The sequence below is a fragment of the Nuphar pumila genome, chromosome 7 (genome assembly GCF_984573655.1).
Source record: "Nuphar pumila chromosome 7, dmNupPumi1.hap1.1, whole genome shotgun sequence".
NCBI lineage: Eukaryota > Viridiplantae > Streptophyta > Magnoliopsida > Nymphaeales > Nymphaeaceae > Nuphar > Nuphar pumila.
Window position 1 is genome coordinate 25,104,430 of NC_143255.1, and position 63,548 is coordinate 25,167,977.

At 36.3% G+C, this 63,548-nt stretch overlaps 1 protein-coding gene and 1 long non-coding RNA gene across 4 annotated transcripts; one reads left to right on the forward strand and one right to left on the reverse strand.

Moving 5' to 3' along the window:
* The first annotated feature begins 20,045 nt into the window (after positions 1 to 20,045).
* On the forward strand, positions 20,046 to 21,416 carry LOC149831576 (uncharacterized). Its single transcript, XR_016433035.1, has 2 exons — positions 20,046 to 20,182; positions 20,944 to 21,416. It is a non-coding gene; the product is annotated as an uncharacterized LOC149831576 (long non-coding RNA).
* A 19,822-nt stretch (positions 21,417 to 41,238) lies between these two features.
* LOC149831577 (uncharacterized) lies at positions 41,239 to 46,806 on the reverse strand. 3 transcript variants are annotated; one of them, XM_090012130.1, is made up of 2 exons: positions 45,940 to 46,806; positions 41,239 to 41,513 (listed from the first exon to the last, which is right to left on the reverse strand). In XM_090012130.1, the coding sequence occupies exon 1, from the start codon at positions 46,764 to 46,766 to the stop codon at positions 45,960 to 45,962; it is 807 nt and encodes a 268-aa protein (XP_089868256.1). In that variant the 5' UTR covers positions 46,767 to 46,806; the 3' UTR covers positions 41,239 to 41,513; positions 45,940 to 45,959. The 3 variants fall into 3 exon arrangements, with proteins under 3 accessions (XP_089868256.1, XP_089868255.1, XP_089868257.1); XM_090012129.1 differs by having other exon boundaries at positions 41,239 to 41,527; XM_090012131.1 differs by having other exon boundaries at positions 41,239 to 41,588.
* Positions 46,807 to 63,548: the final 16,742 nt, after the last annotated feature.

A 63,548-nucleotide genomic window follows, 5' to 3' on the forward strand; every position in this document is an offset into this window, starting at 1 on the left:
TTGTATTTGAAGAGTGTGTAGTCACAACTAACCCTTCGGACTCAAAAATTAGATGCCAAATAGGAAATTATTGAATAATTTTAGGTAATTTTTTTATCTGGTTGTCTTTACTTATCTGATTTTAATTTCTCAACCAGTAATTCCATAGGCTTGGAAAACCGTTTTACTGCTGACCAAGTGTTCTATAGAACTCATGCAATCACAAGATATATAAGAGAACATTATTTTTGTTTTTGATAAGTAAGCTGGGCCGTAATTCATATGAGAATCTGACCCCAAACCCCTTTGCTTATGATATTGCAACCTTATCATCTATTTATCTTATTTGAACTCCCTGTTTCTTACTTAATTTCTAGACAACCTGTATCACAAAGATACAGGTAGAACCTAAAACGCAATGAAAGATTGACATGCAAGTTCAACATTTTTTGAGGACATTATACTATTTTATTTATTTTTAATCAATAAAGAATGTTTTTATTATTTTAATATTAAAATATGTTTTTATTGAAATATTATTACAAATACAATAATACAATAATATTTGTATATGTCAATCAACATATCTAATCACGTCACGAAGAATTGTTCGAACTCGTGAAACAGGCATAGCAAGCCAAACATTAACAACAGGTGTTTAGCTCAGGGCAGCTCGTAATAATCTAGTAATAAAAACATTTCGCATATATTGTATACCATAGAAAGTAGATGGTGGAAGTCTTTGGCTTACAAGCAATAAACTTAGAGTTCGAATCCCTTTGCTTACAACTTTGAAATAGTATGCAGTTATTTGGTAAATGAACTAGTTTGAGCAATTCTATCAACAGGTTTAGAACTCACTACAAAAAACAAGCCAAGATTGAACACCTTTCATTTGGTTTGTTCGGCTCATTTATCAAACCTACTGAAAATTAGGTCACTTCCCATTATGCAATATCTTGATCTATTTCAATTTTTTAGATAAGTTGGTTCACCCAAAAATGGTTTATGTTAGCTAATATAGTCTATTGTATTTATAATCGATTTAGCATACAATATTTTTTTGTTTTTTCTCTTACATCTAAGACCATAACATACATTTATTAGTGGGAACCTGCTTTTGTTTTCCGTATGTACAAGTTTTTCCAGAAATAACAAAACAACGGCTATGAAAGCATCAAATTTTCGGACTCATAAAAGCATACTTTTGTGTTTGAAAAACATGATCCAAGGGTCGATCCCAACTAAACGAGCACAGTGAACACATCTATGAGATTAGATTGATTCAAAACAACCCGCATCATGAGATTCTGATGCAGTGCATCTGGGCTAGATCAAGAAGAACGTGATGAAGACATGTTAAACGCACCAACCTAGCTCATGCCACTTAATTGAAGCCCGTAGGACAAAAATGCCTATTTGGGCAATTTTTTTGAAACGTCCTGATTTTATTTTGAAGAAAATAAACACTATTTTTGTTTGGAAATAAGTTTTAGATATTTAAAATTTTATTTTCTTAGGTTTAGCTCCAATGGCTCGGTAGGATTCGTTTGGGCCATTTACAGGTGTATGAGGGGTTTTCAAGTAGTTATATATATATATATATATATATATATATATATATATATATATATATATATATATATATATATATATATATATATATATATATATATATATATATATTTTATTTCAGCTTACCCAAATCCACCCTTGGACGGATTCTGATCTAGGCTAGCACTACAAGAAACCTGTGGATTAGCGATGACCTAAATTCGTCGCTAATCCGATGCTAATCCATAGCTAAACAATTTAGCGTCGGATTAGAGATGAATAACTTTCATCACGATTTTTTCGACGCTAAGTAGTGACAGAACTTATCCATCGCTACTTTTGTCGCTAATTTGTGACAGACATGATCCATCGTGAGTCCTTCGCTATTTTAAATTAGTGATCGCTAATCCGTCGTTAAATTTTTTAAAAAAATTGCTCTCTGCCGGCACGTTCTTCGGCAAGGAGCAATTTTTTTTTGTACAGAACCGGCGCGTTCCGACGTCGGGATGCTCTTCCGTAGTAAGCCAGTCATGACGAGAGAAGGGACACGGGCAGCCGCAGGCGGCCTCTCGCGACGACCGATCGGGAGGGAGAACGACTCCCCCTGGAAGGAGACCGACAAGCTCCGTGTCGACGGCCAGAGGACCTCCGGCGCCCGCTTCACGGAATAAACTGTCGACGAAGGAGTGGATGCGCGGGAGGGGGTAGAGGAGCGACGTCGATCGGCCGACTGTGACCTTTTCGGGGTCGTAGTGGAGACGGGATCCGACGAGGGAGAGGCGGTGGAGATTGGCGACGGATACCGCCGGGAGGAGGAGGAGGACGATGCAGGGGAGAGGTAGCGGGAGTTGATCTCGCGAGCCTTTGGCCTCTGAGGGCCGACGCCATTGTCACGCTCGGAGGGTGCGAGAGGCCGCTGCGTGTCGTCAGAGGAAGGACGGAGCTTCTGGCGTCCTGAGAAGCGCCTAAGGTGGGGATGGTTTAAATCGAACGGGGGGAGGAAAAAACGGAGGGAGGGAAAATTTCACGTCTCAGGTGGGACGGTTTAAATCGAAAATTAGCGACAAAATTAGTGTGAGAATTTTTTCGTCGCTAATTAGCAACGAAAAAATTCTCTCGCTAATTAGCGTTTTTTTAGTGTTTTGGCGAAGAAAAAATGTTGTCGCTAATCCATCTTTAATTAGTGACAGATTTAACGAGAGAGATATTTCCGTCGCTAATTTTGCAAATATTTCGAATGTTAGTGACAAATAGTTTTCTCTTGCTAATCCGTCGCAAATTTGCGATGAAAAAAATCCGTCACAAATTTTCGCCGCTAATTAGCATTTTTCTTGTAGTGTAGGCTGGACCGTTGAGTAGTTTGGATCCAGGATAAGTTGGACACTTGGTCAGATTTGGATTCAACTAATGGCCTTCTAGCTATGTCACATGGGTGCGGGTACAGGTACTAGTGCGACACAGGTGCAGAGCAATCTCAAAATTTTTGGACATGAGGACACAAATATATATATATATATATATATATATATATATATATATATATATATATATATATATATATATATATATATATATATATATATATATATATATATAACAATAATACGACTCGGTCAAAGTTGTACCCATTAGAAGACATGACTATATATATTAGGGGACACAACTATATATATAATTTGATTTTTTTAATTTTTTACCCTAAAAAATGAACAAAAATAAATTCGGTCAAAGTTGACCAAGTCCAAAATGTGAACAAACTCGGTTCCGGTGCGTTGACCGAGTCTGACACACGGTTGACCGTGTCCGCCTTGTATCCAAAACCGCACTCATGTTCCCACCCGTGTCGAGACGTATTGATGCGGGTGCATCGACCCCCTAACCGAGTCTGTGTGACATAGCTTTCTAGCCATTAGACGGAAACCCAGCCCCATTGGAGCCTCTTGGGCGGCAACGTGAAACCCCAAGGGAGGGCTGCAACATCTCTCTTCCGTCGTTATTAAAACCCTAAAACATGTGGGGGGTGAAGAACTTTTTGCTGCCTTTGAAATTAAAAAATTGTGAAGAAGAAGACCTCCCCATCGATTTACCTCCTTAGATGCCATCGACGTGTTTGAAGCCTCCATCGAGAAGACGGCCGACAAGTTTACCCTTCCGAAAGGTCCTTACGGAATGCTGTGGTTGATCTGGATGTGATGCTGAGTTTGGCCAGCGTGGATCCGATGCCGGAGCTAAGAAACTTCCCACGTATAACACCTATTGCTTGTTTGACGTATTCTTCTTTGTTTTTTTTTTCATTGCATGTTCTCTGTCTATTTTCTAAAGACTGTTTGCGCGTTTAAACGCTGAATGGAAATCACTTGTGCTACTTGCTGAATGAGCGTAAATCTGAATTCCTTCCAAGGGACGATCCCACTTTGGCCCACCCCCTTTGTTGATTTTGTTTGTGATGCGTTGTGGACTGTTTGCATGTCATTAGGACTGAATCTAAATCGTCTTTGTAGTTTGTTGAAGTAATATTAAATCTAGTTTACGTTTATTTTGTTAAATAAATTGTTAAGATTGTTTAGAACGGGTTCTTAGTAAATGTACTGTTACTGGAATCGACTTTCTCAAAATCAGCCTATAGCCATGTGAACTCATTATTGCACATTTAGAAGTTGAAAACACCTTCGTGTCCGTGTCCCCATTAGGTCTCGCTTAGCAAATACATATCCAACCAAAAATTACCCCTTGTTGTAAGAAACAGATCATTGTCATCAATATCATAATCTTGCTACAGTATAATTTTGTTGTCATGCATGTTATTTTTTGTCTGCCTTGTAACAAAAGTGACGCCGGATCGTTACCTTTTTGTGCATCCAGCAGGAGAGTTGGCTTTAGAATAAGGCTAGTGAGTTAGAAATCACTTGATAGTTCTTGTCTACAGAGAGAACGATGACACAGCAAGTTTGTACTGTACCAGCACGCCTGGTAACTAGGTCTGTCACAGTTGAATTGAACCCATCCATCTAGAAATGGGCAACCGACAGCCGGATAAGACAGTGTCTAATTATCAAAGGCAGCAGATTTGACTGCATAAAAACAGAACTAATAAAGGAGATCCTATCATGTCAGAGGCACCACTAAGCAATCCAAATACCACCATTTTTCTTTGTTTTTTATGTTGGAAAGTGACTTCGTACAAATCCGAATTTGCAGCGGAATGAAGGCATCGCAGTTACGCTCGAAATCGCCAAAGGGGTTACGCTCTAAATCGCCAGAGGGGTCCGAACTCTCAACTCTCTTCTTTTCTTGCTATGAATTGCTGTGTATCTTATATATCTTCTTCAATACAATGTTTCACTTGCATTTATAGATTATGAAGAGGGTTCAAGCTTTGGAACACAACCCCTGAGAGAAATCCCTTCATCCCTCAAGAGACTCTTCTCTTGAAATGTGTTTGTTCAAGAAACACTTCTTTTGGAACATGATTGTTGGAATAGTATTTTTCTTTGTTTTTCAGACGTTCCTTTTTTGTGCTTTAGATGCCGTTCATCATCTCATCTAAAACATGAATCACTCTAAAATTTTTTGTGAGACCCATATGAGAAGTAAACTATCCAACCATTGTGCTTTGGTTGACGTTCATCACATGAGCGAACGGCATCCAAGAGACCTCTGACCGATCTAATCCTTTCCATGTAGGTACATACCACCATAGGCATGAACTAGGTGTGGACGGTTTATTTTTGTCAGTTTTTTTTGTAAACGTAAACTTCTGAATGGTGGCCCCAAGGGAGGTTGGCGTAGTGGGGTGGGGCTTTGGCTGCTAGATGAGCAGTCAAGGTTCGATTCTTTTGTGTCACCCCTCTGTGCAAGCCAATGCATAGCATAGGCTAGGGGGCAGTGGTCCTAGCCTCGGTTTTACGCAGCCGGCACGACGATTGTAGGTATGGCAGGCTGAGCCAGTGAGACCAGAGCTTCGTACCAGGTGCGGTTTCTTCGGGTTATAAATTGAAAACAAACATCTAAATGGTGTTTTTTCATGACAAATATGATCTTTAATTTAAAATATTTATGAAAATTGCAAGCTACTGATTTTAAGTCCTTAAAAAATATGCTCACTTGACATCATATAATTAAAGAGCCGGTTCTTATAAAATCAAGTATGTAGCTCACATCTGTAAGGTCATACTTGAAAAGAAAGAAACAAGAAACAAAAAACACCCCATCTACCTAACGTGTATATGTTCCTAACCCTTCTCATGGGCCTCCTATTTACTTTATTTTTTTTATTTGATCATTAAAATTGTTTGGATTTTCTCATGCCTACTAGACCAGGATGAGACTCAGCATGCATGGTTGACCAATTTCTGGATTGGATTTCATTACACACTCCATGTTACATCTAGCTGACATTCTACGATATGGGTCTTGAGCTGGTTTGGGTAGGCAAGATCTCTCTTTTCAATTGATGCACCCAACACTCGTGCATGCATTGGATGCACAATGGCGATCTCTTAGAGATGGGTTGGATGATGCAAGCCAAAGCATTGGATAAGAGGGGATGAGTGGAAAGAGATACTTTTAGTGTTACACCTGCAATTTTGATTCAGTTTAACTTTTAAATTTAAGTTAAATTCAAATTAAATTCAAGTTAAATTAAGTCAAAATTCAAGAGTTTAAGTTGGAGTAGGACTCTAGTTAGATCCACTATAAACCCTCAAAATTAAATGTTTTTCTAAAAAACTTTTCAAACCTCAAATCTTTTGTTTTTCAAGGTAGGATTTTGGCCCTACAACGTAGATCCATTATTTCAATATATTTTTATAACTTTTAATATTATTTATTAAAAACATATTTTAATATTAAAATATCAAAAATTAGGTTTTTATTGATTAAAATTTAAGATTTTTGTATCTTTATGTCTTGTTTTTTTAAAAAATTATGAAGTTGTGATTCATACCCACATCTCATGTCCTGGCATTTACATATCATTGTGGCATAGGTGCCAACTGCATGAGACACTTTCTAATGATAGTAACACACATAGCCATTTTTAAGCTAGTATTCTAGAAGATCAACCATTCAGTTATTGTTTTTATTTTCTTCTTTAAGCCCATAGCTTTTTGCTTTAGTTATAGATGAAATAATATGAGTGCAAGTTTAGTACAAAAGCTAGTGAGAGCAATATCATAAGAATACAAGATATGCTTGTTCAACAATGCCATAAGTTTTGATATTTATGATTTATATTACAACATAATAGATGATTTAAAGAAGATAACAATAATAAAACCAATGCTGATTGGGATAAGTGGAAATATGCTAGTGGCATGTTATGTGATAAAACAATACTTTTATGACTGAAAGGATATTTTTATAATGATGGTGTATGACCAACACTATTATTTGCAACTAAATGTTGGGTGATTAAAAGACACAAGAAGACATAGTGCATATTATAGATATATGTATGCTAAGACAATTATATGGGGTTGCAAGAAAAGACAAAATTAGAAATGAATATATTAAGATGTGCCTTGTGTGATAAATCAGATGTGGGAGTCACCTTACTATTGTAGCAAGAGATAGAGAGAGAGAGGTAAGAGGGAAGAGAGAAAAAAAATGTTGGGCGGCAATAGGATCTTCTCCCCTTTCCATTGATATTTATACGCTGTACAAGTGGTACAATACAGTACAGTGGTACAATATAGTACAGTATGCTGTACAAGTGGTACAATACAGTACAATGGTACAATACAGTATATGAAATATATCAATTTACATATACATATTTAACAGCCTCCCTCAAGTTGAGGATGATCTTCAATCATGCTCAACTTGCCCTTAAGTAACCAAAATTGATGACTAACCAATCCTTTGGTGAAGATGTCTGCCACTTGGTCTTCTGATCTGACATACGAAGCCTCAATTTCTTCTGTTTCAATCTTTTGTCTAACAAAATGCTGATCAATCTCAATGTGCTTCGTGCGACAATGATGAATAGGGTTAAAAGAAATATTAATGGCACTTTGATTATCACATAAAAGCAGAGAGGAAGAGATGGGTTCATTCAACTCTTGAAGAAGATGTCGTACCCAAGTGACATCAGCTGTCCCTGCTGCCATTGCCCTGTACTCTGCCTCAGTGCTGGATTTAGCAATGGCCTTTTGTTTCTTACTACTCCAAGTGACAATATTTGGGCCAATGAAAACACAATATCCTGAAACCGACCTACGCTCATCAGGGTCCCCACCCCAATCTGCATCACAATATGTAAGTAAACGGTGTCCTGTAGTGAAGCTTTCATCTTTGTGATAGAGCAATCCATCTCCAATAGTCCCTTTCAGATATCTGAGAATACGCTTAATACATTTCATATGACAATCAGTGGGAGCATGCATAAACTGAGATGCTTGATTTACAGCATAAGCAATGTCAGGTCTTGTAAATGTAAGATATTGCAACATACCAACAATGCGGCGATATAAAGTGGAGTCATGATATAATTGGCCTTCTTTTGCACTAAACTTATGATTTAAGACAGATGGGGTGCTGAGAGGTTTACAATTAATCATACCAGTGGTGTGAAGAATGTCAAGAGTATACTTGTGTTGACTTAGAGTGAGTCGATCATCTTGCCTATCGACTTCAACTCCCAAGAAGTATCGCAATGGGCCTAAGTCCTTCATCTTGAATTTGGCCATGAGTAAAGACTTGACCAAAGCAATATGTGCGTCATCACTCCCAGTGATAATGATGTCATCAACATATATAAGAACCCAAGTAGTAACATGATCATTCTTATACATAAATAAAGAATGATCAAGTATACTCTTAGAAAAGCCATGCTGCTGAATTTCCATGGAGAAACTCTCAAACCAAGACCGAGATGCCTGTTTTAAACCATAAAGAGACCTTCTCAATTTACAAACCCATGTAGCCGCATCATGTTCACTATATCTAGGAGGTTGCTCCATATACACCTCTTCCTTCAAGTCCCCATGTAGGAACGCATTCTTGACATCCAACTGGCTAAGAGACCAACCATGCTGAAGTGCCAAAGTGAGGATCACACTAATGGTGCCAATTTTGACAACAGGGCTAAAAGTTTCCTCATAATCTTGCCCATATTGTTGTGTGAATCCGCGTGCAACAAGGCGAGCTTTATATCTTTCAATGCTACCATCTGGTTTACGCTTGATCTTGTAAACCCATTTGGAACCAACAACATTTCTATCAACAGGTCGAGGAACAATATCCCATGTATGACATTCATGAAGTGCTGCCATTTCTTCGTTCATAGCTTCAACCCAAGCTCGAGAATGGGCTGCCTGATGGAAAGTAGACGGCTCTTTCTCTTTGGCCACATTGGTTAGAAACAACTGAAAGTCAAGAGAAAAATTGTTGTTACTAACCCAACGATGGATAGGATGCCTTTCACGTGTGGATCGTCGAAGAGGGGGAGCCTCGTGAGATGGAGTTGGAGGGGCTCCTCGACGGGCATAAACCAAACCTGAAAACCGTGAAGGTGCATCCTGGATGATGGAGTTTTCTGCTTCAAACTGAATTGGTTCATCAACAACAGGATCTCTGATAGAGTCATATAGCAAAGTATCACAAAGCCATGGATCATAAGTAGTTTGCTCATATACCTGAGAAGTATCACAAGTGCTGAAATGGTCATCATCAAAAACAACATTTCTAGACACCTTAATCTTACCCAAAATAGGATCATAACATCTATATCCTTTATACCCATCGGCATATCCCAGAAATCTGCACTGAACTGCTCTGTCCTGAAACTTGTTACGTAAAGAATGATCCACATGGACATAACAAATGCATCCGAAAGCATGCAAATCATCATAAGAAGGGTGAGAACCGTGAAGCAAATAATAAGGAGACTGATCTCCTAATAATTCCATAGGCAACCTGTTAATGATATGCACTGCAGTGTGAAAGGCCTCAGTCCAAAGAGAGAAAGAAATATCAATATTGTGCATCATACTTAACGCGGTTTCAACAATATGCCGATGCTTACGTTCTGCTACTCCATTCTGTTGTGGAGTGTAAGGACAAGAGGAGTTACATGTGATGCCATGGTCCTTTAAATATTCACTAAAATCATGAGATATGTATTCTCCACCACCATCACACTGGAAATAAGTGATATTTGAATTGAAAAGGTTCTGAACAAGAGCATGGAATTGTTTGAAAAGTTTGAACACTTCAGATTTAGATTTCATAAAGTAAATCCAAGTGTAACGAGTGAAAGAGTCAAGAAATAACACATAATAACGAGAGCCAGATAGAGATGAAATAGGAGCTGGGCCCCAAACATCAGAGTGAATAATTTCAAATGGCTTGGAAGCTTTTTTATTGATACTTTGAAAGGGAAGTACATGACTCTTGCAGACATTACAACTAGGACACTTATGATCTAATTTGACTTTGGGAATAAAACCCTGAGAAGACAATTTGTCAAGGAACCCTTGACTACAATGACCTAACCGACGATGCCAAGAAACTGGCTTATTACATTGCATAACAGAAGAAGACTGACTCAAATAAGCAGAAAAAGATGGAGTCACGGTAGATGACGTCTTCAAAGTCCTGGGGGCTGCTTCAAAGACGTACATGTTTCCGCGTCGTTCACCCTTAGCGAGCATCTTCTTGGTTCGAAGGTCCTTAAGACAAACAGAAGACAGAGTAAATTCCATGGATGAATTTGTTTCATCAACCAATTTAGAAACAAATAAAATGTTTTTCTCAATGGCAGGAGTGAGTAAGACATTTTTCAATGGTAGTGTAGATTGTGACAAAGAGAGAGATGCATTTCCAGTATGAGAAATAGGGTGGTGGGAACCATCTCCCGTGACAATAGTGCCAGTGCCAATATAAGGAACCATGTTGGAAAGTTTACCTGCATCAGAAGTAACATGTGTGGCTGCTCCAGAATCAATATACCAAACTCCATCATCATTCTGACGCAAATTCATGTTGTTAAATGCAGTCATCAGAATTTGTTGCACATCATGTGGCAACCTTGCACTCTGTCCCTGATCAGTACCCTGATGTGCTCGAAAATTTCCCTGTGGCTGCCCCTGAAACTGTCTAACATTCATCTGTCCAGCTCTTGGTCCTGGCCTCCCTGCCTTGTTGCGATTCTGTGGGTTGTGCCAACAATCTGCTTTCACATGGCCACGCTTGTTGCAATGGAAGCAAGTAGGGATACGGGTACCTCTAGTGGCAGGTGGAGCAGTAGGAGTAGGAAGGAGTCCTCCACGACCCATATGAGCAGCAGGTGGACGAAATGAGGTAGACCCAGATGTAAACATGACAGGATGAGGATCATCAATAAGATGATCTTGAGTCAAACTAACTTCATACTGTAGGAGTTTGGCCTGTAAATCCTCAAAGCATGGAAGTGTAGAGGCAACCTGTAATGCAGTGCAAAACATACGATATTGGGGCCCAAGGCTTCCCAATACCTGCTGAACAACATCTCTGTCAGAAACAGGATATCCAATAGCGGCCAACTGATCAATGATAATTTTGATATCCCCTAGAAATTCAGTAATGGTCTTAGTTCCCTTTCGCATAGATTGGAACTGTCATTTCAGTTGAAGTGCACGTGATTCAGAAACCTGTGAATAAGAGTGAGCAAGATGTCTCCATAGTTCTGCAGCAGTAAAATGGTCAGAGATAGTTTGTAATATACGATCAGATAGCGTGGCAGTCAAATAGGCAACCACAGATTGGTCCTTCTGAAACCAAACATCATACGCAGGATTTGGAATAGCAATGCAACTCACCTTCCCATCATTACCAGTTACCTCTTGCGTAATAGTCATAGGTGGGGCGGGTGATCCCCCATCCAGATGCCCGGAAAGACCATGACTTCGGATAAACGGCAGAATTTGGCAATTCCAAAGTAAGTAGTTATCATGAGTTAATTTGTGAGAAACAAGTTGAGAAAGAAATCCGGGGCTGATTTTAGAATCCATAAGGAAGAAGATCAAGGATGAATCAAACAGCATGACAGAAATTCGTAGGTTGTACGGACAGAACCGTACGGACAGAAATTTTTGAGTTTTGGAAATCACGATTTTTCAGTTAATTGTGCAGAATGTACGATTTATCAACTATATTGCAAGAAATAGATAAGAAATCACAAGAAGTTTGAGAAAAGAGGCACTTTTGAGAAATGAGGGTTCCCAAATTTGGGAAAACAGAAATTAGGGTTGATAAAAGGTCCTTAGGGGCCTTCCAGATGATCGTGATTACCACGCCCTTGCTCTGATACCATATGATAAATCAGATGTGGGAGTCACCTTACTATCGTAGCAAGAGATAGAGAGAGAGGTAAGAGGGAAGAGAGAAAAAAAATGTTGGGCGGCAATAGGATCTTCTCCCCTTTCCATTGATATTTATATGCTGTACAAGTGGTACAATACAGTACAGTGGTACAATACAGTACAGTATGCTGTACAAGTGGTACAATACAGTACATGAAATATATCCATTTACATATACATATTTAACACCTTGAAGTCATCTCAATAATGTATAAAATAAGTGTATGTCATTTAAGATATTTGAGGACATGTTGCACGAATACCTCTCATAATGTCTATGAGAAAGGTTGACCTAATACAAGTAGGACGTAAGAAAAAATGAAGACCATTAAAGACTTGGAAGAAAGCAATTAGAGGTGACATGACATGAAACATTGTATGAAGCAATATTACATGATGATGTCAATGCTTATTTCTGGACTACACTCTCTTGAAAAATACATTGATGTATTTTTGCCACTTCTTATTGAGGAGTTGATGACATTGTGGGCCAATGGTGTTTACACTTATGATATATCAAGTAGCAAGTGCTTTCAGTTGCGTGCAACTTTGATGTGGACTATCAACAATTTTCTTGTATAGACAAATCTATCAGGATGAAGTATAAAAGGAAAGTTAGCATGCCCATTATGCCATAATGATACATGTTATATGCAGCTAAAAAACATCAAGAAAATGTGTTATATGGGGTGTCACAGGTTCTTGTCTATGAATCATATATATCAGCAAGACAAACATGCATTCAATGACACATTTAAAATGAATACAACTCCAGATTCTCTTTTAGGCATGAATGACTTGAAGGAACTGACTGATGCACACAGTTTAGTTGCTGGGGTGAACTTAATCTTTCATGGTACTGAAAAAAGAAAGCATTTTTTTAGTTGCCTTATTGGTTGCATAATTCGCTTCGTTATAACTTGGATGTCATGCACATAAAAAAGAACATATGTGATAACATCATTGGAATGTTGTTGAACATTGATAAGAAGACAAATGATTATCTCAATGCTCGACTCTATTTGCAAGCAATGAATATAGGACATGCATTTCATCCATGAAGGTGTGTTAATTTTACTAGAGTGTTCATATCTGTTGCATATTTTTCTATGAGCAAGAGGGAGAAAACTACATTTTGTAAAGTGTTGAAAAATATAAAAGTTCTAAATGGCTATTCATCAAACATGTTACAATGTGTATGCATGAAAGAATGTAAGAATTTTGGCCTGAATAGTCATGGCTGCCATATGTTATTGCATCAATTTCTTCTTTTGGCACTAAGAAGGACGTTATCCAAGAAGGTCAATGCAGTGCTTATTGAGTTTTGCATATTTTCAAGGACTTGTGCTACAATGTTGTGAATGAGGATGAGTTGCAACAACTGAAAGAACATATTATTTTGATAGTGTGTCATTTAGAAAAAAAAAATCACCTTCATTTTTTGATATCATGGTGCATTTACCAATTCATCTAGCATAAAAGATTAGGTTGGGTGTGCCATTTGCATACCGATAGATGTATCCCATTGAAAGGTACATATAACAATACTTTATAAATACAATGCTATTGTGATTTTTTAACCAATCGTGTATTATCAATTATTACAATTGATGTGTACATATTTTAGGAACTTATGTAAGCTGAAAGCATATATGTGCAAAAGAAGTTAGCTTGAAGGATTAATGGCCGAGGAATACCTAGCTAAAGAAAATTTAACATTTTGCTCTAAGTATTTACATAGTGTGGAGACAAGGTCCAATAGGCCAAAAAGAAATCAAGAAAAAGATGTTGGTGTTGCAGCTGGTAGTAATTCAATGTTGTGAAGGGACATACTTTGGGCTTAAGTGAATTGTTTAATGTCACCCCCAACATTGAATCGAGTCTATACATATATTCTATTTAATCATTAATCTGTATTGCCGTATCTTCAGTAAGATTACAATCATTTTTATATTCAATTATTATTTATATTTTCTTTAAATAAGTTTGTATCATTTGAGTCAAATTTTATACTTATAGACAATACTTAATATCGGTTCAGAGTGAGCGTTCAAGGGGTCAGCGTGAACTTGAGCTCATTCATAAGGCCAAATTTGTAGATTGATTTCTGAACCACGTAAGAAACTACTACCTTATCCTCTAATACACATTTTTTATTACGTCCATAAAATAATATGTTTAATCACATTTTTAATGTAATGGATTCCTCAACTATGTGATGGAGGTACTAGCGATGAAGTTTTGAATGCGATAATATGGCTTTCTCGGTATCCTCAAAAAGTTGCAAGGAGATACACTGGTTTTGTCATAAATGGTTTTTAGTTTTATACAAAACGACACGAAGAAAGAAGTTTCAAAATAATGGTGTCGTTGTCAGTGCCTAAACTTTAAGTTATTCAAGTGCAAGAGATAGAAACCTGATAGTTGGTGATGTCATATATTATGGATACATTACAGACAACATTGAGGTTGAATATCTTGTTGATATATGATTTATTCTATTTAGGTATGAATGGTATGATGCCCCCAATCCTTGTGCAAAGAGGATACATAAAGATAAATTTGGTTTTACACTTGTCAAAATAAACTTGCGTTGCATGGAGGATGAACCTTATGTGTTTGCTTCTCATGTAGAACAAGTCTTTTATGTGCAAGATCATACTACTGTAGATTGACAAGTTATTATTAGAACAAAACCTTGAGATTTATTTAATATGTGCAGCAATCATGTAGGTCAATAGAATAACATGAATGATGATGAGCCGAAACCACATTGGGCTAGTGAACATTGAAGTTGTCAAAAGTATAAATGGCGATGTTGATATAGATTGGGTTAGGATAGATATTTTTGAAACAAATATTGAAAGCCCAATCGGCACACCTATAGAAGAATCTCACACATTACAAATTTAACCACAATTGTGAAATAAATAAGCAACAAAAAACATAATTTAATGCATCTGAATTCACATAAGGAAATACTAAACATTCACAAAAATTCAACCAAGTGAAAAAATAAAAGCTTCACTATTCAATGGCTAAAATCAAACAATACACCAAAATGGTTGCTTATGACGTTAATCCATGACCAATGGATGAAAAATTCTCTCCAAAGACTCTAGCCATGTATGTACAAATGTACGCTGCCTTCACACTGAAAAAAAGAATTGCAAGGTAACTAATTCATACCCCTTCTGTAACAGACCCACCACTAACGGTGACTCGGATGCTGGGTTTGGGTTGCCAATGAGGTTCCATCTTCACCGTTTCTGCCTGATTGAGCATGAGCTCTACCTCCCTAATGATAAATCATATCGAGGGCAGAATCCTTTGCCGCCTTGAGAAATCATTTCCAACATATAGAATTAAGACAAGTAATGATAAAGCATAAGCATAGGTAGAAAGAGCAATGAAGGTGGGAAGGTGATTCGAGCTCATTCATTCCAAATTCCAACACACCATCCACGCAAGGAAAGCATACAACAGTCTGCAATACAAAAAAGGAATTTCTTGAGTTCCATATTGTAGAGAGAGAGAGAGAGAGAGAGAGAGAGAGAGAGAGAGAGAGAGAGAGAGAGAGAGAGAGAGAGAGAGAGAGAGAGAGAGACTTACAATGCAATATTTTCAAAGTCATTCTAAGATGTCTCATGGGTGGGAGGTATGAACCGACTTTGATAAGAACTTTTATTTTCTGAATTTATCATGTGGCCCCACCAAATATTTCCCTTGAAGATGTTTGTTTTACTCCTCTTAGGAAAAAGGTTCTGATTTTTTCTATGGAGAGGGGTTCTTTCATTGAAAAAGGCATGAAATAAACAAACTCTTATAGATTTTGCATCATAGAGGATGTGAAAATTTCTCATTATAGTATTACATGTGTAGTACATCTTCTCTTGAGCTTATTTTGTACCCAATAATTAGTTCATTTCATAGTTATTGTATGCACTATTTGTACGTAGGGCTGGATAACAAGCTGGGCAACTCATAGCATGTCTCATGTTTGGCTTATGATAGCTCATTCAAACTCATAAAATAGGCTTTTGAACATTAATAAGGCTTGGCTCATATAAGCTCATTGTCTATACTGATGATTTGAAACCGACGAGTGGAAAACAATTTATTTTCTTTTTTGGTCATCATACAAAAGTAGAACATTTATCTAGTGAAAATCTATGGTAAGATTAAAAAAAAAGGAAGAAAAACAGTTTGGTCTTCTTCGATGTTGTAACACACAAACATGAGAAAGATAATAAGTAGAAGAGAAGAGCACCACCTTGGGACCTCCAAAGAAAAATTGCTATCAATAAGGCACTTCATGATCTTATTTATACAAGAAACTTGTCCGACCGGCATCATCATCATCTATACATCTCTTTATACAATACAAACACATCCTTATGTTTTAAGAATTCATTTAAAAGTTTGTATATTTTTAGTATATATACTGATAGGAGAAGGTTTTCCATTGACCTCACTAAAAAAAATATTTACATTTTATAAATAACAAAGTTAAAAAAATTGTGCTCACATGTCCTACTTTTCATAAACTCACTTATTCGTGTCTTGAATCAGCATGTGTTTGTACTTTATTCATGTAACATAAAATCACATATTTATGTCTTGAATTTACAATGATCAAATATGTTCTTCCGTGCATTCTCCAATACTTTGTCTGTAAACTTGATTCTAGAATGTATGTCTATCTGTGCACTGAGCACCAACACACTATTATATCCGAGAACCTGCACATGATGGGAGCAATCCTGTCATGAGTCATGAAGCTTGGTTCAGTCTATTTGGGGTAGTCTTGTTCTTTTTATTTTTTCCCTTCCTTTTTCTCAACTAGTAATTGGTATATCATCATTTTTTTCTCAACAAAAAAACGAGAAATAAGTGAGATAGTAGCCTGCCTTTAAAAATGTAAATATTGGCTAAAAAACTAATTAATTATTTTTGTTCTAAATTTATTTTTCCTGTTTTTTTTGCCAAAAAGTGTGAGAAAATAACATTTTCTGAATATTCTGAGAATTTGGCTGCTGATATTTACCAAAAAAACATTTTATCATTATGGTAGTTGGCAGTCTCAAAATTTTAGATAAGCAAAAACAAATATTTATGGTTTTAAATGTTCAATGTGAAAAGCCACCACTGGAATAACAAAATGATGGAAGAATTCTTGAAAAGAAAGTGCACTACCAAAATACCACTATAGGGGCAGGGAAGACAATGTTAACCAGCTACAAGTATATCTAGGAAAAATGAGAAATATAATAAAAATTGCAGGAAATTAATAGAAAATTATTGAAAATTAACTAAAACAGGAAATAACAAAAACAAACTGGAAATAAACAAATCTGAATTCTAATGCAACTGTACTCTTGATTGTCTGCCCCTCTCATCTATATATAGATGAGATATTAGAATTCCACATGACTCAGGTTTCCTATCTGGATAAACACCTAACTAAGAAAGCAAATCCTAATCCTACTAAATTGTTAAAATGAGATACCGATCAATTACTTATATCCATTATCCATTACCAATGCTCCAATACAGCCAAACTAAAAAAATAGGAATACCAAATGATCAAATAAGCCATGTGGATCTGGCTATGTGTCGCTTAGCAGAAGGTCAACTACAATGTGATTGTACACTTTTGGTGTGCTGCTGCACTTGATCGCCCCCCATTTGTTGTTAGGCCCCACAGCTGATAGGCTGTATCCCAAAAATGAAGGGTGATCAGGTGCAGTGGCACAGTAAAAGTGTGCAATTACATCGCACACCTGATCCCCCCTCCTATAGGGGTGGGAGCTAGGAGATATCAGTGGATTGGATTTAGATCCGATATCTGATTGAGTCCACTTTTGGTCAATCAGATGTTATAACAAAAAAAAAAAGAAAAAGGATTTGATTCATATTAGATATGCAGTTTTGTACTCAAGTCCAAATCCAAGTATGAATCCAATGGATTATCGAAGCTGATTGCATATAGAAAAAAAAATATCCGATTAGCTGTTTGAAATCAGAATTGCAAAAAAAATATATCTGATTAGCTGTTTGAAATCAGAATTGCATGTTTTCCATCCAATTTCAAATCCGAATCCTAATCTGGTTAGGCTAGATCCAACAAGGTTGGGTTCAGTATTGCATAGATGTGACCCGTTTACATCCTTAGTGGCAACACAACAGTGTCATAAATATCGTTGTCTTTGGACGTTTGGTGAGAGAAATTCTTGCTATATATTCAAAATAATTTGTTTTCTCAAAAAAATATCAACATATAAAAATTTTAAAATATAAGAGAACACATAAAATATAGAAGAAAATTACAAGAAAATACAGGAAATTTTAAAGGTGTTAAACTCACATATGATAGATTTGTGATATTTTAAGTATACCTAAACATATCATTCTTTTTAGTATTTTACCAGCTTCTAACATAATGTAAAAAAAATCACAATATTTTTCAAAATCTCATCAATATTCATGACAATGAGGGTGTTATATATATTTCAACTTTTTCTTTTCCAGCCTTACCAATATTGAGGCATTTATTTTCATTTAGCGGTCCACCAAGATTGGAGCAAAGTTCAAGTTTTGAAGATGCACCAAACAGCAATTCGGTTTCAGTCGTCCCTATTGTCATAACTCCTCTTTGGGATCTCATTGATGCCAATTGTTTTTAAATCAAGTAGATGTGATCTACATCGTCCATTTAGTGAAGGCTGGCATTTGAATTGCCTGTATCTGACTTGGGTACAGGGTTTTGCTATTAAAAAATCAACGACAAAAAAAACATAAGTATTCTGATTTTAAAAGTCATTTGGTCTAAAAAAAGTGTTCCAAGGATATATTCCTAGTAAATCGATCGTGCTGAATCCACACATTAAGTCAAGTTTGATGAAAACAACTTGGATCGATAAGATTTTAGAGGGGTATAATGATGAGGGATGGCACAGGAGATGAGTGGAGCCTAGGAGTAGTCTTATCAGGTCTAGGTCCCACTGGCACGGGCTAAATTCCAAGGCTTAAATTTTTGTTACAAGGCTCTCCAAGACTTCGCTTGTAACATCCACTTTCACTCATGGACACCCACACACACAAGTAGTATATACACACAAACATGAATCAGCAACATTGATAATCACTGTAAGAAAATTTTCTTCCTAAATCTGAAAAAAGAACTTGTCAAAGTTTTTTTTAGTTAACCAGATAAATATGTTTGATTTGTTAAATATCCGGATAAAGTTGGTATACAATTAGATGGGACCGTGCCATGAGGCAGGCCACTTAGTTGCCTGTATACCGCTTATAGACAGCCCTCTTGTTTTTTGTGGACCAAGAGCCAAAGCAAATTGGCACTAGCAATGAGGAACCGTGAGATTAGGATGCCAATTTTGGCTGAGCCACATTATCATCTAGACCGTCGATCCTCAAAATCAAAGGTCAAGAACATGACCCCACGGTCTTATAGTTTTACAAAGTGATCATGCATCACCCTTGAGTTTTGTGATTGGACCAACTCATAAACCCATCAAGCCTCAAACAATTAGTTTTGAAACCATGGTAGGTTGTCGGCAAGACCTGCTACGAGCTTAGTAGCCTTGTTGGTGATCCCAAAGAGCTGATAAACGATCCGAATGAACTGAACATGAGCCGTTCAAGCAAGCTATTGCTTGGCTCAGCTCGTCTGGCTAGTGCAAAGCAAATCCGAGCTTCAAATTTGCATGAGCCCAACCCAGACAACCTGAGCCACAAGCTGGCTCATTGCTCGTCTCATCAAACCAACTTGACGATCATGAACAAGTTTCAAGCCAGCCTAATTGAGCCAAACCATGAGTTGCTTGATTCGTTTACCATCCCTATGCGCTTCATTGCAGGCACAAACAAGATCATCTGAGGCAATCTTGATGGTATAATTGACCAGCTGGTTAAGGATAAAGGAATGATCAGAGGAGTGCCTATTTGGATGAACAAGAGTGGGTCTAGATAATAAGGATGTGGATGAACCCACACCAAGTCTTTTCTTTCTAAGGTGATGGTGTCAAGTTGCCAACCTTTCATGCATGTCTTGGCGCTCAAGAAACAAGTCTCCATCCATGACGTGTAGTCCTATCCAAACCTCCCCTATTTTCGACCGTTACACCAAGTTTATAACCCCCTCAACAACATCTCTCTCTCTCTCTCTCTCTCTCCATGGCTCCTGAGTCAGATACAGACCAACTGCATATTGTCAATGGAGATGACCATGATGTTGATCCACAGGCATTTGACATGAGCTCCCTGAGGACCCATCTTCCTAGAAAGTGCGTATGAAGCCCGCATTGCTCTTTGAGTTTTTTTTTGGGGGTTGTTTGTTACCTACCACAGAAAGCCACTTTCTCATGAAAGGGATGACCAAGTGGGAAAGTGCTTCTCCATGGGGGAGGTTTGACTCATTTTTAGTAACTGGAAGTGCTTTCCTAAGGGGGGAAAGCATGCTTTCAAAGCAGAAAGTGCCAAGGAGGAACCATGGGAAGTTTTTTACTTCTTGCATCCTTTTCATTTTTCATTCGTTTCTCTTCCATTTCCCACTTGCTTCCCTCTTGTTTCTCCTTTGTTTATTGTGTTTTTTATTTTATTATTTTATTTTATTTTATTTTATTTTGCTTTCCACACACTCCTTTCCTTTCACTCGTTTTCCCCTTGTTAATTTCCTTCGCGTTTCTTTTTCAGCTTCTCACAAGCTTCCAAAACCAATCTCTTTTCATGCTCACACTACTTTTTTAACACTAGCTTCCTCACTTTTACTTCATGCATCGCTTTCCACCTATTTCGCTTCTTGGTAACTATGCCCATTTTGATAGATTTTTTTTTTGCATTTGAGTGTAAGGCTCACCACATATTTCCCATGGAGATGCTCTTCTCAAGCCTCTTTAGAAAAAAATATCCTCTTTTCATAGGAAAGAGCATGTTCCAATCATGTTTTTTTGAATTTGTCATTATGGTCATGATTTCAATTGTAGGTGCCGATAAATTTGTCACCATGATCCTGATTGTGATTGTGGGTGTTCTTGATTTTGTGCAGAAGAGGTCTGTCCAAGTTTTTCTCGGGGAAATCACAGTCTTTTACGTGCATTTCGGATGTAAAGAGTGTTGAGGATCTCAAGAAGCCTGAGCACCCTTGTGTAAAGAAGAGGAAGTGCAGCAACAATGAAGGGATGTTCATGTCTTCTGCTTCTTGCAGGATGGCCTTGAGAACTCCTTTCAGCCCTTATGTAGATGTGTAGATTGAAGCTGAATGGAGATACTTCATGCACTGGTGGAATTCTTTGATGCGGATAGCGGGCAGTAGCGACGACGGTGACCAACAACCATGACCTTAGTCCCAAGCTGACTGGATGTTAATGTGAGAGACTTGGAAATTCTCTGAGCTTTTGATAGCCAGAGTGGGTGGGTATGTGAGATGGATGATAGAATTTACGTAGAAGCAATGGGAGAATTCTTTTGGTTAGCATTGTTTATATACCTGAGTACTTCCATAACCTGAACTTTTCTGAACTGGATTATTGGCATGTAGAACATTGAAATTACCTTTCCTTCGTAACAAAAGAAAAGGGAATTTCAAATTGAGCACGTTGGTTTCTTTCTGGGGCTTCTTTTATAAGAAGGGACAAAACAAATGCCCCTACATGAGCAATAAAAAACTGATTTTTGATATTTTAACATTTAAAATTGCTTTGGTTGAAATATCATTGAAAACAATAAAATATTATTAAAATATATGCCTTATGAATCCGTGTCCGAATCCGTGTGCCTACACGTGTCACCAGGGGGCGGAAGGCCAAAATGGTGTTTCCCTGTGACATGAGCACAAGTTTGAAACAATCCCAATTCCTGCTACTGACTGGCCTTCTCCTTGAGGTTCAACTTAATGTCAACCATAATGACCACAATATTGTTTTTCATGAGCAAGTTCTCAGATGTTGTTATTGACAACCAAGCTCTTACGGAACCCACCAATGAAAGACACCCATAGACCCAGTGAGAGTCAAACCTGCTACAAAGGGGTCGGCACCTTCTCTCTAAGCCCACTACCATTGGGGAGACACAGGCTGGTGTCAATGACAGCATCATTGTTATTATCTTTTTATATTGAAAGGCAAGCTGGGGTTAGGCAGATCCCTACCAGTACAACACCGGCCCTATGTGGCAGAGGGATTCGATCCTAGGCCTTCAGCTTGACACAGGACCCCGCTTACCACAATGAAAAAAAAAAATACCTATCCAGTATCCCATTTCTTATTTTCTATCAACAATAACCAACACAGCTTCCATCAGATGCTTTGCTAATGTGGAGAACTGAGACTTCTGATTTATTTTTTATATATCAGCCATCTCTCTCTTATTCCCACCTTGATCAATTGGTTCAACGGAGAGAATTTCAAATTCATCAGAACGGCTCCAGTATTTAATGTAATGTCATTTCTGGAGCATCTCATGTAGCTTCTCTATTGTTGGTGCTCTGTATTGATGTTTAATTGTTGTTGTCCTCCATCCAGAGAGCACCATTTCACGAGGTTCTTTCTTCTCATCAAATTCTTCCTTGTACAATTAATTGCAAACAGATCAACGAGACGAGCTTGGCTCGTTCGGCTGGTTAATTTTACCGGCTCTATTTAGGATTGTGTTGATCTCCAATATAAATACATATCTGAAAACCTACCCAATGACCGTTTTATTGGATTTTTGGTGTGTTTTTTACGGTACTGATATGATATATATTTATATAGAGAGACAAAAAGAGCGAGCAGAAGGAGCTAAGGCCCCCACTTAATACAAAAGTTTTTTTTTCTTTTTTTTTTTGAGAATTATTACAACAGTTAATTCACCACTTTTGTATCAGGTGGTTTTGAACTTACAACGTCCCAGTATCAGGTGGTTTTGAACTTACAACGTCCCATCACATGGCGACGTGCACAAACTGCTCCTACTGGTTGGTTATTGATATCAGAATTGGAGCAACCCAATATCTATGTGAACATTAGCCCCAAAGTGCACAATTCATAGGAGATGACACAAACAACGAGGAAATTGTTGCCAACCATGTGTATGTTCATTAATTTCTATCAATGTTAACGTATCCAGTAATCTGTTTCAGAGGTCTGTCTGGCGTCCCTTGAAAAAAGGTTTAAGCTGAGTGTGGGCAGGGGGACCTCAAGGGTTTTACCATCTGAAGGACAGCCAATGTGGTCATTGATGGGGTTTTCTCCTTGATTGAGGATAGGGATGGCAGTGGGGCGGGGCGGGGCGGGGGACAAGGTTTCCACCCCCGCCCCGCCTCAAAATTTTATCCTCCACCCCCGCCCCGCGATGGATTTTATCCTCCACCCCCGCCTCCATCCCCGTTTCATACCCTTCATCCCCGGTCCAAACGGGGATGAGGCGGGGCGGGGCAGGGATATTGCGGGGAAAAGTGGTTGGGGCGGGGATTAGGTGGGGATCGTGGCGGGGACGGGGCGGGGCGGGGAAAAGTGCACGTCCACCCCCGCCCCGCCTCCGCGGCGGGGATGGATTTTATCCTCCACCCCCGCCTCCATCCCCGTTTCATACCCTTCATCCCCGGTCCAAACGGGGCGAGGCGGGGCGGGGCCCCGCTTTCCCCCGGTCCACTGCCATCCCTAATTGAGGAACTGCAAGCTTCTTTTTTCTATTTTAACATGTTAAAAGAGTCTCTGAATACAACACTCAAACTATTTGATGTAAAGGCTACCTTACATTACTCCTATTGAATTTATGCTACGAAAGTATAAACAATGAAAAAATCAAAAGAAATAATGCATAAATTCAAGAAAAGTACTAATTTCATTCATTAAAGTCTTCACTGTCCCTCTAAGTAGGGCCTTCATCCTTTTATAGATGAGGTATCCCAAGTTCCAATCCAAATAAACTACCTAAATTAATACTCTTAAAAGCTAAAACTTATCATAATCTAATGAGACCTGGATATTAGATTCGATATCCATTACATAAAAGATTCAATACTAAATAAGAAATTCAAATAAAGAGCCAATTATATCTAAATAGAATTTGAATTCTATCAAAATCCATGTTCGGATCCTATTGTAAGTATTTGAACCCACAAATAATGGGTGGTTCGATGTAAGTAGGCTGATGATAGAGAAGAGAGAGAAAAAGAGTAGACAAAAAATGAGCACTCCATCACCAAAAGAGCTCCTTCAATGAAGAGCACAAACACACGAATACTCCACCTCTAAGAGAGGACCTCTAATGAAGAGCACAAACACTCTTTTACAAAGTGAGCACCACAATCTCTCAAGCACTCAAATGAATTTTTCAAAAGAGGCTTCAATTCTTCCAAATCTTGAATGACATACTTCCCAATGCACTAAAAACAACTTGATCTACAAGCTCTGATACCATGAAAGGAAACAAGGTTTCCCAAGGATGTTTACCAAAATAACAAAGTGGAAAGTTTCACTAAAGCACCAAAATAAACACATAAGGAACTACAAATAGGTTCACACACAGACACCCACTCAAGGGATGAGAACACAAGATAAAAAATAATATTTTATTAATCACAACACATGCAAGAAGCATACATATTATGGGGGTTTTGCCAATTATTTATACACAAAGATGGGGTTCGAAAATGGAGAGTAGTTGCGGTCCAAAGCACTAAATAGAGTCGTTGGACTCCCAACGACTCTATGTGTTAACTTGTCAACCTTTGTTGACTAGTCCCATCCCAACCAAAAGGAAAAAAACACCCTAACTAAATTAACCCTAGTTACAACCCTAGTTATATATATATATATATATATATATATATATATATATATATATACATTTTTAACAATGCTGATATACTGACCAACAAAAAAGTCTCTCAAACTTTGGGTTATTTAGTTTTGATATTGATGTGATTAGTCGATCACTCTTGTTCTGTTTTATATTCTATGTTATCCTTGTTTATCATGCTCTTCTTATTCATGAATTTTAATCAAGTGTTCTTGTCTTCTAAGTTTTTGCTACAATTGATTTCTGAAAAATTGAACAACTACAATTTTTGAACTTGAAAGAGGCAAATAATTCATTTTATTAAGAGTCAAGATCTCGGTGGGTTTCTTGATGGATCCATCATCCCTTTATCAAAGTATGCTATCATAGAGGATAAGGATGACAAAGGGCTTGTGATTTCATATGTTCCTGTCAGAAATCCAGAGTTTATTTCATAAATGAAAAGATATTAGGCTTTGATTGCATATATCATTTCTACATTGTCACATGAGGTTCTTATTGGAGTGCCTAATGATTACATGCCTCTACAACTTCGGACTAAATTAGTCTAATTCTCATATTTCAAACTTTAGGATAATTTTTTTAAGAAAGAATTTCAAAATATGAAGGTGTAACACCCCAAAATATTTAACTTGAAAATTTGTGACTTTTTTTTGTTAAAATCACTATGGAATTACTTAATAAAACTTTGGTCAAATAGATCAGGCGAGTAACAGGCGATAGTCATGAATTTTATTCCATTAGACAAAATATAGAATCATTGCCTGGCATCATTACATGAAAAATGATAATACAAAACAAGTTCCATCAGAGTTCTGTAGGTCATTCTAAGAATTATATAGTCTCATGGCTCCACTCGTTGTGATACCCACAATTACTCCATGATGTTTATTTACTCTCTGAAAAAGAATATAATTGAGAAGGTCAGACTATACCTAGTCTGAGTACGCAACATACTATCAATATGGGTGTGCGGAGTGTCATGTCTACAAGTATACATTCAAACCATTATAATATGGATGTAAAAAAAATATAGAATTCATATGAGTCAAAGTAAAATTTTCAATGCAAACAGTTTTATTATCTGACAATTGAAATCATCATCTAGGGCTATGACACATAAAATTGAATCATAATCACAGTACCACAATTTTAAATCAAACGAACATGTATCACTAAAACTTAAAATTGAAAATTTAAGTTTTTCTTATTAACTCACTCTATGGGTATGCACAAGCTTCAATATCGTAGCAGACCGAGACCACCTGGGGGTTTATTATGATTCCATTAAATAACCCTAATGATTAGCCATATGGATACTCAGAAGCGACAGTCCGCGACCGAAGGGGTACTCCCTACTAGCAAAAACTAAATATATAATTCATCTCGATACTTCTACAAAAGACATAGATCTACCAAATAAAACAAATTAGTAGTCCTGACCCACTATCTTTGAGGTGTGTGTGTGTGTGTGTGTGTGTGTGTGGGTGACAATCACACACATATATATTTAACTAACTTATGTGGTCTGGGCCATAACAGACCTCCTCCGACCTATCTTCGTACCCATCCCAAATGGTAGGTAAGCTCTTCGATGTATTTATTTTATTTTATTTTTTTTACAAATTGAACTACAGTCATACTGCAGCGAGACCTTGACAGGCCTGCAACCCGCTGCAGCCATACAAAGTGCACCAGACAATCGCTCTCCTACTAGGAGGGACTGTCGACTATGACATTGGCAACCCAAATCTGTTTGCCAACATTTTTAGGTATATCATGAGTTATTGTTATCATTTTTTTCTTTTTTTTATATTGAATGACACACTGGGATTAGGCAGACCCCACCTATTATTAATTGTACCCATGGATTTTGAGCCTACAATATCTTACTCTAAGGCGACTTGCATTGACAATACTTACCCACCTCAACATACTCGGTGCACTCATCGTGCCAACCATAGGCTGCACCCACGTAGTGTGCAGCTCGTGTGACACCTGTTCAACACAACAACACCGGTTTGCTGTGAGCAATAGGGCATGACCGAGGATGTATGAGGGTGCAGGTAGCCGGCTGGGTGTTAACAGGCCCAGCCGATCAGCCTCAAGTATATTATTATTGTTTTATTTGAAATAGCATTTGAAAGGCCAATTGGGGATGCGGCAGACCCCAATTAAGAAGACAATACAGTGTTGTTCGGGTCTGCAGCGCCTAGCCAGAAAATCTTGCACTGGCTGTGCGTCAATAGCACTGCAGTGCACAACCCGTGTAGGGTCGATAGACCCTGGTCGGGTCAAGGCAGGCTGACCAGACCTGGCTGGTCAGTCGAGAAAGCAATTGCAGTACTGTCGAGCCTACAGCCCGCAACAACTGTATTGTCAATTAGCTATTTTTTTAAGTAAACTTTTTTATTTAAACCTTGTATCGACCATGGCTATGGTTGTAACTGAATACTTATATCAGATCTATATATCAACACATCATAACGAAAATGACAACCTTCATGCATATGGGAATTATATCTTCATGCATATAAACAACTATTCCAAATTGTTTTCTCTCTTTTTTTTTTAAAACTTGTCATCAGATTTTTATCTCAAATTAGCCATGACTAATATCTACGGCTGAGTGCATGTGTACAGGTCTAAAACGTGTGTCAAGAACCACAAATTTCAGGTATACTACATGACTATGTAAGACCTATATGTTCTATATGTATTTTAAACATATCCAACAATTCATTCATACAAGATGCGTGTTCATGTATATATTTTATTTTGACTCATAACCAAAATACCTTACATCTAAGCAATACATTCGGATATATCTAGATATATCTTATTTTTTTTCCTTTAGAGAACTCCAATTTAAATCATGCATACCAGATTCACTCTTTAACAAAAACATTTGCATCACCAAAATTTTCTTTTGACAATAAAAAATCTATATGCACTTATCAAAATTTTGTTCTTATTCCATCGTGTAATACACACATATTTGTATGAATTTACTGCAAATTTTATGTTATCGATCCCACCATTTAGAGTAGATCGATACACATCCTAAACCATGTTCCAGCATAATCCCCTATACTGCACGCTATTCACATACCAAAGATCGGTTTGATCTTTGATCCGTCATGGCTGAGTATATGTATTTTCATACATATATTCAATGGTATGCTGGATACGTGTGCTCCACATCACTAGGCATACACGTAAGGATAAAATGCCCTTACCTTTTTTCAATGAATCAAACCACTAAATAATCATGAGGTATAGTCGGATCGATAAATCGTCGTCCCTCCTCAAATCAGCTAGCTGTGTCCAGCACCTCCAAGGTGTGTAGTTGCAAAGCAAAGGATAAGGAGGAAGAGAAGAGATAGCAATGAGAAAGAATAAAGAGAGATGAAAGTTTGAGAGGGTGTTAAGCGTGTGATAGGGTTTTCTTAGTATAAAGTGAAAACCCATTTAAAATCTTGAAAGTTTTTTTTTCTTTTGAAACTTCCTCATTAATTTTTGTTGCCTATATTGTTAAAACACCCCAATATGTGTGTGAGAGGCTGGCCTCTCTTACACTAATTTTTTTTTTTTTATAAAACTTGCATTCTTCTTTGTCTATTCCTTTCAACCTTCCTTATTTTTATTCTTTTTCAGCCATGCTTACATGGCAGCCATTCATCAAAAATGTGTGAATGAGGGAGCAAGTCACTCCTTACCGTATTGGGATTTTGATTCCCTTATTTCTTCTTTCCTCTTTGCTTTTCTTTCATTATTTTTGAATTAGAGTCAATTCAAAAAAATAAAACGTGTGGATATGGGAGAAGGTCAATATTACAAAATTTGGATTCTCTTATTTCCTCTTTCTTTATTTGAATTAGGGTCATATTAAAAAAAGTAAAACATGTGGATATGGTAGAAGGTCAATATTACTTTAATGGAAATCGGATTCTCTTATTTCCTCTTTCTTTATTTGAATTAGAGTCATCTTAAAAAAAATAAAATGTGTAGATATGGGAATAGGTCAATATTACCTTAATGAAAATTGAATTCTCTTATTTCCTCTTTCTTTATTTGAATTAGTCATCTCCAAAAACGTGTGGGGCTACTTTCCACTTACCAATACTTTTTTTTATAGTAACTTGTCTATCTGTTCTTCCTCACTTGTCAAAATACATGAGAATGAAGGTCGACCCTTCCCTTTTGTGTTGGGTGGGTCCCACTAGGGGCGTGTCACCCCTCCTCTTGCTTATAAGAGAAGAAATATTATTTATTATTTGTTATTTTATAGCAAACTCTTGTTTCCTAAAAATATAATCTAACTCCAATATATTCAACTAGATTTCAGATCTATCCTATATCTGAACCCAATTACCAATCCAAAACCATAGACTAGCTCCGTATGACTTTATTCAGATCCAAGACCCAGTTGGATTAATTTTATTCTATTTAATAGAATATCTTATATGAGAAAAAAATCACTTTTATTTAACTCAATAAATATAAAAAATTTACAGGTTTTACAAAAGGTTTCATGTCCATCATAGAATATCTTAATAAGATGAAAAATAGCATTGTCCATGGATGGTTATAAAGTATCAGATAAGGATATGGTCTAGCAAACTCTCAACGATCTTGGCCCTGATTATCGTGTCCTCTCTACTACCTTGCAATATTGAAAATTTCTTCTATTTGAGAATCTAAGGGTCAAATTGTTACATTATGAAATAACTCTTACTGTTAATGCCTCTAATGATATTCAGAAAGTTATAGTCACTAATGTGTCACGAGGTTGTGAAAAAGATGAATATTTTAAAAGAGGCAGGGGGCGTAGTCATGGAGATATCAATTCATGTGTTGTATTTACCCTGCCCTTTGTTTGTGTCAAAGATCTTCACATGAAGAATGATATTCGTTCAAGGCAAAAGATCAAGAAATATGTATGTCTTTAAATAAGATCCTGCATCCAAGTTTGATGGTTTTGTTTTGAAGCGTAGTCTAGAGTCATCAATTCCATCTGTTTTGTTTAGTACTTTTGGTTTGAATAAAGCCAATGTTTGGCATAGTTATCTTGCCCATTGTAGTTGAGGTTTTACTGAAAGATTGGTTTCTAGTAAACTTATTCTTGAGTCTAGTTTAGAATGTTAGTCTACAAGTATTATTTGTCCAAGTTGTCAAATTTCAAAGAGTCATGTGCTTCTATTTAATTCTTGGAATGAAAGTGCATTGAAACCTTTTGAAATTGTGAATTCAAATGTATGAGATCAAACACCGAATGCCTCTTCTTTTGGTAGTCGTTACTACATTTCTTTCATTGACAACTTATCTCACTATACATGGATATATTTTATGAAGCACAAGCATGAAACCTTTAATATATTCACAAAGTTCCATATGTTGGTTAAAAATCAGTTTTCTATGTCTATTCTGAATTTCAGCATAATGGTGGAGGTGAGTGCTCTTTGAAGGAATTTATTAATTATCTTGTAAATGATAAAATCAACAGGAAAGTATCTTGTCCCTACACCCCTCAACAAAATGGGCTTACTGAAAGGAAGCATCGCCATATTGTTGAAAGTGTTTTAGCTATGCTACATGCTGGTAGAACTTCTTTATATCTTTGGACAAAGGCCTTTCATTTTGTTGTTCATGTTATAAATATGTTGCCATTGAAGATTTTAAATTATAAGTCTTCTTATTATGCTTTGTTTAATAAGCATATTATGATTTTTTACGAGCTTATGAGTGCATTTGCTGTGTTAAAAAAGCTAAGTCCTTGAGAAATAAATTTGAACCTAGAGTTCATGTTAAATGTATTTGAATTTTCAGATGTGTTTGATGAGAGTTCCTTTGAGTGTGATTTTACTACAGAACACGTTCATAAAGCAAAATAGAGCAGCGTTGAATATCATCAGCCTACTTACATCGATTCATTTGCAGTCCTACCAATTACAACGATCCATTTGCAGTCCTACTTCAAGGCATGAAATTAGTGGTTTTCTAGCTGTGCAGTAATCACCTACCAAAATTTATATCGTTTCTTCTGAATCAGATCCAAAATTCAAATATAGGCCCAATGAATTGTTTTGGTGGAAAAAAAGGTTTTATGAGAATGATACGGGTGACCAGGGCCGGTAAACTTAAAGTTTCAAGCTTGGCTCATTCTTGTGGTGTACCAAGCTGAGTTCAAGCTCATAATAACCCTAAGTTAAACAAGCCCAGTTTGGGCTGACTTGTTTTAAAGCTGAAAGAAATAAAATTATAAAAATACAATGTTTTAAAGCTAGAAGTAATAAGATTTTGCTACTAAACGTACTTTTTGCAAACCAACTAGTTCAGTCATATGTTCTACTCTACATATATATATTATGACATATATTTACAATATATTATTCACTACTTAATGAGTTCATAGGAGTCGAGCCGAACCGAGTACTTATAATTCATGTTTACTTTATCGAGTCTACTTACAAATTTGAACGAGCTCTTTATAAGCTGAACATGAGTCAAACTGTCAAACCACGAGCGGTTGGCTTGTTTCCCAACCCTACTGGTGGTTATGACCCAAAAATATGTGTTCACCTGAATCAGATCTAAAATCTAAACATGGGCCCAATGGATACTCTTGTGGGAAAAAAAGTTCCATGTGTTTGGATAAGAAAAGTTGCCTCATAATCATCTACCGTGTCCAGCTTTCTTGCTGTGAGCAAACATATACTAATCATATATGCAAAGGCACAGTAGCGAGAGAGAGAGAGGGAAAATTTCTGCATCCATGAGCCTCTTACGCCTGTGGTATGCATCCCCAACTGCCTTAGTTGCATAAGAGGAAACCGATACCCACCGCTCAAATCTCATCCCCTTCCCTTCCAGAAGGACCACCCTTCGATTCAGAGCATCCAGAGGCTTGGATTTCCCTCAGATGGTCGAGAACGAAGGTGGGCAAGACGTTGGTGATAGCCCAAATGAAGAACTGGACGTAGGCATTCAGGAAACCAACGGAGGGAAATTCGTGGTGAGGGTGCTGTTGGTAGGGAGGGGACCCATTTAGGTGGGGGAGACTCTAGGATGGTGGAAAGTGAAGAGAGTTAATGTTGAAATAAAAGGTTAGTGGTGTTAATGGGCAAGTAGGGTAACAAGTGGGTAGTAACTCTTGAGAGTGGAAAGGCAAAAGCTTGTTAACAATATAAGTGCATGGTGAATGCATGATTGTTTGCGTGGAAGCAAAGAACTAAAGCTCATTGACTCATTTCAGAAGAGATGAATTCGCATTACTTTCACCTACGTGCTTCTACACATAGGAGAGTAAATGATATTGTATCTTTGGTCATTAATGGTGTAAGGAAGGAGGGTCCTCAAATCTTGTCAAGTGCAACCTATTACTTCATGATGTGCTTTGCTCATGTTGTTGATGCAAATTATGATATTTATTTATTGGGTTTTAATTCTCTTAATCGTGAGGATATGGTGGGCATTTCTTGTACCTTCTCATTGGAGGAAATCAAAAAAGCCCTTTGGTCCCACCCTCATGGTAAGACCGCGACATTGATGGCTTTCCTATCGAGTTTTACAAGCTTATGTGGGACTCTCTAAAGGGAGATTTGCTTCAAATGATGAATTTTTATGCTCGCGCTCGCCTACCCGGGACCTTGGGCAAGTCTTTTCTAATTCTCACTCCTAAGGACTTACAATCGGAGGAAATTGGTATATATAGACCAATTTATATGTAAGTACTCTCTACAAAATCATTTGAAAGATATTGGCATCTAGGATTAAGAGGGTTATTGGTGCCTTATATCAAAGTCTCAAAGCGCTTTCATTCCAGATTGATGGCTTCATGACTCATGTGTCATTGCCCATGAGACGATCCACTCCATTAAGCTCCAAGGTACGCGCTTCTTCATCTTGAAAATTGACTTAGAAAAAGCCTTCAACTTTCTTGATTGGAGCTTCTTATTAGGGTATGTGCAGTTATTGAGGTTTGCTGATAGTTGGTCTAAATGGATTAAGGAAATGCTCTCTGCAACCTCTATTGTGGTGTCAATTAATGGGGAGAAGGGTGAGTTCTTTAAGCCTAGGTGTGGGTTAAGGCAAAGAGATCCGCTTTCTTTCCATCTATTCATTGTTGCTATGGAGGCTTTCTCAGCCATGGTTGCTAATGCGGAACAGGTCAGCATCTTTAAAGGGTGCAAGGTATCAGATTTGGTTTCAATCTCACACCTCCTATTCATGGATGATCTACTAAGTTTTGGGGAAGCATCATAATCTAATATGTGGATCTTGTGGATAATTCTCAAGTATTTTTCGAAAATCTCAGGTCTTCGAATAAATGAAGGAAAGCGTTAAATTATGGTACTCAATGACCCATCTGAGGGCTCTAATCTTTTGGCCTCTTCTATTTTTAATTGTGAAGAGGGAACACTACCAATGAAATACTTACTTGGGGGTCTTTAGAGAATCTTATTGAAATGTGGTGGAAGACAAGATACGTCAAAAAATCCAATCGTGTGCCTCTCGCTTGCTCACTAGAGCGAGTAGACTTAGTCTTGTTTGCTTCAATATATCTTGCTTGGTCTTGCACTTTCTCCAAGTATTCAAAATCCCAAGGAAAGTGGAGAAGTGACTGAATTCCCTATTTCAAAAATTTATTTGGCATGGGTCTTTGAAATTAAAGTCTAAGGCTATAATTAATTGGACTTCTATCTCTCAACCTTTAGATGCAGGCGGTTTGGGAATTCATAACTTGAAGAGATTCAATAAACCTTTACTAGCCAAATGGATTTGGAGAATTTGTAGGAGAGAAAATTCTCTTAGTATTATTTTTTTGAAAAAAAAAAATAGTTTGTAGGGTGGTCTTGGCGATGGTTGGAGAACAATAGGTAGGTTAAAGGTTCTGGCATTTGGAAGGGATTAATCTTGATTTTGGATTTATTCAATGAGGTGGTGAGGGTGAAAATTAGAAATTGCAAAAATACTTTGTTTTGGCAAGATGTATGGTGCAGTGACATAAAGCTATGAGACTCTTATCCCTTGGTGTATGCTCTTGCTAGCGGCAAATATAGAAGGGTTTGTTACTTTTGGTCTATCACGGGGGGCATGTGGGACATTGTTATGCATAGAGAGTCATCTAATTTGGCTTCTCAACAATGGACTGCACTCATGGCTTCCTTATCAAGTATCTCTCTCACACCGTAAAGACATAGTGTCTTGGTTTCTTACTAGGGATGGTTTTTTTTTTCATCCTCCATATACATTTTTCTCAGGCCACCCTCTATCCCTTGGCTCCCCAAACATGCTTTATGGGGTGCAAGGTTGCCCCTTCGTGGGTCTCTCATGGTATGGTCAATCCTTCTTGACGTCGTGAACTCAGACTCTAGACTCAAGAAACATGGTTTTCATCTTGCTAGTCGGTGTTCGCTATGCTTTGGTGAGGAAGAGTCCACACCCCATCTTTTTTGGGAATGTGGTTTTTGTTGCACTCTTTTACGTTATGCTTGGAGTAATGTTTTTGTCAATTATGATACCTTATCCTTTCTTAGGGAAGTTCTTATTGCTCCTCACGTCAAGCCCATGGGCATGGAGTGGCAATTCCTTTGGTGAGTTTGGGTATTGACGGCTTGGAGGCTTTTATGGTTAGAGCGAAACAACTGTGTCTTCTGTGATAAAGCTTGTGACATTGAGGGCATTTAGAATCAGCTGTGATGAGAGCTTAGTGTGAGGGCTTACCTCAAATGGCCATAAGTTTCATTGGACTAAATTGGGGCGTGCAGAGCTGAAACTATAGTCCTCTCTTAATGGCTTCTTTTTTTCTAGTTTTCAAGTTTATTTTTTTATCTTCTATCCAATGTAGTTGCGGGTGGGGGTTGTGATATCTCATTACCTTCCCACTCAATGCTCAGTTGATGTAATCCTATACCACTATATTCAACATATATTTATCTCTCTTTCTAAACAAACTCCTTGAGTTGTGTTGCCTATATAAAAAGGCATTAGACATTGAGTGTTGTGTCTTTTTGCTTTATGTTATTTTCTTGTGCTCTTTTGATAATGCATTGAGGTATTTTTAGTATTTTTTTTTGTGTATGAGTGTGGTAGAGCTTGTATTTTTCTCTTTCTAATATTTTTGGCATCAAAGCCTAATGACGGTGAATTTGGGTATAGCATTGCGGTGGTGGAGGTTGTAATTGAAGCAAAAGATCTTCCATTGATGCAGAGAGGTAATCATTTTTGTGGTTCATGATGTTGAATGGTATGAACACACTCAAGCTCTCACAATCTCTGGTTCTTATTTTTAGTGAAGAAAATTATGATTTTTAAAGTATAAAAATTTGAATATTTTTTTATCTCACAAGATCTTTGGGATCTAGTAGAGACTGGTTCTATAAAAACAAAGAGTTCTAAAGTAGGGGAGAAACCGACATATGCAAAGGAGATTCGAAAAAGGGACTCTAAAGGTTTACTTGTGTTGGAACATGCACGGAAAAAATTGAACAATTATAAAAATGACTTGAAGTATGCTAAGTGAGAAGGGGATGTCAAATGATTTTTGGGTTGAAGCAATAGAGATGTCAGTTAATATTCTAAACATATCGCCAACTAAGGCATTGCACAACAAGACCCCATATGAAGCTTGGTGGAAACAAAAACCTGATGTAAGCTTTCTGAGAATCTTTGGTTTTGTTGCTTATACTTTGATTCATTCTAATGATCGTGCCAAAATGGATCAGAAAAGTAAAAAATCCATATTTTTAGGTAGAGTGATGAAACAAAGGGTTATCGATTGTTTAATCCTACTACAAAGAAGTTGATTATTCGAAGATATGTTGGTTTTGATGAAAATAGTTGTTGAGAATGGAAAAGAGAATCAGGTCAACATCTAACATTTTTGGATGATGAACTTAAGTCGACTCCATCAAATGAGAATATGTCATCCCATGGGTTTTCATCTTCTTCCTCTTCAAGGACATCATCTAGTGATTTGAATGACCCATACAGTAACACTCCTCCACAGGAAGTATGATCCTTACGTAAAATTTATGAATCATGCAATTTTGCTCTTATGGTTGTAGAGCCTATATGTTATAAAGAGATATATGGAAAAGAAGAGTGGGAAGAATCTATGAAATAAGAGATTACAACCATTGAGAAGAACATGTGAGTGCTTGTAGACTTGCACCTAAAAAAGATGCAATAAGTGTGAAGTGGGTCTACAAGGTGAAGGGCAACTCTGATGGAAGTGTGAACAAATACAAAACAAGGTTAGTTGTAAAGAGGTATGCACAAAAACCTGGTATAGATTTCTTTGAAATTTTTTCTCTTAATGCTCAAATTGAATCCATTAGACTTGTATTGGCATTATCAACTCAAATAAAATGGCAAGTTTTTCAATTTGATGTCAAGTCAGCCTTTTTAAATAATTTTTAGAAGAAGACATATATGTTGAAAAACCACAGGGATTTGTTGTTGATGGAAAAGAAGAGAAAATTTACAAGTTAAAGAAAACTTTTTATGGTCTTAAGGAGGCCCCAAGAGCATGGTATGAGAGGCTTGACTCATATTTTCAACAAAATGATTTTCATCGAAGTAAAAATGAACTTATGTTATATGTCAAAGTGGAAGGTATTGATGTCCTCATTGTTTGTATTTATATGGATGAAATTATATGCATTGTTTTTTCAAATCTTCTCATTGAAAAATTCAAGAACAATATGATGCAAAACTTTGGCATAATTGATTTGAGGCTCTTGCATTACTTTCTTGGACTTCAAATTCATCAAACAGTTGATGATATTTTTATCTTTCAAGAAAAATATGCACTTGATTTTTTTAAAGGGCACAATATGTCAAATTACAAGGAGAGTTGGTAGGTTAATGCATTTAACTTTATCCCATCCAGATATCATGTTTCCTGTTGTCTTGGTCTCAACATTCATGCACGATCCTTCAAAGCATCATCTTGGAGCAGCCAAGCATATTCTTTGTTACATTCGTGCAACCAGCAATTATGGAATCTGGTATAAATAAGTTTCTAATTTTAACTTAGTTGGTTTTACTAACAATTATTGGGCTGGTTTTGTAGATGACATGAAAAGCACAAGCAGATATGCTTTCAATCTTGGTTTAAATGATATATCATGGAGCTTAAAGACAATCTTCTACAACATTATCATCATCTGCATCAACTTGTCAAGCTATATGAATGAGAAAGATTTTAGAAGATGTGCAACAATCTCAAGTTTCTGCAACAAAAATTTATTGCAACATGGCTACAATAGCAATGACAAAAAATCTAGTTTTTTATGGTAGAACTAAGCACATCGAGCGCCACTATCATTTCATTTGAAATGTTGTTGCTGAATATATAATTGTGTTAAAACACTGTTCTACAAATGCTAAAGTAGTTTATGATCTCACCAAATCACTTTCATATCTAAAGTTTATCAAATTCAGAGATTCACGTGGTGTCTTAAATTTTGTATCAAAGGGGAGTGATGAGTTAATGTTGTTAACGTATAAGAGTTAACATTGTTGAAATGTCCTTTTTATGAGGACAGGACGTGTGAAATAGTGGGGAGTTGAAAAGTCTTGAAAAAGTGAAAGGTTGTAAGTGAATGTGTAACCATGAAGTAAAAGGTTAATGGTGTTAGTGGTGTTAATGAAGTAATAAGTGGGTAGTAACTCCTTTGGTTGTGTTGCCTATATAAAGAGGCATTAGACGTATGAGTGTTGTGTGTTCTTTGCTTTATGTTATTTTCTTGTGCTCCTTTGATAATGCCTTGAAGTGTTTTTAGTGTTTCTTTTTGTGTGTATGAGTACGGTAGAGCTTGTGTTCCTTTTCTTCTTTCAAGAGAAAGAGCAAGGAAGAAGGTGGTGGTGGGATTCAAAGCGGTTCACACTCCGCAACGGAAGGGAGGTGAGATTTCATCATCACCACCATCACCATCTTGTTCTTTTTCTTCTTGTTGTTATTGCAATTTTGATATGTAGTCACACTAAGACATATTCATTCTTCATATCTATTCATGTCTACCTGTCATATTATGTTTATCCGTACTTTTCTCTTTTCTGTTTTTTTAGTTGGGGTTTTCATGTTTGGTGGGAAATATGGAAGTTAATGGTATAACTAAGAGCATCTTGGAAGAGTAACTTCATCTGGTAACATATGATCAAGAGTGTCAACTTGATTGTTGGGTTCGGAGTGGGCAACCCCTATGTCTTGTGAGTAGCATATCCAAGTGCACGGGAGTGCTCACGAGTATGCAAATTCTTCATGGGTATCAACAGGCATGCATGAGGCCCGCTCTTATCACCCGCCTTACCGCCCAACCTTGTATCCTTGGGATAGGTTCAACGAGTGCATGTCAAGCGACGATGATTTCTCTTGGTTAGAGAGCTTCACTATGTCAAACTAGCAACTAGCTTATGCTGGGGGCCGAAAGGTCTTCTTCATCGCAGTGGAGAGTTACCCATGGGTTGCGCACTGCGCTCCATGAAGTCTGCAGCTACTGAAATGTAATATGCCCCTCGTTCGGCGTGACTTGAAAACTCAATGTTTACTCTAATGTCTGTTATGCCTATTCGGATGTGTAGCTAGCTCTATTGAGCCTCGATTGCTCATCACATGAAGGCGATACACCCATCCCTTGTAGGCTTGAACGCACGTACACCAAAGACTTTGGCATCGCCCCGCTTTATTGACCCGTTCGACTATGTTGCTTTAGATATTTCGTTGTACTAAGCATACATAGGATATGCATTGTCTCGAATCCGCTTTCACTGGGCTGACGTAGCTCCTCGCCTAAGGTAAGTTGCTTGTCGCACATGCCATATATGCATTTTCTTTTTAATCCTAAATTTCAGTATGTGATGATAAAACTTGATTTTTTTTTGTTTGATATTTCATGAGAAGTAGGGGGCATTGTGATCACTTCATAGGTTACTGAGAGCTTTAGGTTTGGTATCAAATATGCCAAGATACATTGCTAGTTGACTAGAGAGCCAGTGAGGCGTATTATGGCAGTTGCTCATTGAGTAAACCTGCCATTTGATGCGTTTACAGTTTTTTACTCTCTATCCTAATTATGCCATCATGACTATCTTTTGTCATCATCACCACCACCATAATCTTCACCATTGATGCCATCATTGCCATGTTCCGTCATTGTCTTCCCAAATTTATGTACTTCACCATCCTCCTTATCCTCTCCATTTTCTACTTCACCACCATGTCACTTCATCATCATCGTTCATCATTGTCTTTTTAATCACATCGTATGGCTGTCATTATCATCTTCATATTCACCAATGTCATCATCATCTCCATGTTACATAAGATCAGCCTTTTTCTAGGTTGCTTATTTTTGACACGTGGAAAAACTACAATATCCTTGATGAAGTGCTTCAGTTATGTATTGCTGAGGCTATTATTGATATCCGTGCTTTGTACATAAGATTGCACCTTAGGTGGGTTTAATGGGACTTATAGCTGCAAGGTCATGGTGTAATATCTTATGTAAAATGTAGATTGAAAAAAAAAAGTGCCTGAAGAAGTTTCAGGGTTCTCTACAACAGAAATAGTAACGCATATATACAAAACAAACAAGAAAAAAGGGCCAATCTAACCTTTGCCTCAGACTGTAGGGAGAACAAAAAGCCTATATGTGAAGAAAAAGAGAAGGCAAAAATGCCTTTATAAGACATTATACATGTATAGAACATAATCAAGCAATAGTGTTCACATTATCACATCTTAATGCGCTTCATAAACTTAGTTTGCCATTTAGCTTTTCTGACTGGTAAGAAACTATTATTAAATGATTTTTTCAGAGGGATTTTCTTTATAGTGTTGCAAAGTGTTTGCTATTCGTTGTAATTTCAACTCTTCACATTTGGATTTACCCGGTCTACAAATTCCTCATACTTCTATAATTGGTAATAATTTGCTTTTCTTTTCCACCAGATAGATCTGAATCTCTCTGAACTATTAGCTAACTTGACGGGTGGATGGATTGTAAACATCCATTGTGGAACTTTATATTATATTTCTTTGTGTGGTGTAGGCATATCATGCTTTTATATTATATAAGTAATTCTCAATTTCATTTTCCTCAACATATGCATTTGAATGATTATTAGATTTGTGATCATTTTGACAATTTCAAACAAATTAACTCGTTCACATGCTTGTGGTGGTCTATGATGATCATTGTGTTTGTAATTCAATTGTTTCCTAGAATTATCTAAACAAAATATAATTATGTCATATCCAGAGATTCAACCTATCTAATTTCACTAATAGATGCAGAAAGAATGGTATTGCCCCCATTCTTTCCGTCTTGGCCCCAAAGTGATTAGTGGCCATGCTTGTCCTTTCCTACCTCTGATGAACAATACCATGAAAAAAATCCATTACCCCTATAATGTAGCAGTGGCCTGGTAACAGGGAATGGACAGCTCTGAATGTTTTACCGATGACGGTTGGAAACAATATTTCAAATTCAAGAGCCCTTGTACACAGTTTTTCTCATTTAAAGAATTGAGATGGTGAACACAAAAGCTATGAAACTCATGTGTACGTCTTTTATCAATGAAAACACAGCACACAGAGTTATTTGTCGAAAACAAAACACACAACTTAACATGCTTTGTCATATTCAGACATTATTTTTTGATATTTACGTGGAGAAACCACCCCCAAGATCAGAGACCTAGCCGTGCTGGCTTTGCTTGGCGTACTTACGATCACTGTCCTCGCAGCGTAAAACTCCATGAGCTTATTTATATTCTGAGAAACTTGAAATTTTTTTAGTGATAAATCCTTTCTTTATATAAAAAATATTAAATACTAAAAATTTGTGCCCTCGTATCCTGATTTTTGAAAAGATTGAAATTTTTGGTAGCAAACTAGATCAATTTCTCTATTGGATTCTGGATCTGATTACAAGACTCGGTTAGGCATCGGAGGTTAGAATCAAACACAGTAAACGGATTGAGTTGTGCTGTGTCTGATTACTGCATTGAAAAGATAAAAGAGGACCAGGTTGGAAGAGAATATCCAAATATGTTCATCGTGGATAATTATTGGTTTTTGCTTGACAACAGTGTGAAAACTGCTCCAGGACAAACAATGGCCTGATTTGTGTGTTAATATTGAACCCTAGTTGTCAAAAGCTTCAAATAAACTAGCGTGCGTCAGTCCGGAAGGACAGGGAGCCCATTGGACCCGATTTGTATATTTGAAACACAGATCCAACTCAGGTGGTGATTACCCCTTAATTGGATGCCAATTCAAGTCAACCTCCATGGCTCTAAACAAAACATTTCTGGCTCAATAAGCTTGGACCTAGAACATATATAGGTGGATCCGACTGGACAAGGACCCATATTTGGTCAAGGGAACATGTAGCCAACCCATGTCAACCAGTTTGCATCTCTCTCTCTCTTTCTCTCCAATAACAAATTTTTTATGAAACATCCTCTCTGAGGTATCAAGGTCGAGTGGGTCCAGACCTCATAAATTCCATCACAGTTCAAACATAAAGCAGCAATTGCTAGTCGCTACATGAAATATAGTTCCTTATAAAGAATTGGAAAAGGGATTATTAGAGTTTCCTTCAACTATCATCTTCAATTACACTGATAATTTAGCAGCCATAATATGGCCTTTGTCACAAATGTTCTCAAAAGTTAATCGGCTGTGATGACATTTTGGAAATTCTATTACATAGTTTGGCATAAGGTGAATTTCATCAACTTCGTGTCAGCAAATATGGGCTCAAATGAGCACCAGGGACTGCTTTAAAAAAGAATTGAGACCAATAATGAATCTGAATCCTGCACAGCTTCAACTGAAATTAATCCCATGATTATCAAATCAGGCCTCAACTCTAAATGACAGAGTGGATCACCCTAAACAACACTTAGTGTTCAATAACAAAGGTAAGATGATACAAGATTGTGCAATATGCAGAGAACAAGATGTCAGATCAGTTGAATTCTTCAAAAAAAATCATTTTTCACTTGAATTACATTACTAAGAAAGAGAGGCCAAACATTGTCACCGTTCCACAAACTCACTACTGATCATGGTCATCCAAATGGTGTTCTTATCACCCACACACCATCATTATCCACTCAAATTGTAACATTCAAAAGAGAAAATATGTCACATTCAATTTGTCAGTTTTAGCTTAGCTCGAAAGTGCACACTTTACTAGTCATTTTTCTAATTTTTATGGCACATTTAATCAACAAGAGATCCAATAAACAAATCAAGAATAAAAAATCAAGAACAATTTAATAAATCATGAAGCCAAAGATCTAGCCATTGTCAAAAACCTCATACCAGAATTTAGTGCAAATATCTATGATCATGAACAGTTTACCGCCCTTTCAGTAGGTGGTCACTACAACACTTTATTCCAAGAATCTAAATATAACTAGCTCAATTTGCTATAAAACAGAAGCACATAATCAAAGAAAAGAAAAATGAGTTGATGGTAGCCCGAGATGTTGAACGTGGTATTCACATTCAACTAAAATCCTATCATTTCAAAAATGGTCAAAATAAGCAATTTGGCAAATTTAACAACAAAGGCGATCTAGTATTCCGTAAGCCACAAAGTAACGCCTCTCAAGTTCAGTGTTACAAGTGTAGAAAACTTGTACACGTGAAAAAGCATTATCAAAACAACAGACAACAATAAAGGAAAAAAGGAGAGACTTGATGTTATCTACGTACGGAGTCACTTTGGGGATCATGACTTTTTTAGGTTATGACTTTTTAGGTTAGTGGATGAATTAAGACAAATCCTAACATATTCCTAAAAGCAAGGACAAAATGTGGACATGCAAGAGAACAAATCTAGATAGCATCGGGTTTATATAAGCAACAACACTTATTTTGATGTCCTGGGTGATTTGAACCAATGGGGGCTCTGTGTGGTTGGTAGGAGCTGTCAGTGCATGTCTCCTTGTGGTGGGACATTGCAGGTTCAAACCCCAGTGGTCCGTTGAATAATAATTGGCGGGGGTCATCCTAACCCAGCTTGCCTTTCAATAAAAAAAAAGATGTTTTATTTGAATGTATGAAAATATTTTTTTTTCAAGTATAGGATGATTTTCCCTATACAAATTTAATTGATAACTATGTTGATTATTATGATTACTTAAATGCTTGAACACTTTTATGTTAGTGGGAGCAATAAATTGATCAATATTAGTGGATGGAAAGGAGTCTAGACAAGTGTAAATGTTAGATATAAGACAAGAAAATGTGTCCCTTATGTTGAATGTGTTTTCTTTTCTTACAGTTTGCCAGCACGAAGATAATGTTATTGAAATATTTGCGTTTTTTAAAGGAACAAGGGGCAGATAATTTTAAATTTATTCTTTCTGAAAAGCATGAATGTGATAAATATGATGTTTTTACATTTTTTGTTAAGAAAATTCGGAACATGCTACATAGCTCAAGATATATATTGATTGCATGCATTATTATTTTTAACCGTTTGAGGAAGCCACTTTATTAAATATTTGAAGCTAAAAACATCAACGAAAGTTAATAAAATTGGAGGTGAGAACTCCATGAGAATTGAAGCCAATACCTCCATGTGAATCAGAGCTACGAATTTCATGATTAAGCATGCAAGGATGAATTTTTATCTGCCTAGTATTAATAACCTCTTAATGACAGACATATCTAATAAATTGATATATAAATACATGCCTAAATCATAATAAATTGGTTATGAAAGAGCAGTGAACCTCATAATCGTATTTTAATTTAACATTTTAAATAGTGAGAGTAAACCAGGGTTAGCGAAAATGCTATAGGACTCGTGGAAGCACACTTTGCCCAAACGTGCTTTGAAAAGCGTGACTTTCGAAGCGTGCAGGGAAGCAACCCTTTTAAATGGGAAGCTCGCTTCCCGCTTACTTCTCACTCGCTTTCCAATATCAAGAAGTGAGTTTTCTTTTTTCTTTTTTTTTTTTGGGGGGGGGGGGGGCAGGGGGGAGCTTGGATCTTTAACAAATTTTTTTTGCCCAATATCAGAAAAACTCTATTTCTATTTGCTTCTTCCCTTTTTGTTTCCAGGTACTTCCCGCTTCATAAAATTTTAAAAGTGTCTCGCTTACCGCTTTTGCTTCCCGAATCGCTTCTCGCTCATGCTTCCTCAGTTGAAGACTCTGGAGCAAACTACTATGTTGTGATTCGGCCCACATGGTCGAGTGTGAGATTGTTGGCACTAGGTCATAGGGCCATGTGCCCGTGGAGCCTCATCCATGGTCCACACAGTTAGATAAAGTGGCACCCTCATCTCTAATAGTGCGGGCTAGCCTAACTAACTAATTTACCAAAGTTTACTTCAAGTTTTACTTAAGTATTGTTTGGATGACACCTAAAACCGGGTTGGAAGCCTCGTTTTGGTGTCAAACCAAGTTTTGCACCAAAAACTGGGTTTGGTGGCTGTTTGGGTGCCACCAAACCAGATTTAGAGGCCCCATCCCCCTCACCCAGTTTTTTCAACCAAGTTTATTGGAAGGGGGCCACCTCCTCTCCCTTCCCACCCTTTTTGGTGCCACCACATCTTCCACCCTCTTCCACATCCGGCCATTTTCTGGCCGGTGGTACTACTTGGGGAGGGTGGTACTACTCTGCGATGGCCTGAAAAAGCCAGCTTTTTTCTCAATTTTTCAACATTTGGTGGCTGGCCGACCATCGCTTTTTATTTTTCATAGTTCATGGCTGATAGGGAAATGGTAGGCCTTTTTTCGATTTTCTGTGACTAAAAACCCTGAAAACCAGGTTTTTGGTCACCCAAACAACCTATAATGATTGGTTTTTGGCTGTCACACGGACTCTTCTAACAGGGCACCGCACCCGCGTCACACCCACACCCAGGCGGGTGCGACACTTGGACACAACTTCATGTGTTATGTGAAGTCAACCACATTGAGGTCCATTTCTATCCAAAAGTAGATTCAGTTAACCCTAATCAAGTCAATTTTTATCCATATATATATATATATACACACACACACACATAAATGCACACAAATACATGTAGTGTTAACTTAAAACTGTTAAAAATTATATATATATATATCCTCCCCGCACCCCCACACTCAAGTTTTTTTGAAATGCCGCATCCCCGCATCCGCACCCATACCCGCACCCGCACCTGTGTGACATAGGTTTTTGGCAAACCAAGTTTGCGAAAACCGGGTTTTGGCCCCTGTCATCCAAACAGGGCCTTAGTTTTTATCCTAACAGTTTTTTTACTTGAGATTTATCTATTGTAATTACCCTTTCACTCTACATTTTAACTGTTTAACTAAGTTATATAAAGTTCGTTGTTCGAATGATGAGAAAAATATGGAAGGGCCATTCTCCTGAAATAACAGCTAGCCAAAGGAAGGAGGATGACTTTATAAAGAGAAAAATCTCTTATAAGATTAATGAAGAAGTAGAAAAATATACATCACAATTATCTCTCTTTGAGAGATTCTGGTTCCCAGGGAATCACCATCCTAACTGTACTTTCTTTTCCCATTTTCATCACCATTTTCCCTAGCCTTCTCTAACTGTGTGGCTTAGTTGGTTGTGATGACATTTTGGAAATTCTATGACATAGTTTGGCATAAGGTGACTTTGAATTGAGACCAATAATACAACTAACAATGCAAAATTTGAACCCTGCACAGCTTCAACTGAAACCAATCCGATGATGATCAAATCAGGACGCAACTCTAAATGACGGATTGCATCATCCTAAATAACAACCAGGATTCAATAGCAAAGCTAAGATGATTTAAGATTCTGCAAGCGAACAAGATTTCAGATTCCAGTTGAATTATTTAAAAAATATCATGTTTCACTTGAATTACAACATTCCTAAGAAAGAGTGGCCAAAAATTGTCACAGTTCCTCAAATTCACTAGGACCCCTACAGATGAAAGTTGGGTGCTCCCCAAACACTCATAAATTGAGTTTCCCCACTGAGTACTGATTATGTTCATCCAGATGGTATTCTTATCAACCACACCATCATTAACCAACTCAAGTTGTAACATTCCAAAGAGAGAATTGCAAAGCTTAAATGGGAAAAAATGGGGGATTCCTTCACTAACAATACAAGCCACAAATGTTATATTGGGGAAGAAAGAGTAGAACTGAACTTCCATTGATCAAAACAGATCATTTAACACGTAAAGAGAATCAAAACATTTTGATCCTGGAAAGAGCAGAATCACTCACCAAGAAGGAACAACATTTCTTCATTCCATTATGACTTTCGCGCCGACAGCTTTCATCTTCTCTATGATTTTCTCTGCTTCTTCCTTCAGAACCCCTTTCTTCAACAATGTGGGCGTCTTCTCCACCAAATCCTTGGCTTCCTTGAGGCCCAAATCGGTGAACGTCCTCACCTCCTTGATGATCTTGATCTTCGCCGCAGCGTCAAAGCTCTCCAACTTCAAATCGAACGCCGTCTTCTCGGCCTTCTTCTCCTCCGCCTTAGCAGCCCCGGCCCGGCCGGCCGCTGACACGCCGCCCACGCCCATCCCCGGCATCATCACCGCCATGATTGGCATCTCATCAACACCGAATTTCTTCCTCAAAATCTCCGTCAGGTCAGCGATTTCCAACAACGTCAGTCCGGCGACCTCATCAACAATCTCCGAGACCACCTTGCTAGCCCCACCTCCGCCATGGGCAGTCGTCTCCGCCCCTGTTTTCGATGATTCTTGCGCGACGCTCGAAATCTCCCTGGATTTCACCCTCGGGTCGCAAAACCCTGGTCTTCTCAAGCAATCCAAACGCAGAGAAAGATCTGAAAAGCTCGACGTCCTTGTCGAACGAAACCCTAACGGCAATGGGCGAGAACTACAAGAATTTTCCGACGATTCGCGAGATAAACCATCGGAATCGCAACAGTTCCCCCTAAGAACTGAGGAGCCATTCGAGTAAAACCCAAGAAGATCGGAATTCCGAAGAAGAAGGTTGGTATACCTCGATCGATTCGAGAGAAAATTACGGTTTTGGGAGGCAGATTTGAGGAGGAAAGAGGGGAACCGCCCGCTCATAGTAGCTTCTTCCCCCCCTCTGAAAGGCTTCGCGGCTTGAAACCCTAATTTTGTGTGATTTTTTTCGGGTTTAAACTTTAAAGCCAAACCCAAATGGGTCGGGTCATAGTGCATCGGAATCCAATATCGTGTGACAGGTTTGAAATCCGGATTGGGTACCAAACTAGATCCGTTGTAGCAGAGTAAATCTGCTTTAGATATCTTTAATTCTTAACTTCTGCTTTCAACGGTGCTAGGCTGCTAAACAAGCCGAGCAGCTCGCGACGACTCTGCTCGTTACAAGCTCATTCCTGATTGGTTCACGTAGTTGGCAAGCCTGTTAGGCACAGGAGAGCTCGTATACATAAAATATATATACTTTATATATAATATATTAAAAAAAATGTATAAAAAACAAAAGGATAAATAAAAAATATATACATAAAATATGAACTACTAAGTGTAATATATATAATATATAAATAACATGAAATGTTTTTACATCGTGTTTGGCTTGTCTCATTTAATGTCCAGGCAAGGTTGAGCTCAACTCTGCTAAACATGAACCCAAGCTGAGCTACAAACTCAATCCAATGGAAAACATGTCAAGCCCGTGTTGGAGTTTTGTCTCAAAACTATTAGGTAACCTAGTGTAGTCTATACTTACTACATCTCTCGGGCATCATTTAATATGAGGTGGTTTATGTATAGGAGAATTTGACAATGAATTAGATATCAATAAAAATTGTAGATTGCAGGAAGAAAGTGTTTTGTGATAGATTGATTTCGTTGATGAAAGTGTATTGGCAACATCACAGGTTGGAGGAGTGTACCTCAGAACCTAAGGATACGTATGAGTGATATCTAAACTTATTTGGCAAGTTCTAATTTTGTAGATGAAATTCTTTTAAAAGAGTAGTTATGTAATACTAAGCATTTTCCAAAAAAAAAAATCAATTAGATTTTTTTTAATTAATAAGATTTTAATGTAAATGCTTTTAATTATGAAAGATTTTTAGGTACAGAGGCTCATTATAATTAATTATTATTTATTTTTAAAAAAAAGTTAGTATAATACATTGGATTCTAAAAATTAACCATATATTGGATCATGGACCTAATGGAGAGGATCCATAGCCCATGCATGGGACCACTTGAAGAGTCCAAATTTTAGAAAGAAAAAAAACTGGTAGAGAACTAGGGAGTTGATTTTTTTTTAAACTACAAGGAGGGTGTCACCTAGAAGTTAGAATCCAAGTAGGAAACCCAACCTCCTCTATTTAAAAGGGCTGAGTCTTATTCTTTTTTCCGTAGACCACAATGAGAGAGAGGGGGAGAAGAGATGACCAGCCTTCTAGCCAGTCATTGTAGAGATCGTTGTTGCTTAGGTAAGCCTTTTACTCTACGAGTTTTTTCAATGATCGGCTATATTAGCCAATCGTATTCGTGTTTTAGTTTATTTTTAATGTGTTGGGTCTGATGCAAGGTCTGTACTTTGTTCATAAACAACAACCACATGTTAGGAAAGAGATTTGTGATATCTTTCACGTTCTGAAGAAATCTTGATAGTGCTACATTACGATTTGAGCTTCATTTTTAGGTGCAATGTTTTAACATAACAAAAACTGCAATATGGCATGAGATTTCACAATTTTCATCATGTATGGGATTTAATATAGACCATTTAAGCATTGAACCTTATTTTTATCGATTGAGTATAGGGGATTCAGGTTGAATTAATTTTAAAACCAAGATTTCCTTTGTAAAAAAGCGTTTTGAATTATAGAAGAAATCAAACTCGTTTTCTTTTAAAAAATAATTGAATTTAGGTTTTATATTTATGTTAGGTGATGAATTTTTGTTATATACATCATGATTAATGCCTTTAAAATTTATTTTGATGTTGTTCTTGATGTGCACATGTACTTTTATTTCGTTGGATGAATTTCTTGAAGTTATCTTAAATTTCTTGAAAAACTAGAATTTGTGTTATGCTATTTTAGTTCAACCAATCAGAAAGATAAATCTAATTCTCCCAAACCACAAATCCGTAAATCTTGAAATTTAGTAGAGATATTAAATACGTGTAGAAGTAGTCATAGGTCAAATTTTAGCCTCAGATGAGTTGTGGATTGAGAGATATGTCATATGCAAAATGAAACATATATTATGTCCTGACTGTAAGTCTACAAAGATAGAGTATTTTTGTAAAAATCATATCTCCCAAAATACTCAGAATTTATAGCTTAGATTTTAGGATATGTTAGTCTAAATATGAAAGAACACATGTTTTAAATCACAGAGGTTGACTTCTCACGTTTTAGAGACAAAGTTGGTCCAAAATTTGTAGTTCTCATGACAAGTTTCATTAAGTAACAGAAACAGTATATTTCAAGATTTTTATCTCTCAACTGATATCAAATTAAATTCTGAAATTTTATGGGCTTCAACGTAACATATCAAGTCACCTACAGTAAAAATCTCAATGTCTAATTCTTTCTAAACGATTTATAACGGATATTATTTTGAAATGAATGAATTGGATAAGATTCATAATCAAGAAAATAGTCTATATTCCAAAATTTTTATTTTCTGATTTGTAATGAGTTAAGGTCTAAGATTTAAGGGTATATATTTAAGATGTGTATGTACCTTCAGTTAAAATATCAAATCCTAAATCGTTATGTACGATTTATGACAATTTTTAATGTCAGATAAGTTTTTGTGTTCTCAGTCTTGAGTTAGTACATTGTTTTGCTTGTATGCATGAGACAATTTAAGAGGTGAATCAGATGACTTTGTGGCATACTATTGAATGACATATAGACCTATTAAGGCAGTGTGTTGGTATAAATTCTTTTGAAAATTATTTAAATGCGAAGTTTAAATTTTATCATGATACATAGGATAAATGACATAATTAGCACACGATGGGTATACTATTGTGTCTCAGCGAGGAGATAACCCAATCAAATAATGCATGAGATGATATGCATGTTTGAATTGGATGGAGCTCATGTGACATAGGTGCATGTCATGAATGTTGTGGATCCAAAATCATTTTTTATGGAAAAAATATATTAAAGTTAAAGATATAAAAGATACTCAAACAATGTACTAATATTTGCTCCTTGGTTGTCCTATAAGATGGTGGGAACCTTAGATGGCTATCATGGGGGACAGGGTGATACTGAACTCTATAAATTTTTTTTTCTAAGAGCACAATAGGTTGCTCATTGTCCTCGACCATGGTAGTAGGAAACATTTATCACCATTGAGACCCAAGAATGGTATGTGTGTTGTATCTTGAGGTTGCCTGGGGATGGTGTATACCAGGTCAATAAAATATAATTGTGTATGTGAAAAAATATAGCCTTGGAGATTGCCTTGTACTTCGGTTTTTGCCTGTGAACATTACCCACAATGGGGTCTGGAGAAAACTTAAATTGATAGCAAGTAGCATGCTTAGGCATTCAAAAGTTACCTTATGCATTGGTTTATGTATCGTATGTGATTATAAGCACATTTGAATTATTTTATGTACTTTAACATTATAAGGTTTATATTTCTTAGATTTATTCTTTGTCATATTGTTAGATTATGTAAATGTTTTGTATAATTATTATGGGTTTCACCCATTATTTCATATAGTGAGACTCAAACATAGATGAACAACGTGATGGATAGACTAGTGCTAGAGAGGACGGATCTATGAATTATTGAGTATTTTTTTTCTAAACAGTATGTATTGGATATAAATTATGAAGTTAAGTTGAAGTTTATTAATTTTTATTTATTAATTTGAACTATTTTGTTTCATCAAAGGTTTGAAATAAATAGTTGGTTTGATGGTGGAACGTGGGTTCTAAACTTGTATTATGCCCCAGATTCATAGGATGTATTTTCTCTTTTATATAAAGATCTTTTTTAATTTTAAAAAATTATGATATTTAGGGTGAGTTTTTGGGTTGTTACAGAGTTGGTATCAGAGCTTGTTTAGAAAAATAATCATGATCCATAAGTTTTTGATCCAAAAGCAGTCTCTACATCATTGGTAAGGGATATCTTGTGAATAATAATTTTTTTATACTTAAAATTTTGTGATGGTTAATATAATATACGTAGTGTAAGCTATCTAGATTGTAGGATCAAGACTAAGGGGATAAGTTTGATATAAGAATAAATTAAAATGGGCTCTTTGTTGGGTTGGTTTATAGATGTCGCATCGTACTAATGAGTGGCAGAAATAAAGAGTCTTCGTAATTGATGCCCTTAATAACTTGGCCAAACTGTAAATACCCATCTTCAAAACTAGAATGGTTAGCACTTATCATCATGCATGAACCATAACCATGGTGGAGTGACTTACGAGAAATTCTTGATGTTGGACCCTCCAACTTATTTAGGGAAGGCTGACCTGGATGTCGTAGAGAACTAAATCAAGAAAATTGAGTGTATTTTTCGACTTCTGCCAGTACCTAAGGATAGGTAGATTGACTTTGGCACATATCAGTTTAAGGGAAATGCCAGAAAATGGTGGGACACAATTAGAGAAGTAATATTTTCTAGTAGAAACTATATTCCCTAGGGAGCTTTCCATGAGGTATTCTTAGAGACATATTTCCCTCAGTATGCCCATAATACAAAGCACCAAGAATTCTTAAAATTGACTCAAATGAGCATAAGTCTAATAGATTATACTACCAAATTTAGGAGTCTCGAATGTTACTGTCTGAATTTATTTGCTAATAATAAGGCTAGGACAACCAAGTATGTTCGAGAACTCAAGGATAAATTGAGGTTTTGAGTGATGACTAGCTGACCGATGAACGAATGGAAGAGATCCATGGGGATCAATCCAAGAAGCTAACTAGAAATGGTGGGATCACAAGCAATAATTTTTGAGTGGCAAAGCACAACAAACACCATTTAAAAGGCATAAATCTAATCTTGCCAATAGCAGAGGTAGCTGCAGCAACCAAATACCCAACAAACTTGTCAACATTATAACAAGAATCATCTCGTCGGAGTTTGCCCTCTCAATTCAGGTGTTTGCTTCCAATGTGGGCACCAAGGGCATATTGCTCAATTTTGTTTAAACAAGTAGGGAGTTCAAGGTAACCAATCATAGCAGAAACCTCCCCAGTAACAGGTGTAGAGAGGGAATAATGGGCGAGTGTATGCTACCATGACCATAGAACTGAACAACCAAAGCAGACTGATTGAAGGTACTACTGTTTTTGCCATCTTACGCGAGTTATGTTTGATTATGGTGCTACACATTCATTTATTTTTACTCTATTCGTTGACTTGCTTGAAGTATCATTGTCTAATCTAGAGACTGGACTAGAAGTCATGATCATTAGGAGCATATTCTCGGTGTACTAAGTATCTTCTTGAGATTAAAGTAGTGATTGGTGGACAATAGTTGTCAGTCGATCTCATTTTACTTGATATGGTCATTTACAATGTTATTTTGGGGATGGATTGATTATCTCGGCATGATGTGATTATCTCTGCATGATGTGACTCTTTTAGGGTGACCCAATCAAGCAACGATGGAATTTCAAGCGACAGGACCTATTGGTGAGTTAAATATTGCATCGACGTTAAAGATAACAAAGTGTTGTAAACAAAGTTATGCTATATTCTTGGCAAGCATGATATGAGCATTGCCAGAGAGTTCTCTGATATTTTTTTGAAGGAATTACTTAGATTACCACATCCACATGAGACCAAATTTTCTATTGAGTTGGTGCTTGGAATGGCCCCTGTTTCAAAAGCACCATATCGACTGGCATTGACTAAACTTATAAAATTGAAGAAGCAGTTGCAGAAGATTCTTAACAAAGAGTTTATTAGATCGAGCGTGTTACCTTGGGATGCACTGATCTTGTTTATCAAGAAAAAGGCTAGATCGATAAGGTTGTACATCGATTATCAAATACTAAATCAGATAACTGTAAATAACAAATACCCTTTGCCAAGGATAGATGACTTGTTTGAAAAGTTACGCACAACCAAGGTGTTCTCGAAGATTGACCTTCGGTCATAATATCATCAATTGATGATCAAAAAAGAGGGCTTCAAGAAGACCGTTTTCAAGTCCAGATATAGCATTACAAGTTTTTAGTGATGTCTTTTGGACTCACAAATGCACTAACATCATTCATGGACATGATGAACCGAGTTTTTTGTCATGACTAAACCAATTTATGATTATTTTTATCGATGATATCCTGATATTCTCGAAAAGTAAGGAAGAGCACAAATAGCATTTACGAATTATGCTGGAAACACTAAGAGAACATAAGCTCTATGCTAAGTTCTTGAAGTACAAATTTTGACTGGATCAAGTTATATTCATCAGTCATGTCATCTTGGGCAATTGTATAGAGGTAGATCCAACTAAGGTGAAATTGGTATTGTCTTCAAAGTAGCCAAAGAATATAACAAAAATAAGAAGTTTCTTGGGATTAGCTAGATATTATCACAGGTTAATCCAAGATTTTTCCTGAATAGCTGCTCCGATGACAAAGTTGTTATAGAAGGGTATGAAATTTGTATTGATGCAGCTATGTGAAGAGAGCTTCCAAGAGTTAAAGAGTAAGTTGACCTTAGCTTCAGTGTTTACTCTGTTGTCAGGGTCAAGAGGCTTTATGCTTTACAATAATGTATCAAGAACCAAATTGGGTTGTTTCTTAATGCAACACGGTAAGGTAATCACTTATATGTTCAGGTAACTAAAAGTACATAAAATGATCTACCCAACTCATGATTTGGAGTTGGCAGTTATTGTATTTGCCCTAAAATTTTGGTGTCACTATCTTTATTGTGAACAATTTGAGGTTTTCTCTGATCATAAGAGCCTCAAATATATTTCTCACAGAAGAACTTAAACTTAAGGCAGTGTAAGTAGCTAGAGTTCCTTAAGCATTACGAGTTTTTCATCTCTTACCACCCAAGAAAAGTAAATGTACTGGTTGATGCTTTAAGTAAGAAAGCATAAGTTTCAGCTATTAGTTTGATTGGTCAGAGTTAGAATATGTTGGAAGAGTTTGTTAAGTGGCAGTCATTTGTAGACGAAGTTGGGCAGATCTATTGTGCAGGTATGAAAGCTTGACCCGAGATCATGAAGCATATAGAACTATTGCAAATAGAGGATCTTGAGTTTAAGAACACGTGTGAGACTAAAACGGGACCATCAATTTCAAAAAAAGATAGTGGGTTACTAAAGCCCTCAAAGAAGAGTTGGTTACTGAAGCACACAAGTCTAAGTATTCGTTACACCCAGGGAGAAGAAAAATATTCAACAATCTACATAAGACTTTTTGGTGGAATGGAATAAAGCGAGATGTGGTAGATTTTGTATCCAAATGCATTACCTGATAGAAGGTAAAGATTGAGAATCAGAGGCTTGGAGGACTACTACAGTCGTTGGAGATCTTCGATATGCTAGAATAAAGTTGGTGTTAGGATAGTAGAATCCCCAATGGCAATTCAACACTACATAGATCATGTGCAACAAATTTGTCAACATTTGATCACAGTGCAGATTAGATCGAAAAGCTATCTGGATCAAAGGCGTAGGGAGCTCAGCTTTGCCGTGAAGGATTATGTTTTCATTCTGGTATCGCCATCAAAGAGTGTTTTTGGATTTGGTAAGATGAAGCTTAGTCCTCGATATATCAGTTCCTTTGAAATCCTAGAAAGGATTGGAGAATTGGTGTATTGAGTGACACTTCTACCTTAGTATTCTCACATCCATAATATTTTTCATGTTTTGATGCTAAAGAAGTATGTACTAGATCCCTCACATATCATTTAGTATGAGGCATCGACGTACAAAAGAATTTGACGATAGATGAGAGCCTAGTGGATATTATGGATCATGGGGAGAAGGTTCATCATGGTAGATCAAAGTCATTTATGAAAGTGCATTGCCAACATCACGGATTGGAGGAGTGCACCTAAGAACCTGAGAACAATATGCATGAGCGATATCCACACCTATTTGGTAAGTTCTAATTTCGTAGACAAATTTCTTTTAGGGGGTATAATGTAATACTAAGCATTTTTTGAAACCCAAAAAATTTAATTAATGAGAATTTTTCTTTGAATTAATAAGATTTTGATGTGAATGCTTTTAATCACGAAAGATTCATAGGTATTGGCTCATTATAATTAATTATTATTCATTTTAAAAAAGGGTTAGTATAATACATTGGATCATAGGAGTGGACCCTATGTTGGATCATGGATCTAATTAAAAGGATTCATAGTCTATGCATGGGACCACTTGAGGAGCCCAAATTTTTGAAAAAAGAAAACTAGTTGGGAACTGAGAAGTTGATTTTCTTTTTAGAAACTATAAGGGTGCGTTACCTAGGAGTTGAAATCCAAGTAGGAAACCCAACCCTCCTCTATTTAAAGAGGTTGAGTCTCCTTCTTTTCACCATACACCACTTTGAAAGAGAGAGCGCAATGGAGAAGAGAGAACCAACCTTCTAGCCAACCATTATAGAGACCATTGTTGCCTAGATAAGCCTTCTACTCTAGGATTATAGAGACCATCCATATTAGCCGATTGTATTCGTATTTTGACTTGTTTTTAGTGTTTTGGGTCTAATGCAAGGTTTGTACCCTGGCCATGGACAACAACCACATGTGTTGAAAAATGGTTCTATCATCTCTTTTGTGTTTCGAAGAGGTCTTGGGAGCGCTACGTTTTATTTGAGATTTGTTTTTGTGTGTAGTATTTTAACCAAACAAAAAACATATTAAGGTATAGGATTTCATGTTTTTCAACATCTACGGGGTTCAGCATAGGCCATTCAAGCATTAAACCTTGTTTTTATGGGTTAAGTACAGAGGATCTAGGTTGGATTAATTTTAAAATCAAGATTTTCTTTGTAAAAGTTATTGAATTATAGAAGAAATCAAACTCATTTTTCTTTGAAAATGATTAGATTTGAGTTTTATATTTATGTTAGATAATGAATTTTTGTTATATACATCATGGCTAAATCATGTAGAAATTGTTTTGATGTTGTTCTTGATATGCACATGTACTTTTATTTCGTTGAATAAATTTCTTAAAGTTATCTTGAATTTCTTGAAAAATTATAATTTGTGTTGTGTTATTTTAGTCCAACCAGTCAGAAAGATAAATATGGTTCTCTCAAAACACAAATTCGTAAACCCTAAAATTTGGTAGGGATATTAACTACATGTGAAAATTGTCACAAATCAAATTATAGTCTCAGATAAGTTGCGGATTGAGAGAGAAAGTTGCGGATTGAGAGAGAATCCATCTGCAAAACAAAACTGATATTTTGTCATGACTGTAAGTCTATAAAGATAAAGTATTTTGTAAAAATGATATCCCTCAAAATACTTAAAATTTATGGCTAAGATTTTATGATATATTAGTCTAGATATGGAAAAATACATGGTTAAAATCTCATAGGTCGACTCTCATGGTTTGGAGAAAAACATTCATGAAAGTTGGACCAAAACTTATAGTTCTCAGTGATATGTTCTGTTGAGTAACATAAACAACATGTGTTTCGAGATTTTTATCTCTCAACTAAAATCGAATTAAATTCTAAAATTTTGTGTGCTTGAACCTGACATATCAAGTCACCTATATTAAAAATATTAGTATCTAATTCTTCCATGATGATTTACAATGGATTTTTCTTTTGAAAGGAAAGAATTTGACAAGATGCAGGAATTGAGAAAACAGTCTGCGTTCCAAAAAAATTATTTTATGATTTGTAATGAGTTAAGTTCTAAGATTTTGAGAGTATATATTTAACATATCTAAGTATTTTCAGTTAAAATATCATAGCCTAAATTGTTTTGTATGATTTATGACCGAATTTCTAACATCAGGTAAGTTTCTGCATTATCAGTCTCAAGCTAGTAGATTATTTTACTTGTATGTATGAGATGATTCAAGAGCTTAACCGGATGAGTTTGTGGCACACTGTCGAACAACATATAAGCCTATTGAGGGAGCACGCTTGTGAAATCTATTGTGAAAATCATTTAAATGCAAAATTTAAATTTTATCATGATACATATGATGAATGGCATAATTGGCACACGATGGGTACATTAATGTGTTCGAGCAAAGAGATAAAAAAAATCAGATGATGCATCAAATGATATGCATGTTTTAGCTAGATGGAGCTCGTGGCATGAGTGCATACTATGAATGTTGTGGATCCAAAATCATTCTTTATGAAAAGAATGTATGGAAGTTGAAATTCTTACAAAATATAAATATTTTGATTATACACACGCATGCACTCTTATGGTCCAAACATAAATTTGGTTCTTAATAATTGTGTAAGTGTCCAACAATTAAAATATGCTAGTGTGGTAGGTAGTCTCATGTATGAAATGAATTACACAAGGCCTAATATAGGCTATGCAATGAGAAATGTATGTATATATACCAATAATCCTGAATATCAACATTGAAATGTTGTGCATAGGATTCTTAGATATCGTAAGCATATTTTAGACTATAAGATCTACTATACTGAGTTTCTTGTTATAATTGAAGGGTATAGTGATGTAAGTTTTAATACTGAATTTAAAGATATCAAATCAATTAGTGGTTGGGTTTTTACACTTGGTGGAGGACCAGTTGCATGGGGGTCTAAGAAACAAACCTGTATAACTCATTCTATAATAGAATATGAGTTTTTTCATTTGCCATCTGCTTGTAGGGAAGCTGAGTGACTTAAAAATATGCTAACAGACATCCCACTATGTGAGAAGCCCATACCTGCTATCAAGGGCAGAAACAAAAATCTAAAATAGGGTGGGCACAAATGCACTGTAAAAAAATAAATCAAAACCCTGAATTCTAACAAAATGATTCTTAGATATGTTAATTGAAAAAGAAACATAAAACCCTTAAAATTTTAACCAAAATCAAGTATGCATTCAAGAAATCATGTTTAATGTTGATTGAAATAAAAAAGATAAAAAAATTTAAATATTCTTGGAATTTAAGAAACCAAATAAAAAACTTTAATTCTAAAAAAATCAAAGATTTAGGGGTTTAATAAGTAATAACCAAAATAAAGCATTCATTAATAGAATCTTGCTTAATGATATATAAAAAAATAACACAAAAAATAAGAAATATAAATAAACCTTTGCATGATTTAAAAAAATGCTAATCAATACCTTAATCTCTAGAAATTTCATGGATTATGTTCATTAAAAAAAACCTAATATTATAACTAAAATCAAGCATTCATTACATGCCTAATTTCTAATTAAAAAATATGGAAAAACCTTATAACCCTATTTGGGTTGAGCACGAGTGGTGCCCACCCCAACCCGGGGCAATGACCCATTTGGGTTTGACTCAGGCGAGTTTGCCAACTATGCCCTAACCCATTTGGGTCAAGCATGAGTGTTTCCCACCTTGACCTGAGGCAATGCCCACCTGCAATCCAAGTCACACCCTGATCCATTACCGTTTGAGCATTTTTTCTGGGTTAGGGTGGACACATGCCCACCCTACCCACCATGTGGCTTTGCCACTACCTGCTATTTCAATATTTTATGATAGCCAATCAGTTATATATAAAGCAGGTAATCTGAAATATAATGGGAAGTCTAGATACATTAGTTTAAGACAGTTTTATCAGAGAAACGATTGATGATAATATTATATATTTAAAATATATGAAGTCATATCAAAATTTGGCAAACCTATTGGCGAAAGGCCTTTTGAGGGATGTCATCATTAAAAGATCAAGAAAAATGAGAATTAAGCCAATTAAGTCATCATCTAAGGATACCCAATCTAAAGCGTTGAAGATCTCACATGTCTATGTTCAATGAGGAATAAATTGATGAATGACAAGTACTAAGCATATTATGTGAATCCATTTATGATGTATGCTCATGAATTATAACAAATACAAGGGTTGAGCTAATAGTTCTTAATGAGTTTATAGGCATTAAGGCTAGGGTGTGTGTTACAAAACACCTAGACAAACTCACCTATGTAAGTATAGAAGTGTGAGCTATTTCTTGTGAGAATTGACAATTCTCTAGAGCACTCATGAATCCAAGCAAGTACAAGGTGTTAAATGTGCTAACTTGAAATCCACACAATCAATCTTCTGAAAACATGTGTTATTGAAATTTGGTTAACAATATAAGGAGCTAAGTTCAAGGTAAGTCTACTTAGCACTTTGGTTAATTTAAGTTTTCTTTCACCAAGTAGGGTTTCAAGTCCAGAAGACACTCTCACTAATGCATAGGTTTTCTATACAAGGCAAGTATATTTTAAAACTAGTAGGGGATTGTTGGAAAAAGTTTTAAAATATATTATATTTTATGATAGAAAGGTATATATTCTTTATAAAGTTTTTGTGCATTTATTGATTTTCCTCAAAATCCTTTGAAGAGTGTTTAGTCTCATATGTAAGAGGGAGAGAAACTTCTGGTGGTTTAAATAGAGTCATTTCTCTACTTCTTATACTTTGAAAACCCTTGTGTCTTAGGGTGGCTTACAATCGTTGTTGCGCAATACGCAACAACAGATACGTTGATCAGGCACGCGCACACATATGTGTAAGCAAGAGTGCTTGAGGCATAATGTAGCACTTTGATGGTGTACTTTACATGCTTGCAGTAGCGCAAAGCATAATTGAGTCACCTAGGTCCTTTTTTATCATATCAAACCCACTTTGACTTTGAATTTTTGCTTCTTGCTTTACTTATCCCATTAAAGGGCTTATAAACGGTGTTTAAGGAGCTTTGTGACTGTTGGTCGGTTTTGAGGTCCTTGTTCAGGGTCATTTTCATTTATTTTTCTAAATGTTGGATTTATGGCTTTGCATATGCGAAACTCATGAAGTTTGTATGATATATTGCTTCACTTATCGGGTATCACAAACTCTCACTTAAAAGGTGGTCCGTACTTTTTTTTTGTGGACATCACAAAGTTTGCATAATCATATTTACAAACATCCTGTTAAACCCAAATTTTAAACTTTGTAAATACCTAACTAAGTTCAAATATATAATACGAAATTTGCATAAAAAATGTGTGAACTTCTTGTTAAACTGAACCATATAACTTCGCAAATATCCTACTTAATCCACATATACCTCATAAAGTTCGCACAAAAATATATGTGAAGTTAAAGTGACCAAATATGTGTAGTTCCAATAACTGAAATGGCAGAAACTTTACAAGTATTATACTAAATTCACATATATAGTTCAAAATTTGCATAACAATATCTGTATTTTTTTTCGCAAACTAACTTTGCATACATAGTTCGAAGTTCACACAACCAAATCTGTGAACTTTTTAAAATTGAAACCTCTCAAAACTTGTAGGATGTGCATAAAATAACTTGCTTATACAACTTTATTTTATTCATTCAAACTAAACGTGGTCATACATACATTCATTCAAAAATGAACTTGCTCTCACACACACACACACACACACACACACACACACACACACATATATATATATATATATATATATATATATATATATATATATATATATATATATATATATATATTCATTTCAAACATTCGAAAATGAACCTTCATTCATTCAAAATTGAACATGTTACAAACATTCATAGTATATAACTCAATATTAGAGGGTTCAATCTTTGACTTATTAATGCCAGACAAATTATTATTTTTGTTCACAAGCCCTCTCTTCTCTTAAGTAAATGATTGAGGCAAAATTGTCTCTTCTACAATCTGACTATTGAGCATGTGAATCCTGCAATCCAACCCGAAGCATGCACTTGTTTCTCTAAGGGCTCATTTCCAATCAAACATAGCTCCATATCAATTCAAATTGATAACATTTATACAATTCACCTGCTTACAATTACAATCTATAATTAAAATCTACAAATATAAAAATCACCTGTTATATTCAATTTTACAGCATTTACATAATTCAAATTCACTTGTTTATAATTACACAATTTATATATGGAATGAAGTTAAACATACACAATTTATAGAACCTCATTAACTTTAACTATTTAAATAACATCCTTCACTTATAAGACATAATGTACAGATCATAGAATATTTAAAGAACATCCAAAATTTAAACTCATAATTTATATTATTAAAGTTTGACAATTTATACAAATTTACATTGATTATTCAAACTAAACTCCCCATATATGTTCATGGCTTAGCTATCGAGACCTCATCAACCAGCACCTCACTGGCCGATCTCTCCTCAACCTCCATATTTCCATTGGCCTTCATACTATATGTGTTCTGTTGCGGTTCATTTTTGTTATTTGTCTCTCTGTCAACCTTCTTTTGGCAGTCTTCACTGCCTCCTTCTTCATGTGTTCATAGAATTTGATCATTTGCCTCTTGTACTTTGTGGCATCTTTCTAAAAAAAAGTATTAGCAAACAACTAATTATAGTTTACATTTCAAAGAACTGAACTGAACATGACATAAATGCATACCTGCGTGAAGTTCAATTCCTAGTTTCTACCCAAGTATTGCATGTACAGTAGGACAAATATACCACAATCATACCTATAACACTCATATACCAAGTCAAGAACATGTACATGTATAAATTGAGTTAACTAACATATGCAAAGTAATTACCTATTTTACTATTGTGAAATGCCCTATATGGTCTCAATTGTCCAATTGTTGTAAAAGTCGTAGCCAAACCATGCTAAAAAAAATGAACCTGCAAAAAAATGAGTTAACATATGCGAAAAAGTCTTTCAATAACAAACATATAGGGATGGCAGTGGACCGGGGGAAAACGGGGCCCCATCCCGCCTCGCCCCATTTGGACCAGGGATGGAGGTTAAAATCAAAACTTGTGTGGGGATGGAGGTGAGGATGGACTTACACTTTCCCCCATCCCACCCTCGATCCCATCCTCACCCTGCCCCACTTCGTCCCCAATCCTTGTTTAGAGATGGCAGTGGATCGAGGAGAAATAGGGCCCGGTCTTGCCTCATTTGGATCAGGGATGGAGGACATGAAATGGGGATAGAGGGTAGGATTTTAAGATGGGGTGGGGTTGGAGACCTTGTCCCCCACCTCTGCCGCGGTCCACTGTCATCCCTACAAATATATGCAAAAAATCAAGTTAGCACACATATGCAAAAATGTGACTACATTATTGAATAAGTAATATTATTGTACTATTTATATGACATTCTTATCTACACAATTTGTGAACCTTGTGAAATTTTGTATAACTTGGACATCGTCTTCTTTATATCTATTTCTCAAATAACTTAATGGTAGTTGCCCCAGCTGACAGGAATTAAGAGTTGTAACATAAATCGAATTTAAAGTTGTGCATATGAAAATTTAAGTTTTGTAAGTATGCAAAGTTATCTAATGGATACTTTGTCTGATTCAAAGAATTGATACGACAACTTGTTGCTCTCTAAGCATCCAGTTGCAATCATTTGTTGTGAACAAAAATATTTACCAGTTAATTTTTATTAGTCTGTAAAAAAATAATAGAAACTTCACATTTCAGACTCACAAAGAAATACAAGGTAAAAGGTTCGTGGCAGTTTCATTTCTCTTTTCTTGTCTTCATTGTGGGCCGCTTGGAGTCATTCTATGAGTCTTGCTAGATGTTACATAGTCAAAATATATGGTATATTCATATTATATTTAAATGAACCTACATACAAATGTAACAAAAGAACAATTATACAAACAAGCAAATATGATACTTACGTCACTTGCCAACAAAGTTTCTTCTCTAAATTCATACTCTTTTAGCTCTTTTGTGTTCTTCTGCATAACTTATTCATCCTCATTAACTTATTCTCATCACTAATTGAAATCGTATATAAACACATATATGTACAGTAGGACAAATATATATGCATGATGGGATATTAATTATACCTCAAGCATCACAATTGGTTTTTTGCTTGGGGGTGGGGATGGAGGTTTGGTTCTCATTCTACCATGTTTCTCTTTATGTTTATACATTGATGATATACCTAACATATATATACATAAGACATAGGATAATAGAGTAATTTATTAAAAAATACTAGATAAATACAAAGAAGCAATTCATTAAACAACTCTTAATAAATCCTATATTTTATAATGCATACATGCTCTAACATATTGGTATTCATGCTTTCGGCTATTGTGGTCAACCTCACTACATACACTGCACTTGTATGTTATAACATCTTTGTATTTTATTCTTTATCTCTTCACCTTATGTTGACATATTTTACGAACCACTTTTAGTGGATAGATAGGTATAAAAGTTGAGGGAGCAATGTGTGAGACATTATCCATCATCGAGAAGAATAAATATTCATTATATATAGCTTGGTACAGTTCAACTATGAAGAACTTACCGCAATAATCCTTTGGTAGCTTGCCCTCATACAAAAATGCATGTGAACACATATTTGCATAGCATACCACTAAGCCGCCACTCTTTACAAGAGCATAACTATTTCTCAAGATCAACACTGTAATCGTGAGGTCGATTGTGGGCATTATATCAACGTTGGTGGTAATGCACTACTTGCACAACACCTGGCATATGTTGTATGGTATTCTTTTTTTTTTCTTTTAAGTTCCATCAGCATGAGACAAAGTCTTTCAATAAGAAAAATTAAATGCTTATCACATATGGCGATAATCCATGAATTAAAGCTCTATGATATATTAGACATTAATCACCCATATCTTTTGGCTAGAAAGTGACTGTTATCCCAATATTCTGGTTTCATATGAGTG

Excerpts from the sequence above, each read along its gene's own strand:
- LOC149831577 (XM_090012130.1), bottom strand. The coding sequence starts at position 46,766 with ATGAGCGGGCGGTTCCCCTCTTTCCTCCTCAAATCTGCCTCCCAAAAC.